Source organism: Tubulanus polymorphus, chromosome 10 (genome assembly GCF_964204645.1).
Source record: "Tubulanus polymorphus chromosome 10, tnTubPoly1.2, whole genome shotgun sequence".
Classification (NCBI taxonomy): domain Eukaryota; kingdom Metazoa; phylum Nemertea; class Palaeonemertea; order Tubulaniformes; family Tubulanidae; genus Tubulanus; species Tubulanus polymorphus.
The window spans coordinates 9,737,736-9,797,194 of record NC_134034.1 but is presented as its reverse complement, the minus strand read 5'-3'; the positions used below and the strand labels follow the sequence as shown (position 1 = coordinate 9,797,194).

Sequence of the window (59,459 nt, the reverse complement as noted above, 5' to 3'; positions counted from 1 at the left end):
AAAACGTAAATCAGATTTATTTATAAGATTAAAAAAGATTTATTAATAAATATATTTATTTATTTATAATGATACTTCGTTATATCAACAGAAATCGTCAAATCAGAAAAAAAGCATTGAATAATTCTAACTAATTTAAAAGCGAAACAACCCGCATGTTTTCCTCACGACTCAACGGGCCTGGTCTGTTCCCCAACGGTCTCAGCGTATTTCTATTGTTAGGCCACCTCTTTCAAAATCAACATTACAATAACTACTGGATTTTGTGAGACCCAAATGAAATTCATAATCGTGGCACCATCTATTAAAGGATTGTCACAGAAAGATGATTTTCTTTGATATTTTTAAAATTTTTTGTCGGTATATGATTCTTTTCTAGTTTAATATCCTCAAGCTCAAAGATATTAATAAACTTCAGCTAGGTACTTTTATATACAGATTTGTCCACTCCGAATTACCGAAATCATTCGAAAATTATTGGAGCCAAAATTTTCAAATCCACCGTCATAATACTCAGCGACGTCAAGATTTACAAACACTTTCTTTCAATAGTCAAAGAAGAAAATTTTCAGTAAAAGTATCCGGCCCTTTACTTTGGAATAACATCAGTGAGAATCTGAAAAACCTGGAAAATTCTAAACTGTTCCTAAGAAATTATAGAAAGCAACTTTGTGCTTGATTATATCATATAGTTATTCGAACTAAAATTATTGTTTTTGAAATATTACCGAAAACAACTGGCTCATTAAATGATTACATCTTAATCAAGCTGTTATCATAGTTTACTTTGTTTGCATTTTGTGTGTTAAGGGTTGACTGTCAGCATATTATTTTCTTTATTGCATTTCTCTTTTTTTCTTTTCTCTTTTGAGGGACCTGTTTTATAAAAACTATTCCTTAGTTTCTACAGACCCCTCCAGGTCTAATTTACTGTATTTTGTATTATGCTTTGTACACTATGCTGTAAATTATATTTGAAAAATAAAGTGTTCAAATCAAATCAAAAGTCTAACGTTCCGGCGTTTTGCGCTGTAATGGTCGGAACTCTAAATCACAGTTCTAGGGCGCCTATCCCTGTTAGGGCCTATTCATATTATACAGCGCAAAACGATTAGAATGCGGGCCGGCGAAAGCATGACTTGGGATTGGTGACCAACGGATTAGTGCCGGAACTTAGTTTAAACGCCGGTGAGGAGGTGTCGCCAGCGAGCGCCGAAAGAACGAAGATCCGTGTCTAGGGCCCTTAAAATCTAAAAATTAAAATTGATTTACTCATAGATGCATTTTCCTGGAAATTGAAATTTTTGCCGTGGTGGAAATCAGTTCGGGACTGATTTGGGAAATCATTGATGCGACCAAGTCGCCGTAGGTAGGACTGCTCCGCCAGCCCTTACGGCTTATGGCATATTTTCTCCGAGTCGCCATCGTTTCTTTAAAGATGATTTCCTTGTTCGGAATCGGTGCTGTCACGCCAGGTTTAGGACGCGAGACCTCAGTGTCAGTTTCTCTGTTAACTCCGGGCGCAACAACACCGTCTAGTGTCGCCACCGTGCGTGAAAACGAAAACTAACCAGGAAGTGAATATTTATTGACAGCTACTCTCAAGCACTGGATGCGTAACTTGTAGAAATGAAGTTTTTTACAGCAACCACGAGTTAAACGCGTAAGTAAGATCGAATTAAAATGTTTGCGAGAATGATATTGAAGTTCATGTAACGGGATTCCGTCGAGGGGTGTCATTTATAGTATTGAATGGTATATTCCGCCCACCGACAAAGATTGAACGCTCTACAAGTTTATTTATTACCCTGTGTATGTTGTGCCGTGTTACACTTACGGAGCGAAAGGTCAATGAACTTTTCAAACCGCTGTAATCGTTCATAGAGCGGTAATAACTAAGTTGAATAGAAATTTGAGTCATTCAAACATTCCTATTCCAGCCAATTCAACACGTTGGAAAGATTAAAGTATGACTTGGGAGGACGATTACTTTTTATGGGATAGGCTAAGGTGAAATAGATTGAAACACGTAAATAAGACATTGTCTGATGTTTCATTTCGCTAGCCCCTGTTTTGTTCCAGGCAGTTCTGACGGTGGTTTTGTAAGGGCGGACGAATAACTTAGTAATCATTTAACAGTCGCTGGGTACAAATTTAAAGAATTTTAAAATTGAGAATTTATTTATTCAAATAATCCAAAATATAGGACGTTCGTTCGATCTCACCCTAAAGATTATCGTCACACCTGATGATGATCTCTAGGGTGAGATCGAAACGTCGTGTGTTTTATATTCTAGATTGTTTAATTAAATAAATTCTCGATTTTAAAATTCTTTTTTTTTTTTTTTTTTTTGGTCTTAAAATAGGGATTGTCCCTGTTGTTTATTTGGTTGGTAAATTTCGTTTGATTTTTCGATTGAGTGTCCCTTACAGACCCACCACACCTGCCGGGAGCGAAACAGGGGGTTTGATTTTGAAATCGGAAATCGAAGTACAGATATAGTTGTGTGATCGGTGGTCGAGTTAACAGAATATTTTTAAATCGAAGTACATAATTGGAAATTCGGTTCCGGTTCATCCAAACAATCTTCCATTCAGTCTGAACCGGCAAGCAACTGATTGGGATGAATTTTTCTGGCTGCCTAATTTAATACATTGAGATTCTGGAAATAGCTATATTACAAGGTTGAAGATAATTTTGTCCACTTTTATATTTTTTTGGTCGTTTCTACGTGTAAATAGTCCGATAGTTTATTGTGGGTTTTGTCTCGGGTAGATGTTGATGTAGAAATCCTCTAAGTTGATTGTCCTGCGTGTTGACTAGGAAGAAAGCACATTTCGAAACGCAAATTTTCCAGATGAGAGTATAGCCCTGGGGTTGTAGATAGTGGGTTTTTATCTTATTATCTGTTCACCACGTTTGATGGTGGTTATTGTACTATTCGACAGTCGCCCGTTGGAAGCAATTTTTGATTGCTGATTTTCGACAAGTTCTAATACGGTTGCCGCGGCGAATTTACTTCAATTTCGTCAAAAATGTGGTATCCAACGAAAAAAAAGAATGTCGAATACAGTAAATTATTGTCGCAGCTTTGACCGGCACAGTCGCTACGATTCCAACACCGTGGAATCATATCAGTAAGATGGGAAAAAGTCATCCCTATTTCTAAATCGGAAAGAAAAAATATCTCGCAGCAATTTATTCTCTTTTTAGACCGAAGAAGGGTGGTAGAATATTTCAAATATTTTGTATAAACTTTTCAGCTATAGATCCATTTATTGCGTGATTTTACCGTGGACCCTAAAACGAAGAGTCCATGATCATGGATATTATTACCCTCGACTGATTCCTCATGAGGCTTGTTTTAAAAACATATTATCAACAAATTCGTGAATTAACGTGGGTTTTGCGATTGTTTCATCGATTGTATTGATTAATTACCCATGTTCATATCGCAGTAACGTTCCGTTGTTACAGCTATTTTCAATTAGGGATTAGGGATTAACCCTTTCAGTGCGTCTACACCGCAGTGCGGTGTATAAATCAGTGATAGATTTTGCTAGTACACCGCACTGCAGTGTATTGATGTAATTAGTAATTAGATTTTATCTCTATTGAAGATGGCAGCACCTGTCAAACATAGTGAAATATAAGTAACTAACGATACCCCGCGCCGCAGTGTATACGCACTATAGTGCTATTCCCGTTATTCAACACACTCGGGTGGAATTTTTAGAATTTTCAAATTATCTCCAGCACTATAGGGTATTAATTAGTCAGCACTGAAAGGGTTAATGGGAAACAATTGTTATTGTTTTAAGGATAAGAGCGTCATTGGAAAGAACGCCGCTGATAGTGATTTCTTTTATATACTAATAATTTTTTGCATTTTTTTTCGAATGCGCCCTTGAACCCTACCCTGCTGCCATAAACATACGTGGATTATAATCCTGGACCCTACCTTAAAATGTAAGCTTATGGGCCGTCCTAGAGCCTAACCCACCTTTATGTTACGAAATGTGCTTGCACCCTAGAGCCTAGATCAAATGTATTGAGGTAGTACCATCCATTTACACTTTTCTTGCATGGAGCATTATTTTTCAGGTTGAAAATTCGCGAATGAACTGGTTTTAGGTCTAACTGTATCCCGAGCGGCGCGTATCGGACTTATTCGGTCACCTGTTTGGTTGATTGTAGGTTTTTATATTTTAACAGGCGTAAACTGGATTCATCCCACACGCGGCTCTTATTGAGAAAGAAGTCTGGAGGTCGAACAACAGACAATATATATGTTATATAATCTTGCGTTCGAAATAAAAAACCGGTGAGTATGTGCTTGTTATTATTCGAAATACCATATTTTTATCGGCAATTGTGTCAGTTAACCGGGCCAGTGCAGTTGTTCAGTCGTTCGTGGAGATAATTGGCCGAGTAAAAATTGCACAGGCCGAATTTTTTCACGGGCAGACGTCGTTGCCCGGTCATTGTACGATTTGTTTCAGTTCAGTTTTAGTTTAGTTAATTCACTCCACAAGTTATGATAACATTGCGCGGAGCACAAAAGTAACGCATAGATTACAGCATATTACACAAAATGTAATGATAGTATTAATAATAATTATATTAATAATAATAACAATTATGATAATAATAAAAATAATAATAATAATAGTGATAGTAATAATATAATACTAATAATAATAATGATTATAATTATAATGAAGTTATAATGCAAAAGATGAGGCGGAATTGTAGTATCGAGATCCGATATTATTATACACTATATTAAGTAAATGATTTGATACCTTTTTTGACGCCTTATAAAACGTTACCATTATGAAACCTAAACAATGCTAACCATTCAGCGTCATTTTACAAACGACAGCCGTAAATCGATGTGCAAAACTTCACAGGTTTATGTGTACAAAAACAAGCTATCTGGCAAAATATTATTGACATAGATGTAGAATGGCTTCCTGTGATTATATAATGACCTATATTTGAACGTCGAAATGTTATATTGCATTGAATATCATTAGAAGACGTATTGTAATAGTAAAGGATGTATGATTATATCAGAAGCGGCAGGCATAAATAGAAATGATAAGTAAATCGGATTATTCGGTTAAATGGCGGATGTATACACGATGCGGAAGTCCGATATAAAAGTCAGACCCTGACGTGGGCATGCCGGTGGAATGACGAAGCTATCTACGATGTGTGTAGGGCCGGCGTAAATTTCATCAGTGGCTACAAGCGGTTAATATGAAAATGTGTAAACATATAATTTCAATATTCAATCGTTTGTGAAAATATGTTTGATATTAGGAGTATGCAAGTTTCATGAGATTAGCAATTTATAATAGCATAGCTGTCATATATGGCTCCGTGTCCTCTGATGGCATGTGTATTAGGTGACAATTCAATTCAATTCTTTATTGATCCTTATTACATTGAAATTCCGGGATAAAATTCCCAAATTCAATAAATACAAATTTTAAAATAAATTAATACAACATACATGACACACGGGTAATTCATACAGAACAACATAAGCATGTTATTTTAAATGACAATGTCTACTTCAACCCACCCAGACTCAAGACTCTAGGAAATCGAGTGACAGCCAAACGCGTGGCCCGGGCCCGGGGACCGGGCCGGCTGGCTAGGCCACACGATATGCTCGAAGTCATAATGAAGCAGACATCAGAAGAGCTCTTTCTTCATCCATGGAGGCAATGAAGTTGCAGACCAGCTTAGAGGCATAAGTAAATGAAGTCGGTCGCAAGTTCGCGATCAATTATTGAGAATTTTCAATAAAAAAATTTAAACCACTACTAGAGTCGAAGACCTGTATCATCTACCCAATCGCCAAATCTCATCATTCCCCAAATTTCTTAAAACTTCGATTTCAAATTTGCAATTCCACATTAGCTTAGCCCAGAAATTCTACATTTTTTTCCCAGGCGTCAAATAATTTTCTAAAATTAATTTTCTTGTTTGATGAATATCGCCAGATTGAGCAAAGTGTTGAAGAATCATTTTCTTACGCGCCCCGAATCTCCGCGGAAGTCTTATGAGAAATTCTTCTTACTATTCTTACTAGCCACTCGAAACTGCGTGAATTTTTGAGAGTTTTTCGAAAAAAAGTTTCCTATAATTTGGTGTGTATATCCTACCACACTTGCAGGTTAGCAGTAAAAATCCCCTTGGTAAAAATCCCCTACGTAAAATTCTGCAATTCTTCTAAGTAGGTAAAAATCCCCCTCCTTTTGAATGGAGTGTAAGTAGATACAATCTTCAGGTCAATGAATTTATATTATTGATACATTAATTAACAGTCAGTGGAACAACGTAAGGATATCATGTTTTTACCTGGGGGATATTTATTATGGACAATAGTCGGATAGTCGTCAGTCGCGTTTACAGAATTTTTGGTACCGATTTACATGTCATTCAGCTAATGGCTAATCTCCCTCTTTCCGAGGGAGCGCCTCAAAATTTCAATCGGGATTAACTGTCTAATTGTTTGTTACCCCACCCCGCCCTTTGATTAGAAACATGCCCTAAAGTTGGAACTAACGAGAGACGACACGCAGAGATAAGTTCTTCTGACGTTTTGATCGCGACATTTAATAGAAAATATGGATCGAAAAATTAAACTCTAATAGACTTTATAAAAGCAAGATAAAAACGATAAGAATAGAATAAATCTGAAATACCAACATCATCTGGAAAATAGGCGATTAAATCTACAGCTCGGGTTACTGTCAAATGCTCATATCTAAACAGCGCCTGTTACTTGAGAGCAGGTTGGAATTCTCAGTAGCTATGATCGATAGTTCGGTCTTCAACGATCGCGCCCAGCCCGTGAACGGCCTTCAAACGCCAAAACCGTCGACCACCCACCCACTTCTGCGGCGCGTTATTCCGATTGAAGTAACTATAGAGAAATCCTAATATTAGAATCCTAATATAGAATTAATATTATGATTAATATTATTATAATCCTAATATAGAATTAATATTCTCTATTCCTATGTTATCCATCGTAAATGTATGTCCACTTTTCTACTGTTTTTCCTGTGTTTTGATGTTAATATTTTATTGCATGTCATTTCCTATGTAACTTGTATATTATATGGAGCAATAAAATTAAAGTTCAAGTTCAAGTTATAGAGATGTTGAGATGCTCCGTGAGTATGTAAATTACTTCGAACAAATGCCTTGCAAACTACTAATTACGTATCTACTCAGGAATTTACCTAGTTCATTTCCATGTACGACCCTCGGTTTTAGTAAATTCCTCATACGTGACAACGATCTCTAGTCAGCGTTGCGTCATATTTTAGATTTTCGGTTTCGATACACAAAATTGGATTTGAGATTTTGTATGCAGCGGGTTCTAGACTTATCACTGATCTTCAATCGGGACGAATTTAGGACAACTCGTTTCTTCCTAAGCGCGAGGAAAATTTAAAAAAAAAAAAGTTTCGCGAACTTCGACGAATTAGTTTTTCACGAGCTGGTCCCGTTAAAAATCGTTGGGCGTTTTTTGTGCGACCTTTCTATAAGAAATGCGCCATGTATATCATTACTGAGCATCTCGTCTCATTCGCATCTGTTCGATTTCCCAGGTAATATAACGCCGCCGTCGCGCATGCCTGTAACTTCTTTCCCTCGCCGGGTGAAGAGAGACATTTCCTGCACGTCACACCTCGCAGCTGCATGCGTCGAATATATCGTGGGTGGCGCCTGCGAAGCTCAACGTTGTGTTGTCGTTCGCGTTTTTTTGGTAAGATTCTTCTCGCCTCTTCGGTCTGATGAGATTCCTCGATAATAACGGAGATGTCGTCTAATATTCTGCCTCTTACTGCGATAAAGTTGAGGCCGGTAAAATTCTACCCCGAGTTTGTGTCAAATACTGAGTAAGAGTTTGTGAAATACAGTAGACTCTGTCTTTTACTGCGGTAAAGTTGAGACCGGTAAAATTCCACCCCGAGTTGGTGTCAAATACTGAGTAAGAGTTTGCGAAATACAGTAGACTCTGTCTCTTACTGCGGTAAAATTGAGACTGGTAAAATTCTACCCCGAGTTTGTGTCAAATACTGAGTAAGAGTTTGTGAAATACAGTAGACTCTGTCTCTTACTGCGGTAAAATTGAGACCGGTAAAATTCTACCCCGAGTTTGTGTCAAATACTGAGTAAGAGTTTGTGAAATACAGTAGACTCTGTCTCTTACTGCGGTAAAGTTGAGGCCGGTAAAATTCTACCCCGAGTTTGTGTCAAATACTGAGTAAGAGTTTGTGAAATACAGTAGACTCTGTCTTTTACTGCGGTAAAGTTGAGACCGGTAAAATTCCACCCCGAGTTGGTGTCAAATACTGAGTAAGAGTTTGTGAAATACAGTAGACGCTGTCTCTTACTGCGGTAAAATTGAGACTGGTAAAATTCTACCCCGAGTTTGTGTCAAATACTGAGTAAGAGTTTGTGAAATACAGTAGACTCTGTCTCTTACTGCGGTAAAGTTGAGACCGATAAAATTCTAACCCTAGTTTGTGTCAAATACTGAGTAAGAGTTTGTGAAATACAGTAGACTCTGTCTTTTACTGCGGTAAAGTTGAGACTGGTAAAATTCTACCCCGAGATGGTGTCAAATACTGAGTAAGAGTTTGTGAAATACAGTAGACTCTGTCTCTTACTGCGGTAAAGCTGAGACCGGTAAAATTCTACCCCGAGTTTGTGTCAAATACTGAGTAAGAGTTTGTGAAATACAGTAGACTCTGTCTCTTACTGCGGTAAAGCTGAGACCGGTAAAATTCTAACGCTAGTTCATATACATTTCCAGTAGACCGAGTAAACAAGTCAGAAAACTTCATTGAGTTTTTGTCAAACAACTCCGTCTGAAACTCCCCGTCTCAACGACTGACAAATTTAGCGCGTGTAATGCGTACCTTCCGCATTCTGTTCGGCGTTAACGGAAATTCCATACCAGCGGCGCTGTTCATCGCGTCATCTAATAAATCCCATTGTTTCCATAGAAACTCTTAAATCACCGGGTTATAATTCCGTTCGGGTTCCGTTATCAGTTGATCGTCGCCGTTGACGGGAAATGTGATATCGTGAAACCTTGGTTTTCGAGATTCTCGAAATTCTCTGGCGATATTCTTAGAACGATAACTGCATGGGTGTAGTGGCGCTTTTAAACGGAGAGTACTTAAACGTTTAGACTCAGAGGGTTGTTCCTGTAATTGCTTATCATTAGCTGCAATATAATTCAAAACGTTCTATATTTAGTCCGATTTAGAACTCGACGGCCGCACTAACGAATTGTCCGTTTTAAATTGGTCCGATTAGGACTGACCGAAAAGGCCAATCCGATTTGTTATAAATTTTAGGACTGACCGTCTTTTCGTAGGCCCTATATGTATAACTTCGTTTTATCGCCTATTGAGATAGCGGTGTTATGTCCTGTCGGACCAGCGATGGTCCGATGCTTTGGTCCGTTTGAGGTACACGTCTCTAGAAAGCACTAACTGGCGCTAGCTTGAACTCGATGACGACGGCTATTGTGTCAGCCGATCTATATGCGGATCAATATGGCAGGTTAAAAATTACTAACAAATGCAATATTCAAATCATTCTTAAGTTAAGTGCATTGTAGTAGTCAGACAGACAGAGACAGACAGACAGACAGACAGACAGACAGACAGACAGACAGACAGACAGACAGACAGACAGACAGACAGACAGACAGACAGACAGACAGACAGACAGACAGACAGACAGGAATGGCAAACCAGTAGATGTGTTAAACCAGCTGTTTAAATAGATAACCCGATAACCCTGTTATACATGGTTTTTATATATGTTTTTATACCTTATCACAGTTAGTCGATGATAATGGATTCACTGAAAAAATGCCCGTGTATTGTGTATCGACTATTGTTACACAATCTGGTAGATTTTGTATTGTTATATATAAGGTGACTTGCCAGTCCGGTGGTGCGTTGAAACATGGACGTTCTAGTCTATACGTCCATGGTTGAAACAAAGTTTCGATTTCAAAAGAGAGGATTTCACTGGTGGCAAGTGAGGCTCCGCCAGGTGTCGCTATTGTGCAGTAGGACATCATCTACTGCGGCAATAGAGGACCCTCTCCCTCCCTCCCTCCCTCCCTCCCTCCCTCCCTCCCTCCCTCCCTCCCTCCCTCCCTATCTCTCCCTCCCTCCCTCCCTCCCTATCTCTCCCTCCCTCCCTATCCCTCCCTATCCCTCCCTCTCCCCTCCCTCTCCCCTCCCTCTCCCCTCCCCTCTCCCCTCTCCCCTCTCCCCTCTCTCTCTGATCTCATGTATTCCAGCGTAACTGGCATCGAAATAAATTGCCAATAACTTCGTCGTCGTCGAGTGCTACTTACTCAACTGAATTCAAAGGATTGCGGAAAAAGAAAAAAATGAATTGTTTCTATGACATGTCCTCGATTCAGACTACGCACATTTTTTTTTATATGCCGGGTAAGTCGGTACTGATTCAAGGTTATTTCATGTAAATTAGGAAGTTTTTTTCGAGGTGTCTTGTATTTGTTACTATACGGGGCGTGTTTTATGGACCTGTTTTTACATGAGCCCTGATGGGCCCAGTTGAGCGTTCATCACTAAGTCCAAGAATCATTGGCTGTACAACCTACGGTCGACCAGCTCGACCCGACCATCTCGACTCGACCATCTCGATCCGACCATCTCGACCCGACCATCTCGACCCGACCATCTCGACCCGACCATCTCGACCCGCCAACTTTCGTTGGTCTCGTGATCTTAAGTTCACTCTAATAAGTTGACCTTTACTCGATCATCGCTGAGTTTAAAAGTTAAGGTATGCGACGCAATACGCGTCGCTGATTGGCGATCTGACGTTCTGTCCTGGTCATAGGAAATAGAACTTGTTCTATCCTCGTGATTTCACTTACGATGGGTCTGCGATCAATCCCTTGTGGTCGTAAGTAAAGTCATGTCGAAATGGTTCCCGATGAAAAAATTGCAGATCATTCTGATCGGATGATCTGATCGGGTCGTAAGTTGACCTGAGCTACTGATGATAATACTATTAGAGTTATTCACGTGTCGCCCAGCATCGTTTTAGGGGAGTCTGAATTTTCTTGAGCCACTTGTGAAAACGAACTATGAACATCTCCCTTTTCCCGGGCTCCTTCTTTCTATCCCTCCCACTCTCTCCCACTCCCTCGCAATCTTTGCGCGCCCTCCTCATTTCTTCTATCACTTATCTCTTCCTCTAGATCTCCCCCATGTCTGTTCGCTTGCACTCGACTCTCGTACTTTTCATGCGATTACTTTTTTTCATTTGAAAATCCCTGCGTGTGAAAGAACGTGTCCGGGAAAGAGATCGAAAAAAAACTGTCAGCTCGATAAAAATGCGTTAAAGTACAACAAGTACGCAGTTTGTTTAGGGCTCGGTGAAAGCCTACAGGCTTCCCGCGCTGATTCATACGAAAACCTTTTGAGATATTATTTGCGCGATAACACTACAACTGACGAAGTGTTCGAGGAGTCGTTGCTTTATTCTCGTAGCGAGTGACGCGTCCCTATACGACTGGTCGATTCGTTTAAAAGAAAACCTCTAAATTGAAAATACTTTCAATTCGCTGCTTGACGCTCCTTTTATTCGAACAAAACGCGTTAAACTCCTCCAAAACTACTTCGATTAAGAGAAATTCGGTAAACTATGCCTTAATCGGTACAGTGTTTTGGCCGGGATTTTTTTTCCTAACAAATTAGGCGGTTATCGAATAAACAAATGAACTATTGAACTATTTATATGAACTATTATACTAATCTTAGTCACCTGAAAAATTTAACTTAAAAAATTTCTTCTCCAAGCGTTTTAGATTACAATTTTATCAGCTCATATTTATTTTATACCGATGTAAAGTGCACTGATTACACTTTGTAAGAGCGCGTTATATGAGAAAATAAATTATTATTATTATTATTATTATTATTATTATTATTATTATTATTATTATTTATTATTATTTATTATTAATTATCTCGGTGAGAACTACCACTAATCAGAGATATCGATGAGTCTTGTATTCACGGATATATGGATATATTCGGGCCGTGGTGGTCGAGGTTATCAGCCGATCCAGACGGCGAGGTCCGTCTGTCGTCAACGTAACACGAGCCTCTTCAAATATCGGCGAAATGTGTCGAGCTTATTCAATAATGAGACGAATTTCACAGCTATGAATGCGGAGAGAGAGAGCTGGAGAGAGAGAGAGAGGGAGAATACCGTCATGCATCGCGTCTGGATTGATTTCAGCAAAAACTGCGTCTGCGCGATATTAACCCTTTTATCTCAGACCACACGACCAGCAAACGCGGGCTGTTTTGAAATAGTGATATTGATAATGATAATTGTCATTTATATAGTGCAGCTACTCAACCAAACGCGCTACAAATTTGGTATTATTACCACCAGCCGATCAGCTGCTAGGCGCTCAGGAGTCATCTATCAGGCTAGGTACCCATTTGCTCCTCGGTGGAGAGAGGCGATGAGGATAAGTTTCCTGCCCGAAGAAAAAACGGTAATGTACGGGGTTCGAACCCGCGACCTGGCTTCCCACAGTCGAACGCTCTAACCACTCGCGCCCCCATACCGCTTGCAAAATGGGAATGGGTCGATTTGAGGCCTTGAGTATCGCAGAAGCCTCGAAAACACTCAAATTATTGTCATCGTCCACGAATGGCATCTGCTCGAATACAATTTGTAGCTTTTCCTTGAAAATGTAGATTTCAGGATTCCTGGCTTAAGTATAGAATACCCAGACCCCTGCCCTCATATATGTAAGTAACGACTCAAGTAGGTATAGTGCGTGCGCCCCATATTCCAAAAAGCTAGATCCGCTCCTGTCTACTTCTGCGATTGGTCACAAGTAATGCACCGGGCAAATCGAATCCACTTGGATATTCCGAGTCTAGACGTCGCAGCAGCTGTCTGGCTGATCATTTTCCTATTTTGGTTTTGTCTGTATTTATATATGTACATAATTCTGTTCATGTTTTGTAAATCTTTATATTTCATATTTTGTATTCAATCTTGCCTCAACGTGCCATTCTTATGGTTGGAGTGAAATAACTATCTTATCTTATGGATCAGTTCATTTCGGTTTCTTCCCGGGAATCGAACACGTGTCGGCGTAGTTGCTTGCCGTACATGCAGCGAGATGCGTTGAAAAACTTGCCCCGGCGATATTGTCACATGTCAGGAAGTAACGTTTCAATAATGATATACAATGTGTATTTCCTTGTCTGATTAGAAAATACTGTGGGATAAAAAAAACCAGCAGCAGCAGTTGCCACTAGTTCCACGAACAGCAGTTGTCACTAGTTCGATTTTAGTTTTTTTTTACATTGTATTAGGGGGCTTCATATACCTCTGTGTCTGATAAATGTAGACCTATTTTGTTTAGATTTATTCCGATAAATAGGGGACCACCACGTGGCCCTAATTGGCGAGTATTCTGCGTGCAGGCAAGGCCACATTGCTGGGCTCACTGGTTGCCATTCAGGGAAGGCCACCTGATGGCCTCATTGGCCAGCATTCACGGAAGGCCACCTGATGGCCCCCATTGGCTGGCATTTAGGGAAGGCCACCTGATGGCCTCATTGGCCAGCATTCAGGAAAGGTCACCTGATGGCCTCATTGGCCAGCATTCAGGAAAGGTCACCTGATGGCCCCATTGGCTGGCATTCAGGGAAGGCCACCTGATGCCCTCATTGGCCAGCATTCAGGAAAGGTCACCCGATGGCCCCACTGGCCGGCATTCAGGGAAGGCCACATGTTGGGCTTACTGGCCGACATTCAAGGAAGGCCACATGTTGGGCTTACTGGCCGACATTCAGGGAAGGCCACATGTTGGGCTTACTGGCCGACATACAGGGAAGGCCACATGTTGGGCTTACTGGGCGGCATTCAGAGAAGGCCACATGTTGGGCTTACTGGCCGACATACAGGGAAGGCCACATGTTGGGCTTACTGGCCGACATTCAGGGAAGGCCACATGTTGGGCTTACTGGCCGGCAATCAGGGCATTCAGGTTTGCCTTATTGGCAGGCATAGACGAATATACCTCTTACAACCGGCTGGCGATGGGCTCAACGATATTGGTTCATTCTGTAATTGAAGTCGTATTCGATATTTCTACCGTTCATTTGTATGAAACTGAAACTTGTTTCGCTTAAACGTCTACTGAAAACTGATTATCAAAAGTGAAATTGAAACAGTTAGTAGTGAACGAATGAAGGAAAGCAGAGTGCTGTTATAATTATCAGATCGATAAAACCGCTGTATATCAGTTGTTGGTATTCAGTTCAATGGATCCATTTTGACGGCAACTTTTTTAACTGTTTTATTTGAAGCAGCGCAGCTACACGATGGCCTTGTATCGAGGATCTGCCTGTGGCGATCAAAGTTGCACCAGTCAGTCTCCTGCGCTTGAAGATTTATTCGGCACTGCACACTAGATGTTACCAGTTGAGTTAAGGATTCCATTTGTGGCAAGTGAGGATCCACCAGGTGCCACTAGTGTGCCATAGGACATCAACTACTGCGGCAATAGAGGATTCCGCTTGTGGCAAGTGAGGATCCACCAGGTGCCACTAGCATGCCACAGGACATCAACTACTGCGGCAATAGAGGATTCCACTTTTCTGAAGCCCGTTTGATGATATTTGGACTTCGCAGTCGATTTATATTGCGCCATCTGTTGGCAAAGCTGGTGTTCCGTCGGATTCACTCGCATCGTTGCGATTTGCGAAAATTGTAGACATTTTGAGTAGTTCGATATAAAATTGCTCATTAGGAAACGTATCGATTTGAATGCGACAGGCGTAGGTTATAGACCAACAGGATTTACATAATATCTATATACTGATATGGAAAATTGATAATCAATTTCTACTGAACGTAACTACGAACTCTATTGAGAAATTGACTCCGTATCTGGCCCCCGGGGTTTTGAAATCGGAATATTAACAAGACAAAGACAAAACTCATTGTTGCAGCACTTTCATGTATTGTACAGTAGACTCAAGTCAGGATCTTTTGACTTGACAGTGATATCTGAGTTTGATGGTACAGTAGACTCCGCTCAAGTCTGATCTTTTGACTCGAGAGTGATATCTGAGTTGGATGGTACAGTAGACTCCGCTCAAGTCTGATTTTTTGACTAGACAGTTATATCTGAGTTTGATTGTACAGTAGACTCCGCTCAAGTCTGATCTTTTGACTCGAGAGTGATATCTGAGTTTGATTGTACAGTAGACTCCGCTCAAGTCTGATCTTTTGATTAGACAGTGATATCTGAGTTGGACGGTACAGTAGACTCCGCTCAAGTCTGATTTTTTGACTAGACAGTGATATCTGAGTTGGACGGTACAGTAGACTCCGCTCAAGTCTGATCTTTTGACTAGACAGTGATATCTGAGTTTGATGGTACAGTAGACTCCGCTCAAGTCTTAATTTAAGATTTTCCAATCGTGTTCTTGGCCAAAAAGAAAATAGATTCCCAAGTTTCGGGAGAAAGTTCGGCGAAATGATATGAAATTTCAACAAAACTTTTAAAAACAACTCAACGATGATATAATCGAAGTGGGTCCCTGGCGAGTGAACGATGTATACGTAGTCGATATACGCCGAACACGCGAACTCGGCAAATATTACCGCAGCCAAGAAATTTACTTTATTGAAATATGAATTATGGCAAAAAAAACCCTGAATCATCTGAATCAACATTCTCTTTTACGAAGAGTAAATATTTCATACGCTGGTAGCAGATGTCTGTGCAGTCCGTTTGGATGTACGCATCTATGATTTTGATTATGATAATGATTGTTATTTACACATCCTGTATACAACAGCTCCAACATGTTTCTATACTGCAAATGTATTGTCTGAATAGGAGGGTCTTTAGGTGACTTTAATGAAATTCATTGACTGGTAGTGGAAGAATACAATTGTATGAACACACTTGTAATAATACACCTTTATGAATATACTTGTATGAATATACCTGTATTCAAACAAGTGTATGAATACGCCTGTATGAATACACCTTTTTTGAATACACCCGTATTAATACAGGTATATTAATACATCTGTATTAATACATGCGTATTAATACATCTGTATTAATACACCCGTATTAATACACCTGTACGCTTGTATAAATACACCTATATTAATACACCTGTATTTATACACTGGTATGAATCGGAGTCGAACTCGGCATCCCTCTTGCTACCAGATGTATGAATACGCCCGTATGAATACACCTGTATGAATACACTCGTATTAATACATCTGTATTAGTACAGGTGTATTAATATATCTGTATATTATTTCTTGCGACCATTCACAACTGACCTCGTCACAACTGACCAATGCCGTACTGGAGATACTTGGTGCGACACGGTGACATAACGATTAAAAAGGTCTGGAATAATTTTTTCGTGTTCATCGTCGAGACGATATCCGTTTTTTAGATTTTTGTTTTTATTGTTGTTTTGTTTCGTAATCGAACGTCGTATAAGTCTCGTCGTCGTCGTCATCGTCGTGTTCATCATGATTTCTACGTCAAATAATGTTTGTGTGTTCGTTCATTGAGTCGTGAAATTCAGCGGTGTCCTGATTTCATTATGAGCTTTATTCTTCTCGTCAGGGTCTGCGCGGGACAAACAACAACCTTTGTAGTTCTTTCCTATTCTGAGCATGAGTCTATCTGTCTGCATGCCAATCTGTTCTCTCTCTCTCTCTCTCTCTCTGGGAATTTTTTTTCTTTAAAGGTAGGGAATAGTCGGGGTGATTTGTAAGAAAGCTTAAAAATCTGGGAAATTTGTTGAGATCGCTAGATTTTGCATAAAATCATCTCAGAGATAGAAACAACCTTTCAATGCGTCTACACTGCAGTGCGGTGTATAAATCAGCGATGGATTTTGCTAGTACATTGCACCGTGGTGTATTGATGTTATTAGTAATCAGTCTTTATCTCTATTGAAAGATGGCAGCACCTGTTGAATGTATTGAAATATTAGTAACTAACGATACGCCGCATTGCGGTGTAGATGCACTATAGCGATATTCCCGTTATCTAACACCATAGAGTGGATTTTTTTTAGAATTTTCAAATTATCTTCAGTACTTTCTGGTATTGATTAGTCAGCTGGGAAGGGGTTAATGCGGGGCAGTTGAATAAGAAAACTTTCAGTCGATTACGATTGCGTCACCCGGTTTCCGGGATGAGTCGACGGGTTTGTCGCGTGAGATCACTCGACACTCCCTTGTGTCCGCCGCCGTCGTTTATGCTTACCCAATTCCTACCGATCATCGACGAAGATTTTCCGCCATCCGAGTTTCGAACGTAATTTTTTCGTCGGCGTCTGAACTTGCGACGGCGATGGAAATGAAAACGGGGAGGGAAGGGGGATATTTGTATTAGACAGCTGCTTGAGCCGGAGAATGGGTTGAATTGTTCGAGGTATAAAATTCAGCGAAATGATGCGGATGTTGACGAAGTGAGAGATCGAATTGTCGAAGGCATTTTTTCTGATTCAGAGCCACCATTTTAGCAGCGAAAATAGCTGCATTTTATGAGTGTATCTAAGATCGTTTAACCCTTTCTGTGCTAACTAATTAATACCCTGTAGTGCTGGAGAAAATGTGAAAATTTGGGAAAATTCCACCCTAGTGTGTTGAATAACGGGAATACCACTATAATGCGTCTACACCGCGGCGCGTAATAGTTAGTTACTAATATTTCACTATGTTTGACAGGTGCTGCCATCTTTTGAGAGATAATTACTTATTACTTATTAAATCAATACACCGCAGCATGGTGTACTTGCAAAATCCATCACCGATTTATACACCGCACTGCGGTGTAGACACACTGAAAGGGTTAAATGCTAAACTATCGTGTTTGCTATAGAACTTACAATCAAGAGATAGTTCCTCGAGGTCTGGATGGTATGTCTTGAAAACTAGTTGTTTTAGTAATTGTTTGTGTTTATTTAGAAAGAAAAATAACATTTAATTTATTTCGGCCTTTTTGTCGGATCTTCTTGCGGTCAGAGGCATCAGTGATGATACATAGCTGCATTTTATGAGTGAAACTAAAATCGTGTTTGAAAGTCGTCAATCTTCGGTCGCGGTTTATATCGATGTGAATATTCTTCAGACCGAGTTCATCGTAGATGATTAAAATCAGTCGTGTTTAAACACGAGAAAGCTTGAAATTTTTCTTCGAACTATTATCGTGAAGCCATGTGTTTTAACCCTTTCAGTGCGTCTACACCGCAGTGCGGTGTATAAATCAGTGATAGATTTTGCCAGTACTCCTCACCACGGTGTATTGACGTAATTAGTAATTATCTCTCTTGAAAAATGGCAGCACCTGTCAAACATAGTGAAATATTAGTAACTAACGATACACCGCACCGCAGTGTAGACGCACTATAGTGGTATTCCCCTTGTTCAACACACTAGGGCGGAATTTTTTAGAATTTTCAAATTATCTCCAGCACTATAGGGTATTAATTAGTCAGCACTGAAAGGGTTAAGCGTTGAAATTAAGATCGCGTTTCAAAGTCGTCACTCTTCGGTCCCAGTTCGTATCGATGTTAAACTATTCTTCGTTCTAAAACGTAACGGACCGATTAGAAGGGACTTCATCGTTTGCGCGAATGCTTGGTCCGTTTACGAAATAGGATCGGACCAAAAAATCTTAAAACGCGTTCTTAATAACCGTAGCGCGAATGCGGTTCGAATCGCACGTAGTTGGAAGAGAGCGACCTATTTTCTTTTTTTAGAGACACCCGATTAAATTGCTTACGCCAGTTATTGCCCCCCCTCTGTATGTGTCTTGTCTCTTTTTATAGGAACACAATATCGAACTGGATATACACGTCTGTTGCTGTTCGCACGGAACTGCGCAAAAATAAGCAGTTGTCTCCTTTCCAGTTCATATAGGCTGTGTCTCGAAACCGTTTCAGATTCAATACATTCATTATTATCTGTTTTCTATAGCGAATGTTATGACAGACGGATAGTCTGTCTAATTTTTTTATTCCCTATTTTTGCTTCGTACATCGGCATTATACATACCGGTTTAGTTCAGCTGTTTGGAGTTCACTCAGGTAATTTATTTGTAGGTTTGAAGTTTTCGCCGAGGCGTCCTTTTCCCCATAACCCACTGACCTCCTCTCAGGACGTTTATTAGCAGGTTTTGGCTTTCTCCTTTTTCATTTTTCCCCTTCGCCCTTCCATTTTTCCTTGAAAAAATCCGTACTCCAAGTGATCGAAAAAAGGACTTCGATATTGTGTTCTCGGGCTTGTACAGTCCGTCTGTGGTTTGTGCGTGTCTTACAGCTACTTAGCTTCGTTAATAGTAGGTCGGATCTTGACGAAACTCGGGTATAATCTTAGTACGGGGGGGCTAGTTGGGTACTGAAAAGAATAGGCCTAATGCGCCACCTAGCGGCTAGAAGAGGCACCAAAAACCGTACCTTTATGCGACACGACCTTGACAAGGCCGGCTCATAACGAGGCCAAAATTTAAAAAGTTGTCTTGACAAAATTTATGTATCGTCCATAGATACAATGTATCGGAAATGCAATGGGAACTAACGCGTTGTAATGTGAGAGTTTGAACCAGACTGCGACAGGCTCACCGACAGGCTAAACCTGCATCGGAGTTGTCCTAGACATATTTGTTATTTCGTAACTCACTGTCTCGCGTTGGCAGTCGACAGCGAGACACGTGGTCGACCCCAGCGCGTTGTGTAATACTCCTCGCCCGAAACCGAACTAAACGATCTACGAAATCCGAGCATCACGCCGTGTTTATCGTATCGGGTGATATCGCGAGACGTTTTTCGTTTCGCAATCTAATCGGACCACCCGAACCCCGCGGTGTTCTAATCGTACACCGACAGTCCTTGAATTCGGCGTAATTACGTTTACGGCCTAGTGTCGTGTGTACAGCGAGAAATATCAACGGTCTTACAATAACGGCAATCCGAACCTTAAAACCGATCCGAGCTTTGATACCTAATCGCTGATCTTCCAAGCTTTTGAACGTCTGAACAACTTCACCGCAGACATTTTCGCGGTTGAAAATGAACTAAAAACACCAGATATTAGACATTTTTATCAGCACACTTTCAAAAACTGAATGTCCACACTTCACCTTGTGTTGATATGACATATAGAAATGATTGCTGCTGTGGGGGATTGAAGTTAGGCATGACTCGCATATTGTATCACGCTAAGAATAATTAAATTTCACTGCAGTTGACATGTTCATCATTTACTTCATATTATTAATCAGACATGTTATACTCTGGGCATTACTGCAGCTACCCTCACACCCCCCTCAGGAGGCATAAACTCAAGACAATTTTTTCAACAGTTGCGGTCACTTTTCAAACAACATTGTTTCAGTTCTACAGTTGTGTGGGTTTGATTTGACTCTGGACCCAGTTCCACAGTTGTGTGGGTTTGATTTGACTCTGGACCCAGTTCCACAGTTGTGTGGGTTTGATTTGACTCTGGACCCAGTTCCACAGTTGTGTGGGTTTAATTTGTCTCTGGATCCAGTTCCACAGTTGTGTGGGTTTGATTTGACTCTGGACCCAGTTCCACAGTTGTGTTCGTTTAATTTGTCTCTGGATCCAGTTCTATGTATATAGTAATACATAATACGTAATATATATATATATAAGTACGTTTGCGGGTTAAAAGGGCCGGGCGCCGGGTGCCGGACGCCGGCGGGCAGATGCACTATTTAACGCACAGTTGTGATTGTTGTGCTGCGTGTGTTTGTGTATGTCATATACACTATAGCACAGTTTGGGTTTTTAACGACACACAGGAGGACATGACGATTATGATGGTCACGATGATCACTATGATCACGATGATCCCCCTGTGAGAATACACGCTATATTTATAGAGCATTTTCTAATTGAAAACCACCTCTTGACCGAATTATTCTCACTTGATTTCGTCATCATTACAATCAACGAACAAAAAAAAGGTACGCTATCATATTTCATTTGCATATATATAATATGTATATTTGCTTAGGGATTTTGATAAAAAGTTTAGAATTATTAACCTATTTTCTATGCGCTCTGCGTGTATAGGTTCGTCTATAAGAGGGCAATCACTTCGCGGTCGCGTACGCATCAGAAGCGCCGTTGAAAATTATGTTTCAGTTATTTTAAACTGGATCAATTTCGTTTTTGATTTTGAGTAATCAGTTTTGATTTCTCGATTTTGAGTAATCGGTTTTTGAGAATTGTTTTCTTTAGTACAGCGTGGAATACCTATTATTTCCATTACTTTTCTTTTTCAAGTTTTTTTTTTTTAATGATGGACCAGCATTTCTTTTGAGGCGGGTAAAGTAGTTTCGGCTCTCGCCAATCCGGGATTCATGCGTTCGAATACTACCCAGAGTGTCGCTCAGCGGGTCGAGGGGCTAAAAACCTTCTCGTACCCGACGATAACGCCCCGAGCAGGTTAAGGAATGAAAAAACTACTCTCGCAAACACTCCACCACACCTGCGCGTTATTTCCCAATCATGATTCGTTGCATTCATTCCCGATGATGACAATGCATACGAGTCAAGCTGTACAAATCGATTAATTCACTCTTTGCATATAGAATACATATATATATATATATATATCCATTAATCTATGCAGAACGAACCCGCATAATACGCGACATAGTAATATTTACGATTTGCGTTAGAAGAGAACTTTTGACCTCGTCTGGTCAATTGCCGGCTGGCCGTTTCTAGCGTTCGAGCAGCTAGGTTGACGTTTAATAAGCCGCGATTAATAGCTTCACGCTGTCACCAACCCCACCCAGCCTTGTTGTTAAAGTACGAACTTAATTGTATTCGATTTTGAATCGTTTAACGTTGAAAAATGTTCGAATATCGATTCCGAACAACTCTGCGCGCCTAGCTGGATTTGAGTTCATCGCGGTGCTTTGATCGAAATATTTTGATCAAATGTAATCAAATGTATTACGAGATTCCTTTGTTCTAGTTCCACGGTAGTGTTGGTTTAATTTGACTGTGAATCCAGTTCCACAGTTGCGTGGGTTTAATTTGACTGTGAATCCAGTTCCACAGTTGTGTGGGTTTGATTTGACTCTGGATCCAGTTCCACAGTTGTGTGGGTTTTATTTGACTCTGAATCCAGTTCCACAGTTGTGTGGGTTTATTTGACTGTGAATCCAGTTCAACAGTTGTGTGGGTTTAATTTGACTGTGAATCCAGTTCCACAATTGTGTGGGTTTAATTCAAAATCAGGACTTTTCAAGGTGATGAAATGTAGCTATCAGTGGGTTGGTCGGTCGGTCACTCAGTCAGTCAATAAGTCAGTCAGTCAATCAGTCAGTCAGTCAGTCAATCAGTCTCACTGATATTTTCATCAACGTGTTTTTGTAGTGATTTATTTGATCGCCAATCCGCTTACGTTTCGGATAAAACGATGAAACGCAGTAGGTATTAGTGTCTCTCTCTAAATTAATTAATACAAACATGAATTTACCTCCCTCAGAGTCGTGGTCGTCCTACTTAGTGGAAAATAATTCCTGGAAGTTATCAGTCTGAGAATTGATCCGTGATATAGCCTCGGCCTATATAGAACAAAGATGAAAATTCATCTGCTATAAATATCAGCGGGAGACTTGTGAAGTCCAAAATTAAAAAGGGCACATCGATGTAAATAAAGGCAATATGAAGTGAACTGCCACGCTGAAATGCACCGATTATCTTTTTTGACGAAATGAAAAAGGACACTCAAAAAAATTTGATGAACTTGTCTCATAATTTCGGAAGCGATTTTGATCGCTGCGGCCAAATACCGATTTTAGACAGGTTCTAAATATTGCCGCGGCGAATTTACTTCAATTTCTTCAAAAACGTGGTATTCAAAGTAGAAAAAAAATGTCATTTTGGCCGCGGCTTTCAACGCTGCAGTCGCTGCGCTTGCAACGCCGCTGGAATTCCCCCCTGGATCCACCCCGGCAAGCCCTGCCTAAATGGGCATCTATTCCATTTCTAGACCCAAATCCAAACAGTCTGTGAGTGTACACACTACAGTCAACTGCCGAAATACCGCATCCCCTGATTAACGGCCGCACCCCTGCTTTAAACTAGGTTTTCTCCTTGAACAGAACATCTGTAATTCTAGTCATAACGAAATCCCAATATAGGCCTACTGCCGAAATCCTATATCACCATCCTGATTGGTGGTGGGGTGGCTGGCTGTTAAAAGTATAAGTTAGCGGTCAAGCTGACTACCCGTCCTTTGCATCTTATATTAGATGAGTTATCAAACTCAAAACTGGTCCAGCTAGATGCCGGTGCGTTCTGAAATGTAGTACAGACCCTGTCCAATGTTTTTGGTATTATACGCTCTTGCGATCGCGGCTTATGTGGACCGGTCCAGGAGAGCGCGGGCCACAGTCTCGAGATCCTGATTACATTCGAACGAACGCTTTAATGTTAATTATTAATCTTCAGTTACACGAATAACGATGATTACGGACGGTCACAGGGTGTTGATTGCGACATGATATTTCACATGATCACGTCGTGTACATACGTGTATAAGCGCTGGGGGTGGCATAAAATGCACGAAAGTCTCGCGAGTAATTCTACTCCCTACTGGACCTTGACTTCAGTGACATAATTGACGTCAGTCGTAGAAGTGTTGTCGCATGTTCGGTATTCGTTATGTACTCTTAAGAACAACGCGCGGGATGATTCTCTCTACGCCGAGGAGGTCGATCTGAGATATTGATTTTATAATGATAGTCAATAGTACGACGAGGGTATACGTAACTATTCTATATCCATAGAAGAAAAAAACGCTGTCCTTGGGACCAGCTGCTGCTCAAAAGTTGCGTAAAGATAACCGGCCATAGATAAATACCATATAGTTACAATGAACTTTTGATAATTTCAACTATCTACTAGTTAACTCTTTTATCACTACCAGTATATCAACTATCCATCTGGTTAACTCTATCACTACCGGTATATCAACTATCGACTGGTTAACTGGTTAACTCTATCACTACCGGTATTTCAACTATCCACTGGTTAACTGGTTAACTCTATCACTACCGGTATATCAACTATCCACTGGTTAACTGGTTAACTCTATCACTACCGGTATATCAACTATCCACTGGTTAACTGGTTAACTCTATCACTTCCATTATATCAACTATCCACTGGTTAAGTCTAACCAACTTTTGTGCAAATGCAGCAGCCAGTGTTAAATCAGTAAACGCATCCACTGGTGCTATGTAGTACTTTGAAGGTTAACTAGATTTCATCAAAAGTACAAGCATTCGCTTTTGTGTATACAAACTTCATAAGGCTAAGTGAAATCTTGCACTTTTAATTAAATCTAGTTAACCTACAAAGTACTTCTAATCTTCAAGTTTATTGATCTGACTTCTTGGGCCAGAGTTAACCGGTGGATAGTTGAAACGAAATTGATTTTCCGACGAAGCCGCGAGGCGGGCGTGCGCGCGGCTGATCGATATCCGCGATAATTTACTCCGAAAGTAATGACCGTTCGTGAAGGATAAGAACGCGATTAGAATCTGAATTTCGTTCTACGTTCGGTGCACCGAGTGACCCCCGGACGTCTGTCGAGAGGTGAACTGGGGAAAAAAAATCGCTATTCATCGTGGTCGTCGTGTTTGCATAAACCGGTATCGTGCGCGGTCGGCCGCGCTCTCGACGTCAGATTAGTGGCAGAAAACGGACAGAGTCTTGTCACATGAAATAATTAACGATGGCCACTCGAAATAATAACCTTTCACGCGCGTCTGTAGTTTACCTAATTCCCGATTATGATGGGATTATTTGGTTTGAACTGTTCTAGTACCTCGAGTGCACGACTGGATCTGTCTTTTACTTTCATTAAATATGTTATCCTTGTCTCTCATCGATCCACGGGTTACATGAGTTCATGCGTTTGAATCCTGGTGGTAGCAGTCAGTCAGTCTTTCACTGGTCTCTCATCAATCCGGGATTCATGTGTTTGAATCCTAGTGGTAGCAGTCAGTCAGTCTTTCACTGGTCTCTCATCAATCCGGGATTCATGTGTTTGAATCCTGGTTGTAGCGGTCAGTCAGTCTTTCACTGGTCTCTCATCAATCCAGGGTTCATGTGTTTGAATCCTGGTGGTAGCAGTCAGTCACTCTTTCACTGGTCTCTCATCAATCCAGGATTCATGTGTTTGAATCCTGGTGGTAGCAGTCAGTCAGTCTTTCACTGGTCTCTCATCAATCCAGGATTCATGTGTTTGAATCCTGCTGGTAGCAGTCAGTCAGTCTTTCACTGGTCTCTCATCAATCCGGGATTCATGTGTTTGAATCCTGGTGGTAGCAGTCAGTCAGTCTTTCACTGGTCTCTCATCAATCCAGGGTTCATGTGTCAGAATCCTGGTTGTAGCAGTCAGTCACTCTTTCACTGGTCTCTCATCAATCCAGGATTCATGTGTTTGAATCCTGGTGGTAGCGGTCAGTCAGTCTTTCACTGGTCTCTCATCAATCCAGGGTTCATGTGTTTGAATCCTGGTGGTAGCAGTCAGTCACTCTTTCACTGGTCTCTCATCAATCCAGGATTCATTATATTTATTTTACTGATTAGAAAATGAGGTTTTTTCTAAACTGTTTTTGCTGTTACGTATCTTTTAAAAACTATCTCTACCCAACATTTATCTCTTTTCAAATTGTGTATAGGGCATGGGGAATTCGTCTACATAATACTTGTAATACTTTCAATGTTCGTGTGGGTTTATAAGTCCGGTTAGGGATTGAAGATGAATTCAATTTCCGCTTAAAAGACCCGGTCCCTTATAACGGTTCTCGAAATTATAAATTTAAAACTAGAAATGTAAAGGACATTGGTCCCGGTATTGCGGTCATTGACATGACACAATGTTTGTTCACTGTTCTTCCTATCCAATCCAATCAACTGGGTCTCCCTTTTCCTCCCTCCCCTCTCTCCCCTCCCTCCCCTTCTCCATCTCCCCCTCTCCTCTTTCAAAAGTTTTCTGACACAGTTCACAAATAATTACGTCATTCATATTCATGTTCGTCATTGACCCATTTTCCTGAACAAATATTTTTTCGATAGATACTTGGGAGATATATACATGTATATATATATATATATATATATATATATATATATATATATATATATATATAGATATTTATTATATATTACATATATTAGATATGTATAAAAAATGAGGTAAATTAATACCAGTGGCCTGGAACGTACACGCACTCACTTATCTGCGCTATTGAAATGTGCTACCGATGATTATGTAGTATTTAGTATTCGGCGAAAAAAATACAACGAAAGCGAAGAAAAAATGTGAGGATTGAAGGTAAAAGTGTTGTTCAAATGAGGAGAGGGACGTAGTGTGATTGTAGGGAGCAGGGAGTGGGAATGTAGGGAGCAGGTATTGTGATTGTAGGGAGCTGGGAGTGGGAATGTAGGGAGCAGGTATTGTGATTGTAGGGAGCTGGGAGTGTGATTGTAGGGAGCAGGGAGTGGGAATGTAGGGAGCAGGTAGTGTGATTGTAGGGAGCAGGGAGTGGGAATGTAGGGAGCAGGTATTGTGATTGTAGGGAGCTGGGAGTGTGATTGTAGGGAGCAGGGAGTGGGAATGTAGGGAGCAGGTAGTGTGACTGTAGGGAGCTGGGAGTGTGATTGTAGGGAGCAGGGAGTGGGATTGTAGGGAGCTGGGAGTGGGATTTTAGGGAGCAGGGAGTGGGATTGTAGGGAGCTGGGAGTGTGATTGTAGGGAGCTGGGAGTGGGATTGTAGGGAGCTGGGAGTGGGATTTTAGGGAGCTGGGAGTGTGATTGTAGGGAGCTGGGAGTGTGATTGTAGGGAGCTGGGAGTGGGATTGTAGGGACTAAATTTTTCAATATATCGGGTAAAACTGCAGGTGTCAATAGCTAATAATACCGTGTTGTGAAGTGTTGGAAGTGTGCGCGCGCGACGCGCTGTTGCACACACACGCACACACACACTGCCACCGTACGCTCGCTCGCTCGCTCGCTCGCTCGCTCACAATTCTAACGGCGACGCTGTGTTATAGTAGACGTCAATGCCCCCGCGCGCCCGCGCTACGCGAACACCGACCGAAAATACCGTCACCGCTCATTACGAATCAAACGTTTTCAGATTAATATCTCAAACCGGATTAAAACGTTTCGCGCGATACTTCAGAACGGACGATATATCATTCTCCAGAGCGAATTTTTTGAAGGAGTAAATCACGTTTCGAGGTGAGTGACGCACGCGGAGAAAAATTCAGTAAAACTCGTTACCGAAATTTTGACAGTCGCGCATTATGTTAAATCGTTCCGCTTTGAGGGTTTTATTTTATGAATATTAATTCTCTGTGAAGGGAATCTTTTTATTTATGGAAGGTTGTTTTTTAATCTCCGACCTTCAGCCTGCACTGCACCCCCCCTTTCAGCATTTTATTACTACAGCGGAACCTCATTACTACGAACTTTTAGGGCACCAGAAAATATGTTTGTTATAACTGATAGTTCTATATATAGTGGAACTGGTGTTTGTAGTTTATTTTCAATTAGAAATGTCTCGGTTGAAGTTCTGAACACATGTGAAGTGTGAACGATCAGTTTTTTAAAGTGCGCCGATAAAACGTCTAAAACCTGGTGTTTGTAGTTCATTTTCAATTAGAAATGTCTCAGGCGAAGTACTGAACACACGTGAAGTGTGTACGATCGGTATTTGGTAGCATAGCGATAGAAAGTATTAATCGAAGCCATGGTCAGGTCGGACTGCCGATCGAAAAGAAGAACCAACCGGCGCCAGCTGCGGTTCTTCGAAGCGTTTCCCATGTTACTTTAACAGATAATATGTACTTTACAGATGTCTATATGCATTTTTTCTGTTCTCTCATACGATTGCGTTGATAAGATTCCTGATAGTTCAGGTAAATGTTTAAAGCGTGCGTAGTTGTCGATAGCCGGTGACTGAAATGTCAGGCATCTCAAATTCGTGGTTTTCCAGTTACTCGCGGTGCGTATTTTTTTGTTTCGCGCTCAAATTTCTAGAATTTCTGTCGCGATTAAGTTAAGAGTTTGATATTTGTCGCTCGTAATTGAATTTAAAACTAACAACTTCGTCTCTAAACTTATCGAAGAAATAACCAGTCGTAGCTCATTTTCATCAATAAGCAGTTGGTACAGATTGTAGATGTCCTAATCATAATTTTACTGAATCCTTGAAGTCAGTGAGAATGAATAGGTCGCCATTAGTAACTAATCATAATTTTACTGAATTAAATAGAAGTTATTGAGAATGAGGTCATCATAAGTAACTAATCATAATTTTGCTGAATCCTTGAAGTCAGTGAGAATGAATAGGTCGCCATTAGTAACTAATCATAATTTAACTGAATTATATAGAAGTTATTGAGAATGAGGTCATCATAAGTAACTAATCATAATTTTACTGAATCCTTGAAGTCAGTGAGAATGAATAGGTCGCCATTAGTAACTAATCATAATTTTACTGAATTAAATAGAAGTTATTGAGAATGAGGTCATCATAAGTAACTAATCATAATTTTGCTGAATCCTTGAAGTCAGTGAGAATGAATAGGTCGCCATTAGTAACTAATCATAATTTTACGGAATTAAATAGAAGTTATTGAGAATGAGGTCATCATAAGTAACTAATCATAATTTTACTGAATCCTTGAAGTCAGTGAGAATGAATAGGTCGCCATTAGTAACTAATCATAATTTTACTGAATTAAATAGAAGTTATTGAGAATGAGGTCATCATAAGTAACTAATCATAATTTTACTGAATCCTTGAAGTCAGTGAGAATGAATAGGTCGCCATTAGTAACTAATCATAATTTTTCTGAATTAAATAGAAGTTATTGAGAATGAGGTCATCATAAGTAACTAATCATAATTTTACTGAATCCTTGAAGTCAGTGAGAATGAATAGGTCGCCATTAGTAACTAATCATAATTTTACTGAATTAAATAGAAGTTATTGAGAATGAGGTCATCATAAGTAACTAATCATAATTTTGCTGAATCCTTGAAGTCAGTGAGAATGAATAGGTCGCCATTAGTAACTAATCATAATTTTTCTGAATTAAATAGAAGCTATGAGAATGAGGTCATCATAAGTAACTAATCATAATTTTACTGAATCCTTGAAGTCAGTGAGAATGAATAGGTCGCCATTAGTAACTAATCATAATTTTACTGAATTAAATAGAAGTTATTGAGAATGAGGTCATCATAAGTAACTAATCATAATTTTACTGAATCCTTGAAGTCAGTGAGAATGAATAGGTCGCCATTAGTAACTAATCATAATTTTACGGAATTAAATAGAAGTTATTGAGAATGAGGTCATCATAAGTAACTAATCATAATTTTGCTGAATCCTTGAAGTCAGTGAGAATGAATAGGTCGCCATTAGTAACTAATCATAATTTTACTGAATTATATAGAAGTTATTGAGAATGAGGTCATCATAAGTAACTAATCATAATTTTACTGAACCGTTGAAGTCAGTGAGAATGAGAGGGTCGTCATCGGTAACTAATCATAATTTTACCGATCCAAGCCCGGGTTTGATTTGGAATCGTGAATTAAGTGTTTCGCAGCGACCTGTTTCATAGACTGGTCTCAGTTTTAACCATCGAGATGGTTTTCAATTTCACTAACTCACTGGGCATATTCATGATTATGCTGTTAGTATATGTATGCATGTGGCTTCTTTTTCCAATCTACAGCGAAGAAACGTCTGATCTGGAGATGGGGGTCATCGACCTCGTTCAATGTTGCTAGTCAGTGCGAGAGGAAGACACATAGAAGAGGCAAATAGAACTACAAGATAACTAACGAATAAGATGTTTATTCAACAAAATCTCAGCCAATGCAATAACATTTATAGTTGAAAGCTTTGCCCTCGTGAGGGATGGGGTTCTTATGATGCAGATTGGCAGACATACACGTAATTGGATTACACCAGTGGCATAGTTTACTGTATTACCCGAACCGGATCCTTGGGGGGTCAAATTAAACCCACACAACTGTGGAAATGAGTTCAGAGACAAATTAAACTCTGTCAACTGTTTGAACTGGGTCCAAAGTCAAACTAAACCCACACAACTGTTTGAACTGGACCCAGAATCAAATTAAACCCACACAACTCTTTGAATTGGATCCAGAGTCAAATTAAACCCACTCAACTGTGGAAATGAGTTCAGAGTCAAATTAATCCCACTCAACTGTGGAACTAGAATCAAGAGTCAAATTAAACCCACGCAACTGTGGAAATGAGTTCAGAGTCAAATTAAACCCACACAACTGTGGAAATGAGTTCAGAGTCAAATTAAACCCACACAACTGTGGAAATGAGTTCAGAGTCAAATTAAACCCACACAACGGTGGAACTGAGTTCAGAGACAAATTAAACTCTGACAACTGTTTGAATTGGATCCAGAGTCAAATTAAACCCACACAACTGTTTGAACTCAGTCAGTATAGCTGATTGTATTACACCGTTAGGTTCAGTGGTTCTACAGTAAACACACGATGCGCGTATAGAACACGAAGTTTTGTGTTATTCGTTCTTACACAATTTGTAACTTCATAACGCAACGAGAAAAAATTTTGGTTCTCATAAAAATCCTGTTCATTGAAACGTTTACACGGATTCCAGCCATGTGTGTTTATCAGTTGAACTGATGCCTCATTGACGGTCGGTCGGTCGTGATTTTCAGGATAGCCCATGGCGAGATCAGCGGTTCTATTTCGAGAATGAGAGCTCTTTTTCGCATGTGTTGATTATGATTTTTTTTCGCCACTCGGATACATACATAGTACATAGTCGCAATCAGACAAGGAGAAGATTCGGCCAAATTGTCCGGGATCAGACTCGAGCCAAATTTTGCCTGTGCTCTAAGCGGCAATCGCACAAGCATTTTTGGCCCGGGCCAAACTTGATTATACGATCATGCCTGTTTGGCCCGAGCCCATCGGGCACCCGTGTGAACGGTTGTTCTGGGCAAAATTTGGCACGGGCTAAAAAACGCTCGGGCGATCGCGTCGAATTCGCCGCGTGAAATCTTAACGAACGATATGACGTAATAAAAACGTGCCGTCGAGTTCTCTATCTCGACTCTCGAATCGGAGAATTTCGAAACAAACTTCCGATAATTCGAGAGAGCTATGTATTACTTGCATAATATGTGGCGGCGAACGATGATAATTCAGATATCGATTTACGATGACACGCGGCGGAATATGTAATGTTTTCCCCGCGCGGAATATTATAACATTCGTTCGCTCGTCTCGTTTCACGTGTTCAGCTGGTTTAATCCACCTGTAGTTGTAAAAACACGAATCGGTTCTGTACGATCCAACTCGGAGATTTGTTTACGACGAGCGTGAATCCTATCAACGATTAGATATAAGTGCATTTCGGGTTCGGTTCGACCTATCATCACTTAAGACCAGTCTAAGCTGATTTTGGTTCTATAATCAATCAAACAACTTAAGACCAGTCTAAGCTCATTTTGGTTTTATAGCCAATCTAAGAACTTAAGACCAGTCTAAGCTCATTTTGGTTCTATAACCAATCTAACAACTTAAAACCAGTCTAAGCTCATTTTGGTTCTATAACCAATCTAACAACTTAAGATCAGTCTAAACTCATTTTGGTTCCATAGCCAATCTAACAACTTAAGACCAGTCCAAGCTCATTTTGGTTCTATAGCCAATCTAACACCTTAAGACCAGTATAAACTCATTTTAGTTCTATAACCAATCTAACAACTTAAGACCAGTCTAAGCTCATTTTGGTTCTATAGCCAATCTAACACCTTAAGACCAGTCTAAGCTCATTTTGGTTCTATAGCCAATCTAACAACTTAAGACCAGTCTAAGCTCATTTTGGTTCTATAGCCAATCTAACAACTTGAGACCAGTCTAAGCTCATTTTGGTTCTATAGCCAATCTAACAACTTAAGACCAGTCTAAGCTTATTTTGGTTCTATAGCCAATCTAACAACTGAAGACCAGTCTAAGCTCATTTTGGTTCATTTTGGACTTAGGTCACAATGTTGAACCGGGGCCAGCACTTGACTCCCGAATCATTGGACTATTTGGACAGTGGAGGCTTAGATTTAAAACTAAGTCTAAACCCATCATGCTTCTATCAACTACCTTACCGTTTGTTCAACTGATCAAAATCGGGATCATTTTGATATCATGCGATACAAACACTCCTTTTCCCGTTTATAGGTGGCGTTGTAAGTTCGTTTCAGTATGTTTCTTGTTTAATTCACCGATCGCACGCAGTGAACTTAACGACGAAGTGTGCGAAAACCGTTTCTTGTTTCAAGGTTTTCTGTGCCTGTCGGGAACGCTTCGCCTTAGAATAACACTCCTCACACAGAAAAAAAAACCTCCACTAGTCATAATAATTAGGGGTTTTTTCTCCGTTCGAAATAAAAGACGGCCCCCGTGAAAACGAACGCCGCGTGTGACGTTTTTTTTTGTTTTTTGCGGAAAGTACAAAATTCGATTCTGCGAAAATCGATCGTCGCGAAGAGTTGCGTTAAATCGAAGCTTCGAATTAAGATGCTGTTCGTGGCGATGGAGCGATTGCGCGCCAGCAGCGTTTTGCCGGTAATCATTTAATAGCTAGAAGAGAACGTGAGAAAGCAGCGTCGCTCGTCACGCTTTTCATCGGCGAAGTCGAAACAAAGCTTTTTTGTTTTTAGGCGACGGCTGTCGTAAATTGGGGACTTACCCGAAAATATACACATATATACACATATATATATATATATAGATTCTCACGAGACTGGTTTCGTTCAGTCGCAGAAGGGGGGCGGGGATGGTGGTATCATTCTGCTATCTCGACATCACCACCCTCGCTCATTTCATATTTCGTTTCTATTCTTTGATTTTTTATCGTCCACACTACGCATGCGTTCAGTACTTCGACTATTTGAAAATGAACTAAAAACATTTTATCAACACACTTTCAGCAACCGATCGTCCACACTTCACGTGTGTTCAGTGCTTCACCTGAGACATATTCAATTGAAAATGAACTGAAAACGCCAAATATTAGACATTTTATCAGCACACTTTCAGCAACTGATCGTCTACACTTCGCGTGTGTTCAGAATTTCCCCTGAGAAATTTTCAAATGAAAAACAGATGTCAGAAATTGTATGGGGAAAAAATTGATCTTCCTGACATGATTAATTTTATAGGTCGCAAATCATCGCGAATCAAGTGATGTTTGCGTTTTATTTCCCGCATAAATATAAGGAAGGAATGCAATGAAAAATTCGTAAGGAGTCAAAATTGTGTGAATTGAATTCAAATGACGGGAGAAACGAAGGAAACTTCAATAAATGCAAATGATTAGATCGAGAACTGTCTTTCAGTGGGTCAGTGTGTCTGTCAGTCTGCCTGTCAGTATGTCTGTCTGTCAGTGGGTCAGTGTGTTTATCTGTCTGTCAGTGTGTCTGTCAGTCTATCTGTGAGTATGTCTGTCTGTCAGTGTGTCTTTCAGTGGGTCAGTGTGTTTATCTGCCTGTCAGTCTGTCTTTCAGTGGGTCAGTCTGTCTGTCTGTGGGTCAGTGGGTCTGTCTATCTGGGTATCAGTCTTTCAGCTACTTTGCTTCGTTAATACTTGTTTGATCTTGATGAAACTCGGGTACAATGTTAGTACAGGTGGTCAAACTGTGCACTACAAAAATAGGCTATGTGTGCCACCTGGTGGCAGTACTGGGCACTAAAAACACTGTTTTTCAGCGACATGACCTCTGAATAACTGAGGAACAGGATCGAAATTCAAAAAGTTCATTTACCGGCCCAGTAGATGCAATGGAAATGCAATGGGAACTGACGCATGAAAACCATTGTCAACTATCGCTTGTATGAATATGTACTTTTCAGGACGCTCCCTCCACGTGGTGAACAATTGACATCATGTATATAACATATAAGCCAGGTGTTTTGCAAAATTCGAGAGCTTCTTGCCTCTTGTTATTTGAGTGCGAAATGTGAAGTTGTGCGGTGCACTTAATTTGATGAAAAAGGCATTGCTGGTGGGTGCGTGCACACGTGGAAAACACAATGTATTACCTTCCCAACACCGAAATATCAACAAAAGCGGTGCTCCGTAACTTAGCGGGTATCAATACGCTGTTTAGGAACCACCTTTTTCGTTTGTTAGGTGAATACTTGTTAATACTTGTGTATCGATAGAAATTACTAATGTGGTCGCGTTTGAAAATGCCTCGTCGGTTGAAATTCTGAACGATCGCGTTTGGAGTTCGTTATTATCACATGTGAAGTGTGAACTATCAGTTTTTGAAAATGTTCGGATAAAATGTTAAAATCTAATGTTTGTAGTTCATTTTCGATTAAACGATATCTCAGGCGAAGTACTGAACATGTGAAAAGTGTAGATGATCGGTTTTTGAAAGTGTTCTGATATAGTGTCTAATATCTGGTGTTTGTAGTTCATTTTCGATCGAAAAATATCGCCGGTGAAGTTACGACTTGACTCGGAATCATCTCACGAGTTAAGATTAGTTCAATGAGTTGACTCTGAAAACTCTTCGTACAGATAAAGAATGCAGATAAAAGTAAAGAAAATTTTGACCTTGACTTTCGTGGCGCGGGAATTGTGTTTTTCGCTCGGCGATAGAAAAAGAAAAACATTTGAAACCGGTCTAAAGTGGGTGGAAATGAATATATGCTATAATGATTTTTTCTCTTTTTGTTATATATATATATATATATATATATATATATATATATTCCGCTGCTGCCGAGTATGTACACGTGTGATATATTCGAACAAAATACGCGCGGATGGACAGCTGTTCAAATTTGTATTTTATTACTTCGAATCGGTTTATTAAAAAAAGGGATATCGATATTGAAAAATCGCATGTTTGTTAATGCGTTTCGACGAAGTTGACTTATCTGTCGCGTGAGGGTCAGTTATGGCGCGGTTTTAAAAGGTTTGAATTAAGTATACATTTTTTTTTTTTGAGGTTAATATTTGGTTTGTACGCGTATCTACCCTCGAGAGACAAATCTACGGCCCGAAAACTGGTCAGAATCAAGATGGCCACCAAGCGGACATCCTTAAACCTATATCTCTGCTACTGACCTATGTAATTTTTTGAAGGCCACAGGGGTCCGAAAGAAAAGGCATCTCTCGGATAAAGGTGTTATTTCGAATGACACCGGTGCGGTCCCTCCTACGGCAGCAGATACAATTTCCGACAATTGCCTAGTTCATAGGTTTTGATCTTAAAATAGGGATTGTCCCTGTTGTTTATTTGGTTTGTAAATTTTGTTAGATTTTTTGATTGAGCGTCCCTTACAGACCCACGACACCTGCCGGGAGCGAAACGGGGAGGGGGTTTGATTTTGAAATCGGAAATCGAAGTACAGATATAGTTGTGCGATCGGCGGTCGAGTTTACAGAATTTTCTTTTAACGATCTCCGTCAGGAGCGCAAGGACCGGGACCATCCCAATATGTTCCCCCCTCCCTTATATCTCTCTCAGCCACACATCTCGCTTTCCCTTTCTTGCCTAGTTAAACGCTGAAGTTCATATTATGAAATCGATTCCATAACCGCTGTTCTCGTTCGAAGCCGTCAGACCGACGTAAAAATAATATTTTGATACCGCTTGAATAATCAAACAAACGCACATGTACTTTACTTGCGTGTGTGCTTCGCGTTGTTATCCGATTTCGATTCCGACGCGGCGGTATTCGGGTGAAGGTCGTCATCATCACGCGTTGGAAAAACATCTATGTTGATCGAGGCGAATGGGGGAACTTTGTCTCTTCGCGGGTCCGTGCGGTCCGTCGACACATTTTCGGCTACCAAATGAACGATACCGACACCGGGGGCGGATCTTGGATATTTGGGAGGCAGGGGTACAGAAAAAGAGAAAAGGCCCATCTAAAGCCCATTTTTTCTTTTCTTTTTAGGCAATATTTTGATTGACTGTTCTTAATTGTTTTTGTAGCCTTGTATATTTGTAAACCGCGCTGATATGTATACAGAGCGCGGTATATAAGAAATAAATATTATTATTATTATTATTATTATTATTATTATTATTATCTAGATTAAGCGGCCGTTAGGTTCGAAAAAGGGGTCGCCCACTACTTATTTGGGTCACTACTTACGCGTGGAGGGTATGGGGACCCGAGAAAATTTTGAAAAGTAAGATGCATTTAGGTGCATTCTGAGCACTTTCCGGGTTGCAATTAGAAATGAAATATGTGCACAATTTCACAAATTTCTAAACTTAATTCTTGGGAAGAAAATTCCAAGGTCACTTGGCCGAAAAAAGGGGTGTGAGGCCGAAAAAGGGGGTGCTCAAGCCCCCTTGATCAGCCACTACTACTAGCGGGTCCCACCCTCAGTATCAGATATTTTCGAAGAAATCTAAAATCCAAAAAGACACGTGTCAAATTTGCAGATTTTAACCATTCCCTAGTGATGAAAAGGACAAACAACCTTGTGGGAGGCCGGAGTTCCGGGCCCCCGAGACCGCCACCTAAATCCGCCCCTGTGGCCGCGTGTATCGTTTAAGTATTGGCGATTAAGTTACGTTAGATAGATAGATAATTTTATTGTCCACAAAAAATATTTGAATTGACGAAATTAGTTTCAATAGGCCTATTTAATGCGCGATTTCAATACAGACGATTTAAGTTCGAACGCTGCGTGCGACGTCAGTACGCACTCGCGCGCGTTCTTTTCAGCGTTCGATCGATTTATAACCGAGGCGATCGGAATAAACCAAGGTCGCCAGCTGAATATCAACTTTTTAAACTGCTTCGCCGTCGTCTGGTTTTTCAATCGAGCGGATAAACAGCGTATGTCCTTGCACTTGTTGTTTTCTAGTTTAACCGTGAACTCAAATATGGAAGTCCACGATTTCAGATGTTTTTACAACCGCAGGGATGAGCTAGTCCGTTTTATTCATTGGATAAAAACGATTATTTTCTTTTCTTTAAAATTTTCTCATGTATGGATGTAAAGAAATTGATGAATCAATTAATCGATTAATCAATTAATCCTACCAATTAATTAGTTAATCGGCAGATGCTGTTTTTTTTTTCAGTGAATCAGTTTTTATTTTCATTGAGGGTTATAGGTTTGTTGAATTTGGAACGATGTTTTGCCGTAGTCAACAGGACACCGTGAGACATAGGGACCTCAAATGCTGATATCAATGTCGAGGCCCCAGTTTTACAGTCATGAAAATAAGTTCAAAAATCGCCATAAATCTTAGAATGAGCTTAGACTGGTCTTAAGGTGTTTGATTGGTTATAGAACCAAAATGAGCTTAGACTGGTCTTAAGTTGTTAGATTGGCTATAGAACCAAAATGAGCTTAGACTGGTCTTAAGTTGTTAGATTGGCTATAGAACAAAATGAGCTTAGACAGGTCTTAAGGTGTTAGATTGGCTATAGAACCAAAATGAGCTTAGACTGGTCTTAAATAGTTAGATTGGCTATATAACAAAATGAGCTTAGACCGGTCTTAAGGTGTTAGATTGGCTATAGAACCAAATTGAGCTTAGACTGGTCTTAAGGTGTTTGATTGGTTATAGAACCAAAATGAGCTTAGACTGGTCTTAAGTTGTTAGATTGGCTATAGAACTAAAATGAGCTTATACTGGTCTTAAGTTGTTAGATTGGCTATAGAACAAAATGAGCTTAGACAGGTCTTAAGGTGTTAGATTGGCTATAGAACCAAAATGAGCTTAGACTGGTCTTAAATTGTTAGATTGGCTATAGAACTAAAATGAGCTTAGACTGGTCTTAAGTTGTTAGATTGGCTATAGAACTAAAATGAGCTTAGACCGGTCTTAAATTGTTAGATTGGCTATAGAACAAAATGAGCTTAGACTGGTCTTAAGTTGTTAGATTGGCTTTAGAACCAAAATGAGCTTAGACTGGTCTTAGATTGTTAGATTGGCTATAGAACCAAACTGAGCTTAGACTGGTCTTAAGTTGTTAGATTGGCTATAGAACCAAAATGAGCTTAGACTAACTAGTCTTAAGGTGTTAGATTGGCTATAGAACTGAGATGGTCTTAAACTGGGTCTAAGTTGTGTGAGACTGTTCACAGACCGATGTTGTCACTCGTAGGTTGCTCGTGTGTTTAGATTAGCGCGTGGTCGATTGATTACGTTTCTTACGGCGGCGGCGTTGTAATCATCTAAGCGAAAGAACTAGCAAACAATTTCTAAGCGACGTTCACTGATTGATCGGTGTAGCGGTTATTGGTCAAGTCGTTACGGCGAAGACGGTAGCGATAGGCGAGCAATTTTCTGCGACGCGCATTATCGAAAAGATAAAAACCAAGGCCTGAAGACTTTTACAGACGGTCGCCCGGTTTTAGGACGGGATGAGTTCAGTTTTATTGATTCTGTACTGTTTGACAGACGGTAGACGCTGCGGTATATAGTATATTTGATTCATTTGTCACGGTTTGAATCGATATTTCCAGTCTACAAAAAATGTGTCAATTGCGTCGATATTGAACCGGCGCTATTGAAAAGAGCTGCATTGTTTTGTTTTTTAATGTTTCCTAACAACGACAACGACGAAGTGTACTCTTACGACCGCACCCCCCCCCCCCTCGGCACTTAAACCATATCACCAGATGACGTGCCTGGCGAGAATATATCATTCATCATTTCAGTTCGTCCAGCATCGATTGGACATGTTAGGCAATTATTACTACAAAGATAAAATGAGGCCTGTCTAAAAATTGGTTATAGAACCACGATAAGCTTATCCTGGTCTAAAGTGGTTAGATTGGTTATAGAACCAAAATGAGTTTATCCTGGTCTTAAGTTGTTAGATTGGTCATAGAACCAAAATGAGTTTACACTGGTCTTAAGTTGTTAGATTGGCTATAGAACCAAAATGAGTTTAGACTGGTCGTATGTTGTTTGATTTGGTAATAGAACCAAAATGAGCCTGGACTGGTCCTAATTCGTTAGATCGGCTACAGAACTAGATTGGTCTTAGACCGGTCTTCAGTTATTACATTGTTCCTTAACCTTAGCAACGTCTAGGCAATTCGTCAGTGTTTGATGTAGACGAACAATTCGAAGTTAAAACCATCGCTAGGGTCAGTGAACTGATTTGTTTTAGCGAAATCCTGAAATTGATCGAAACGTACTTTTTTAAATCGAATTCGGAGGACGAAACACGTGGAATGAAACGTATTTAAAGACGTGTTTTTTCCGCCGATGCTGTCAACGTGGGCGCCTCGTCAATCAGTCAACGTAGGCGCCTCGTGTCAGTGAATAGTTTCAATACCGTCCAAATACAGCTGTATAAATAGCGATTGAAATTTTGTATTTTTTATATGTTAATTCATCAATCGCATGTTTGTATATCGGTCTGTCGATAGGCGGGCAGGAGTGAGTCTTGACTGAGTGCCCGCGCACCTCGAAAATCTGGAAAAGTCGGGGTATCAGAAAAATCTCCAAAAAAAATCGAAGACTCGGGGAATTTGATGAATTTCACCGCAAATTTGGAAAACTCTGGGAATTTCGGATAACGTTATTGACCACGCGTTTCTTTATCAGTTCAGGATTCAATGGCGGATGAATGAATATTGTAACATTTTATACCTAGAAATATCACCGATTCATTCTAGAAAACTCTAGGAATTCGACTAATTTCCCCAAAATTCTGGAAAATTCTGGGAATTAGGATAACGTGTGTTTCTTTATCAATACGTGATTCAATGAAGAATGAATGAATTGTAAAATTAAATCCATTTCAATTTTACTTTATTGAACGAATAAAAACATCAAATCCAATTCAATTTTGTTTTATTGAGCAAATTTCAGAAAATTCAATTCTATTCCGCATTAAAATCAATAAGACCTAGGGAAAAAATTTATCCGAGGTATTTGTTGCTGCCAGATCCAGTCGCTGTCTGTGCTACTTTTATATTCTAAGATTGTATTGTGTAAATTATTAGGTATTGACTCTGAGCTGGGAGTGTATTTTGACAAATTTAACCCACAAAATGCATCATCATTTTCCATTTTATGAAAAGCTGACAGGCTGGCCATAGTGCCCGTTGGGCCTCTGGTATACCTAGAAACTTCTCCGAATTTTGGCTCCCAAGGACTGTAGCCTCGGTAATAACAGCAGGATCCGTCGAAACCTTATTCCGCGTTTCTATATACGCAAATCCATATTACGAAAAACATACTTATGTCGTCCGAGGCGCCACATCGACTTCGCGTAAACGACATCGCGATATTTGTCGACGCGATCTCGCTTGTCTCTTAACGCGCAACACGTCGTTGTAAAGCTACTTGGCATAGATACATCGCGGCGAGTTCAACAACCATTTAAGTCGTCAGCGCTGTTACCAGCATACGAAACTATAACCGACAAATACACGATAACGCTAAGCAACGAGCACTTCAAACACATGGCTGTCATCCATTTTGAATAAAGTTTTACTGGATAAACGAGCCTATTTTTAAATGCGAAATCGTTGAAAACGCTCTAAATATCGTTTACGTTTTCGACGTAAAAACCTTTTGAAAATTCTCGCTGTTTGTCGGATATCGGCTTCGAACGAGTTTCGTTTGTTATTTGGTTTTTTTTTCGAACGATTATTTCGAAATGCGTAACAATAGCGTTCGGGTATAAGTGTCGATTTGCTGCCTGGGTCTTGTACACTCATCTCACATGTTCAATATACCTTACAATCGAGGTTCTTGAGAAAATTTTTGCTCGTCCAGATTTCATGACATATCTAAGCTCAATTATGTTCTGTAACCAATCTGAAATTTGAAACCAGCCAAAGCTTATTGTGGTTCTGTGAACGAATTTGACAACTTGAGGCCAGTCTAAACTCATTTTGGTTCTATAGCCAATCTAACAACTTAAGACCAGTCTAAACTCATTTTGGTTCTATAGCCAATCTAACAACTTAAGACCAGTCTAAGCTCATTTTGGTTCTATAGCCAATCTAACAACTTAAGACCAGTCAATGCTCATTTTGGTTCTATAGCCAATCTAACAACTTAAGACCAGTCTAAACTCATTTTGGTTCTATAGCCAATCTAACAACTTAAGACCAGTCTAAGCTCATTTTGGTTCTATAGCCAATCTAACAACTTAAGACCAGTCTAAACTCATTTTGGTTCTATAGCCAATCTAACAACTTAAGACCAGTCTAAGCTCATTTTGGTTCTATAGCCAATCTAAATACTTAAGACCAGTCTAAACTCATTTTGGCCAATCTAAACCAGTCTAAGCTCATTTTTGGACTTGACTCATGACTACGATGGCGCCCCTCTTTCGGTCTGGTTCTGATCAGTCCAGTACTCGGTGATGTAAAGAACCGTCTATATCAGCAAGTATGAACATCACATGGTTCTATATGACAAGCCGTGCCTCGTCGTCGTCGTTTAAATTAAACACTCGATCCGTCTGTCGTTAATGAGTTTTTTTTTTGAAAACGTTCTCTGTTTCGTATTGACACAGCCGCAGACGACGTTGAATGAAACCTGCCTCGAATTTCGAAATAAAGACCGGCAATTTTCGAGATTTTTTTTGCGTCGTGCGGGAAATGTGAAGAGTCTGAAAATGTTTGCCGGGGAAAATGATTCATTTTTGAGGTTTCGACTCTGTCTTAATAGTCATCTTGAATATTGAGCTAGTAGTTATTCGATGTTTTGACTATATTCTAATAGTCATCTTGAATATTGAGCTAGTAGTTTATTCGATGTTTTGACTATATTCTAATAGTCATCTTGAATATTGAGCTAGTAGTTTATTCGATGTTTTGACTTTATTCTTATAGTCATTTTGAATATTGAACTAGTAGTTATTCGATGTTTTGACTATATTCTAATAGTCATCTTGAATATTGGGTTAGTAGTTTATTCGATGTTTTGACTATATTCTAATAGTCATTCTGAATATTGAGCTAGTAGTTTATTCGATGTTTTGACTATATTCTAATACTCATCTTGAATATTATATAGCCCTCGCTGTTTGTCGGATATCGGCTTCGAACGAGTTTCGTTTGTTATTTGGTTTTTTTTTCGAACGATTATTTCGAAATGCGTAACAATAGTGTTCGGGTATAAGCGTCGATTTGCTGCCTGGGTCTTGTACACTCATCTCACATGTTCCATATACCTTACAATCGACGTTCTTGAGAAAATTTTTGCTCGTCCAGATTTCATGACATATCTAAGCTCAATTTGGTTCCGTAACCAATCTGAAATTTGAAACCAGCCAAAGCTTATTTTGGTTCTGTGAACGACCCTTTTATGTGCCTAATTAGAGAGTTTAAAGAAGTGACTGTTCTGCGATTAGGGCGTAAGAATATAGTGGAAACATTAAATTGATTTTAGCTTAAACGTTTCACACTGTTTTTAGTCTTTATTGCGGGATTTTGTATTATTATCTTCACAACACGTATGCAGAATGTTTCATCAATAGTCAAACCTTCGTAATCCGCGAACAAATTTTTTGAAAACCGCTGCATAATTCATCAGTAGTTAAAGAATAACTTTTGTTTCTACAGACAGCGAGCGATTTAGTGCGATTGTTTTAAAACGCGAGATGAAACGCGCGAAATCGATTGTTGGCTGACGGCTTATTGCCAGTGGCAACAACGAAAAAAAAAAACGCCTCGTGTCGTTGTCGATAAAAACATGGCATCTGACAAAACAATTTTCTGCGTAGCGAAATGTTTGATCGAACATTTGTCGTTTGATGAATGAACGACCGCAACCGATATCCTTTCGAACTTCACCAACTTCACGACAGTTTTAAGATTTAAAAATATTTCTAAACTTTTTTCATCCAGGCAAAAGTTATTGTCCCATTTGTTTGTAAAGTCCCATTAGACAATTGCGTATGCTGCATACACATCTGAACTGTATTACAGGCAATGCTTTATGGACCAGGTTCTTCGATAAAGACCTGAGTCCAAAAGTGGTCTAAAACCTTTGGTCTTTAGTTGTAAGATTAGTGTTAGAACTGAAATGAGTTTTGACTAGTCTTAAGCCGGGTGTAAGTCGACCTTGTGACGCGACGCGATCGTCGTGTTGTGTTACAACTGGGGAGTAAGTCGGTTGCGACGCGATTGTCAGCGACTGTGTGCGACTAGTTACTCCCAGTCGCAAGAGCGCGCAGATCGGTTGCGACAAGAGTTGCAGTGAGTTGCAATGAGTCGCAAACCGTCGCAAGGCTGACCTACGCCCGGCTTAAAGTTGTTAGATTGGTTATAGAACTAAAATGTGCTTAGACTGGTCTTAAATTTAAGCCATGACCATGGAACTTGCATATTCATGACTTAAGTACAAACTAGTCTTAGATATTCAGGGCTACTTGTTCAGTCATGGCTAAGATTTAAGACCAGTCTAACACCATCGAAGCTCTATTAGCTAATCAAAGAACTTCAAACTAGTCTTAAGATTTAACCCTTTCAGTGCTGGCTAATTAATACCCTATATTGCTGAAGATAATTTGAAAATTCTGAAAAATTCCACCCTAGTGTGTTGAATAACGGGAATAGCACTAGTGCGTCTACACCGCGGTGCGGTATATCGTTAGTTACTAATATTTCACTATGTTCGACAGGTGCTGCCATCTTTCAAGAGAGATAATTACTAATTACTAATTAAATCAATACACCGCAGTGCGGTGTAGGCTACTAGCAAAATCCATCACTGTTTCGTATACCGCACTGTGGTGTAGACGCACTGAAAGGGTTAAGACGACTTTTGGACTGAAGTAATTCCTGCGCAACCGGGCCCAACTTTCCCGGAAACGATTGAAAAACAAGGATCGGTTACGACGCCAGCCCGGAAGTGAACCAGCCGCGATTTACGTATCTCGTAATCAAATAACTAATCAAAAAATTTTTTCATATATTTTCAGTGGGATGCGCGGTATGACTCGGTACAACGACACCAGGCGGCGCCGGTAAGATGATCGTACAGCAACAGATATCACCGGTGATGTCGCCGCTGTGTAACGGCGTCGACGGCGGCGCCAATTCGCCGTCGTGTACGGACGTGTTCACCGACTTCTCGGCGCCGTCGACGCCCGGCGCGCTGTCGCACACCAGCGAAAACTCGAACAGCATCAACAAAAAGAAGAAGGACGACGTCGATTTGTGTTTGATCTGCGGTGACCGTGCGTCCGGTTATCATTATAACGCTCTCAGCTGTGAAGGCTGCAAAGGTAAATTTCAGGGTCTCAGTTCGGCCGGGCCCGGTTCAACGGTCCTCGATCCAGTTCGGGTCTCAGTTCGGCCGGACCCGGTTCCACAGTTCTCTATCCAGTTCGGGTCTCAGTTCGGCCGGGCCCGGTTCAACGGTCCTCGATCCAGTTCGGGTCTCAGTTCGGCCGGACCCGGTTCCACAGTTCTCGATCCAGTTCGGGTCTCAGTTCGGCCGGAGCCGGTTCAATGGTCCTCGATCCAGTTCGGGTCTCAGTTCGGCCGGACCCGGTTCAACGGTCCTCGATCCAGTTCGGGTCTCAGTTCGGCCGGACGCGGTTCCACAGTTCTCGATCCAGTTCGGGTCTCAGTTCGGCCGGGCCCGGTTCAACGGTCCTCGATCCAGTTCGGGTCTCAGTTCGGCCGGACCCGGTTCCGCAAATCTCGGTTAGAAATCGAATAAGAATAAATTATACGAAATATTGCGAAATAAGACGCTAGACGACTGGTGAAGTTGAAAGAAACTTATTACCTGAAAGGCCCAGTTGCCTACACACTCCATCCATACACATGTATACCCCATTCATACCTACAAGTACAACTGTAAAATGGTATATGTTTTCAGCGATATTTCGGCCAAATACTATTAGCCATCATCGGGCGTACCGAAAAGTATGTTGCTTGCAATATATACCGTTTTGACGCCACACTAATAAAACGAGAAAGATGAAGTCCGAAAAGTTTCCGATAAGCTAATGGTTTATTGAATCGACGTTTCGACTATAACCGAATAGTCACCTTCAGGAATCTTCATCATTCCTGATTCAATAAATAATCAGCTTGAAGGAAACTTCTCAGACTTCATTATATGAGCATGGCATTCTCTATATAATTCATTAACTGTGATTTTAATCAATTAATGGGGAGGGGTAAAGTTGGTAGACTTGGATGTTTACTTGAGAATGTAATGTTGAAATGTAAAAATAAGTCATGCATGGCTGAGCGCTAGCATGTTTATGAATCACCGTTGAAATGGTGTCGAACCAAATTTTGTGAATTGTTCCATTGTGTACGTCTATTGTTAAATGACCGCCTGCCTGTTGGAAAATTGATTTATAATCGCAAAATCATTGAATTTCACTCCTTGTGATTTTTTTCCTGTTGGGAAATGTAAAAACTAAGTAATTCAAAAGACCATCAGCAGGAATCGAGGAATTAGTGTCAGGAAAGTAACAGATTTTGAGAAATACCGAATCTGATGTATCAAAATTCAACGTTGAGCTGAACTGTGTATTTGTAAAATGATGGTGATATCGACGTAGTCCCAGAGAAGCTTTTTATTTTAGAAATCTGTACAATTGATTAGTGTTTTAATCTGCTTCTGTCTTATCTGTTTTAATAATGTGAAGTGCAATGATTATGTTTTATAGAAATGCGCTTTACAAGTAAATGAATTATTATTATTATTATTATTATTATTATTTTTATTATTATTATTATTATTATTATTATTAGAAGCTTAATAAGTCATGGGTACCGACAATTTCATCAAGTGGAAATCTGCTTCAGTTGATTTAATTGTCTGGTCTCAAATTACGTGAGGTGAAAGCGAAACATTTATCAATGAACGTATATAATGCAATAATCCTTATTTCTTGTATTGGTTCGACTCCATTTTAAGGACCGTTCAAAAACATGGTATGCTCAGCCATGCATGAATTTTTTCTTGCATTTAAACATTCCATCCTTATTATTATTATTATTATTATTATTATTATTATTATTATTATTATTATAAATTTAAAGAGTTACAAAATGGAAATGACAAATTACATAGTTTAAATGTATATTCATGAGTTTTTATGATATAGCATTAGGGAAGATATATAGGAAGCAATGCTTGTATCATATATCACCCTTGAATGTTACTTGAGTAAACATCCAGGTCTTCCAACCTACCCCCTAAAAATCTTATTTCAATTAGAGTTAATGAATAATCAATCTTTAAGCTACGGTAACACATTTTTTGAGACACCCTGTAGTGTTTCACCGATGGTTATATACCGATTTGCTGTAGAACTTTTCTTTTTCGGCTGAATCTATAATGACTCATGTTATCATCGGGTGGCGTCGGATGTGCAGCGACCGAATTTACTGAATTACGTTTTTTTATTTTCTATGAATATCATGTTTTTCGAGGCGTTGAGGTAAATTCGCCGCGGCAATGCATCAGAACCTGTCAAAAGTCAGCTATTGGCCGCGGGGATCAAAAATCGCTTTCAACGCGCTTCTCATTGATGACTAATCATCATTGAATTTACGGAATCGGTCAGAACCAGAATGAGAAGTTTGTCCGCGAAACTACGGTACTCGCCGTCAACTTTCTCAAAATATTCTCGAGGAGTACGCCGTCTACCGATAACATCCGGTACTAACGCGATTACATCACACCCTAATAAGCGAACCCGGGTAATAGCGCGCGGATGAAACGGTTTTGAATCGGGAATTTTCATTAGCGTTTAACCCTTTCCGTGCTGACTAATTGATACCCTATAGTGCTCGAGAAAATGTGAAAATTTGGGAAAATTCCACCCCATTGTGTTGTATAACGGCAATAGCACTAGTGCGTCTACACCGCGGCGTGGTGTATCATTAGTTACTTATATTTCACTATGTTTGACAGGTGCTGCCATCTTTCAAGAGAGATAATTACTAATTACAAATTAAATCAATACACCGCAGCGCGGTGTACTAGCAAAATCCATCACCGATTTATACACCGCACTGCGGTGTAGACGCACTGAAAGGGTTAATCACCATTCTAACCACCATTGCGAAACACCTGGAATGATGCGCTCGCGTTTACGATGATTTAACTTCCATGCGTTCTTAGACAAACTTCGATTCTGAAATGCAAGTTAAATAAACACTATTATTAGCACCGTTATGATGATTGCTCTACCGTGACATAAAATCCCACGCCGAGGGTCCGATTTATTTTCAGGTTTTTATACAATTTCGATGATGGCTTCGCTTGTGCAGTTGAATTAAGCAGAAAATGAAGTTAATCGAACTAGGTGAACGAAATATAGTCGGTTTAACTGCGTTTGAATATTTTTTGACGCCGTAAAAACCGTTACAATAATTATGCTTATATACATTGATATAACTACTATATGCGTGTTGTTTGAAGAGTTCTGTGTGAGTCGATGTGTATCAATGAGTCATCGATATTTGCATTTCGAAAAAAACAATTATAATTGTAAATTTAGGCGTTTATTTTGTAATTAGATATATTTCATAATTCTTGTCTTTTTCTTGTTAAATTTCGATGATTACTTGTGTGAGGATATGAACTACGTTGGCGCTTCGAAATTACAATTACAATTATGAATTTTGGCATTCATTTTGTAATTAAATTTATTTCATATTCGATAAATGTTGATAATTATTTTTGAGAGGAATTTATCCAGTCTAACTACAATCCATATGAAATATGCTCATTGGCTTTACATAATATATTCTCCACTGGAGAACATAGAAACAGAGAAAACTAAAACGAGTAAAAGCTTCGATGAACAAATGGGTTTTGAGTTTAGATTTAAAAGCATCGATTGAAGGACTAGATTTAATCGGGACTAGGTTAAGTATTCTAGAGTACTGGGGCAGAGTACGCGAAGGCTATTACATGATATTATTCATTTTTGATAATATTAACCCTTTCAGTGCTGGCTAATTAATAGCCTATAGTGCTGGAGATAATTTGAAAATTTTAAGAAATTCCACCCTAGTGTGTTGAATAACAGGAATACCACTATAGTGCGTCTACACCACGGTGCAGTGTATCGTTAGTTACTGATATTTCATTATGTTTGACAGGTGCTGCCATCTTTCAATGCAGATAAAACTAATTACTAATTACATCAATACACCGCAGTGCGGTGTACTAGCAAAATCCATCACCGATTCATACACCGCACTGCGGTGTAGACGCATTGAAAGGGTTAAGCGAATTAATGATGCGTAATTTTTACGTTCCAGTTTTCGTTTTCTCCAAATCCGGAATATATTATTTTCTTTCGCAGGTTTTTTCCGACGCAGTATCACGAGGGAAGCGAAGTACACGTGTAAAACCGGCGGCAACTGCGAGATGGACATGTGGATGAGACGAAAGTGTCAATACTGTCGATTGAGACGCTGTCGAGAGGTCGGAATGAGAGCTGAATGTAAGATATATATACATATATATATATATATATATATATATATATATGAGTTGAGGATTTACCCCTCGGGGTAGCTTTGATAACCCTATCTATGGCGAATATTAGAAATATTGTAGTCTCATAAATCCTAGTGATTCCGGTTACGTTTTGCACGCATATTATTCCGATTAAGTCATCGATTACATATTCGCAGGTCTCCTATCGGAGGAACAGTGCAAAGCGCGAATGACGCGGCGAAAAACGAAACTACGCAAGAAACGCGATCACCACGACAGCAGCGAGAGCAGCGACGTACAGCCGGATAGCGGCGGAGTTCGTAACATGCCGTATCGCCAGGTGGCGCTGATCGAGGATAATCCACTAGAATTACTATGCGATAAACACCGCGGTTTAATAGAACGCACTGTATTCTTACAGGAACGATATGAGTTACCGTCGAGCGACGACGATAAACTGCCAGTAAGTGTTAGTTGATCGCGCCATATTCAACTACCCCCTCACGCCATATTACACCCATCACGCCATATTCAATCACACCCCATGTCATATTAACCCCTCACGCCATATTACACCCTCACGCCATATTACACCCTGTCACGCCATATTACACCCTGTCACGCCATATTATACCCCTCACGCCATATTATACCCCTTACGCCATATTACACCCCTAATGCCATATTCAACTATCCCCTCACGCCATATTACACCCTCACGCCATATTTCACCTTGTTATGCCATATTACACCCTCACGCCATATTCAACCATCCCCCATGTCATATTAACCCCTCACACCATATTACACCCTCATGCCATATTCAACCCCCCATCATATTAACCCCGTCATGCCATATTACACCCCTCACGCCATATTTCACCCCGTCATGCCATATTACACCCCCTCATGCCATATTTCACCTAATACCTAATAGTGCGTCCTTGTGTCAGTTGAATGTTCTAACATAGATAGGCTGTAGAGTGTGTAAAACAGCACATATGTATGAGCTAGACGGGACAGCTGCTGCTGCTGTCACGAAACTGAGAATCGATATCATCTTCGGGAGGTAGTTCACCTTCTGTGTATTCAATATTTACCCTTCTTCGAAAATCAGTTCACTGACTGCAACTGTTTGTATCATCGTATTACCGCCGCCGCCAGGCATTACAGGAATTGATTCATATTTTTCTAATTAATTCTAACCGCGGATAAATAAATCACCGTGCCTCGATGGTCGAGTATTTCTGCCGTATAATGATGACGGCGTCATTTCTAACGAGTAAAATAGGTCAGATGTTATTGAAATTTTAACCGGGTTTTTCATCGGTCAAGTGTTATCGGTATCTCGCTATCCGCGATTGGAACGACGTGAAATTTTATTGTTATTTGAACGACGATGATTATAAGTTGACAGTTTGTTCGCTTCAGCTGACACCGAGGTGGAAGTCCCTCTCCATGCCCTCTCTTTACCTCTCTACCTTTTGTCTCCACCTCTGTCCATGCCGTCTGCCTCCCTCTCCCTCCCCTCCTTGTTCACTGCCCATTTTTGTCCCTCTCTCCTCCCTCTGTCTCTACCACTACTCACTCTTACCCGTCTCCCTCTCTCTCCATCTCCCTCTCATCTCTCTCCCTCTGCCTCAACCACTTAGTTTTCTTGCTCTTACCTCTTTCCTCATTCCCTCTCCTTCCTCTCTCTCTGTCTCCCTCTCATCCCTATCCCTCTTCATCTGCCTCAATAACTTCTCGCTCTCATCCTTCTCTTTCTCTCCATCCATCTCCATCCATCTCCATCCTTTGCCTCAACCTCTTCTCCCTCTCCCTTACCTCTCCTTCAATCCGCCTCTTCGCTCATCTCCCTCTCCCCTCGCTCCCCCTCTCCCTCTCTTCGATACAAATACGTTAAAAAATATCGCCATTTATGCGAATGCAGCGTCTGACTGAAGTGTGTGCAAACATGATATTCACGTTCACTAAAATATCGACCGACTCTTTATACTATACTTCTCTTTCCCTCCATTCGTCGAGAGCGAAAAACACTCAAGTAATCGGCAACTAGGACAAACTCGCTGGGCCGCATTATATTCGAAAATATTTGAATCCAAAAATGGACACGGGCAAAATTAACATCGCATCGGCATAGCAACAATAGATTGTGATACGTGATCACACATTGTCATGATGTCATAGGGGAATTTGTGGGAGGTTTATATGGTCGAATTAAAACACGATTTGGTGATGTCATTGGGGGATTCAATGTAAATCAACAACTGATTTGGTCATGTCACCATATCTGGGATATTCTTCAGATCATTCGGCAATTTGATGATGTCATTGGGGGTTCATCACCGTAAGGTTTATAGATAATTTCAGTAGGTTATTCTGCAATACGATACAGGGTGTATATGGCGGCAGCCATCTTTCTCTTGAGGTTTCTTCTATAGGTAATTCGAAGATGTCATCAGGGGATTTACGTAGGAGGCGGCCATATTTTTGCGAGGTCTGTGAGTGAAATCCTTTCTGGCCATGTCATGGAGATTTTATAATGGAAGCCATCTTAAAAAAATTGACTGGAAGTGGTTAAAGTATTAGGAAACTTACACTATTATTTGATGAATTAATTATGTTAATTGTTATGTGTTTCAGCATTTACAGATGGCAGATTGCACTGATTCGTCGCAGTATGAACAACTACTATTCATGCAGATGTCCATAGCTACGTTGCAGACGACCCATTTAGTCGTAGAGTACGCCAAGGAATTACCCGGCTTTCAAGAACTCGATCGCAAAGATCAGATCATGTTATTGAAGGTATGATGAATCGGAGTGTCGCAATTATATTGATGAGGATAGGAACGATAATTGCGTAGGGATTTGAACCTAATGAAATCATGAGACTCTGTCACAGTACAAACCCCTGTCCTAGTAGACACATCCTCCCTCACAGGGATTTGAACCTGATGACATCATGAGACTCTGTAACAGTACAAACCCCTGCCCTAGTAGACACATCCTCCCTCGCAGGGATTTGAACCTGATGACATCGTGAGACTCCGTCACTGTACAAACCCCTGTCCTAGTAGACACATCCTCCCTCACAGGGATTTGAACCTGGTGGCATTGTGAGACTCCATCACAGTACAAACCCCTGCCCTAGTAGACACATCCTCCTTCACAGGGATTTGAACCTGATGACATCATGAGACTCTGTAACAGTACAAACCCCTGCCCTAGTAGACACATCCTCCCTCGCAGGGATTTGAACCTGATGACATCGTGAGACTCTGTCACAGTACAAACCCCTGTCCTAGTAGACACATCCTCCCTCACAGGGATTTGAACCTGGTGGCATCATGAGACTCTGTCACAGTACAAACCCCTGCCCTAGTAGACACATCCTCCCTCACAGGGATTTGAACCTGATGACACTACAGGGTGCATCAATCAAGACCCTCTCATTCTCAACAAATTCAACGATTCAGTAAAATTATGATTAGTTATTTTGTTGAATGTAGGGCTCGGCATCTGAAGTGATGATGTTACGAACTGCTCGACGCTACGATGTGAAAACCGACGCGATCATTTTCTCGGACGGAACACCGTTTAGAAACTGCGTATAGGCGGACTGGCTGATTTTACCGATATCATGTACGATTTTTGTCGAGCGATGGGTCAGATGTTCGTCGATAATGCCGAATACGCGTTGCTTACGGCCGTCTGCATTTTTTCAGGTAACTAAAAAGTTTGACTGACTACTTTCAAAAATTGGATTTATGGAGGCAGACATCTTTTCTAGAAGTTAACTCGATTTACCGCAGAACGCGTCGTTAATTTCGCGTGTTTTATGTCTTTATTTTGCAGAGCGACCCGGGGTTGAAGACATTCGAAAAGTCGAAAAATTCCAACAAGTTTACCTGAAGACATTACGCGCTTACGTCGACGCGAAGCAGCGCCGGTATCCGGCGTTCGCGCGTCTGCTTATGAAATTAACCGACCTTCGAACGCTCAGCGACGAACACAGCAAAGTGTTAAAAAGTCTAAGCATACAACGGAAATCGTTACCTCCGCTGCTCAGCGAATATTTCGATCTGCATTAACGCATGTTTCCGCTTTAGGAAGGAAGCGGTTCGTTCGGTGTGTAGGTATTCGAAAAATTATCGCTGGCGGATCCAGGGGTCCACGTGAGAGTTCCGTAACTTTCCCTCGAAGATTCTGGTATGCTATGTCGAAAAGGGTGCTGCTCGAATTCTGTTTTTGCGCTTATTAACGCACCCTCGAAATATTTGACGAGACGTTCAGATCTTGCCCCTGGTTCCTTTCCCGATCGTAATGATAACTGAAACGTGTTGAAAACTGAAAGTGAAAAACTTTTCGATTATAAGTATATTGTAAATATGTATATGTCTAACATATCACGCGCGACATGCGATAAATCTTGGGGTAAATTATTTTACGTTTGTTTTTTTTTCAAATCGTGTTATTATTAAAAGGGTAAATCAGAGTTGTCCGTCCGTCCGTCCCGCGTATGATATATGTTACAAAGTCGTTACGTTTTTACGGTGTAGGAAACGATTTAAACCCGGTTTAGGTTGCGAGACGTAAAAAAGACTAGCAACGACGGTATATCCCGTACGAGGTAGTCGGCTGTTATCAGAATCAAGTCCGGACTCTCTGGTAATTTTGACTACTCACACTTTCAGTACTTTGACTACCACCCACTCCGTATTACCTCCACCCCACGGTACGGCGTATCGATGTTATTGTTAATTAGTTAAAATCTCTTGCTGCCCAACAGTGGAACATTAGTAAATAATGATACACCGCAGTTCAGGGTAAACGCAATAACACGCTATGTCAGTTATACACCGCTTTGCGGGGTAAATGCAATATGGAGGTACATCTGTTATACACTGCACTGTGCAGTAAAAGTAACATAGCAGTATATCTGTAATACATGACACTGCGGAGTAGAGCTAAAGTTATGTCCATTTTACACCGCACCGTGGTGGAATTGTTCACATGTAGCACAGAGTGGGAAACTGATCTGTAAGTGTTAAAACTTCGGACAGTCTTAGAATCCCAGTTTACATGTCAGGATTCCAATCTAAGCCGATACGGGCCGGGCTAGCATTCGAAACCCGGTCTTAGAACGTTCTCTGTCCGGGATATAATCATGGATAAGGTTCGACGGGTCAGGTTTGAAAATCCCATTCAACCCTTTAAATCATAGCAAGCCTAGTAGTGTATAGAACTACTGCCAATCCTGAAATTCTATCTTATTACCGAATGTGATGAAATTGTAAATAATGATTAATAATATATTTGATTAAAATTTTAACGATAATAATTATCATTATCTGCATCAGAATGTGTGTTTTACTTTTATTTACTTTTGTATATATATATATATATATATATATATATATATATATATATATATATATATATAGCTATGTATGTAAATGTGTATTGTTTATGTTCAAAGTAAAGGTTCACAGATACTGATGTACTGTGCGGTGTACAATGGGTCAAGTTTCCAGGCCAGTTTCTCTAGATTGTCCCATATCATCGCTTATGAATCGTGCGATCACGTTTAATGTAGCTGCCACTAGGGGGTGTTCAAGTGAAAAGTCATGTTCTATATCATGTGATTGAGCTTAATGCAGCTGCCACCAGTGGGGAGGGGAGATTGTCATGTGATTGTGTTGTTGCTTAGTGATCGTTCGAATCGCGCGTTGTTTTCGCCCAAAAGTTCCGAGCATCTTCCGAGTAACTTCTGGCGCCAGCAGTTGCTCAAAAGTTGGTTAAAGATAACCGGCGGATAAATACCATAGTAACAATGAACTTCTAATTGTCACTATGGCAACTATCTACTGGTTAACTCTTACCAACTTTTGAGCAACTGCAGCCCCTGGGGCCGGTTCCATAGTTGTGACTTAAGACCAGGTCTTAAACCTCCAGACCGGTCTTAAGTTGTTAGATTGGCTAAAGAACTAATTTTGTCTTAGAGCGGTCTTAAGTCTAAGCCCTGTCCATCGAACCGGCCCCTGAATTCTAAATTTTGTGCACCCAAATCAAGATAACTACGAAAAATGTCGCGCCAATTCTTGAGTTGTCGTTCTCGGAAATTTCCTCTCATATCAGGGTAGAACGCCATTAGTTCCGATTCATTGGTCGTTTATTGTCAGGAATTTGTTTAACTGATGATTCATTGAAATAATCAGGGGGGAGAAACCGTGCACAAGCGCCAACTGACTAATCAACTACGTAACTTCATGTGATGTGCTTTCTTGTTTTGTGCCAAAAGTCATATATTTTGTAACGAAGGGTGTAAGATTCGTTATCGGCGATGATCTCAATTTTCAGAATTCATGCGGTTAAAAATGAGTGCGCTGTCGTTCCAAAAAAACTAGGTAGAATTCCACTCAGTGCTGGACCCAGTTCCACAGTTGTGTGGGTTTAAATTGATTCTGAACCCAGTTCCACAGTTGTGTGGGTTTAAATTGATTCTGAACCCAGTTCCACAGTTGTGAGGGTTTAATATTTGACTTTGAACCCAGTCAGTTCCACAGTTGCGTGGATTTGATTTGACTGTGGATCCAGTTCCACAGTTGTGTGGGTTTAAGTTGACTCTGGATCCAGTTACACAGTTGTGTTGCTTTGAATTTGTTCAGGATTCATAGTTCCATAGCAATGGTGTTGAAATTTGTATTTTCTTTGAGTCAAAATTGGTTCATTATTTTCAATAGGTTTCATGGCAAGGTTCAGTCACATTGAACCTGTACATGGAACCCGGTTCGAACTGTTACATGCATCTAAGTGCCTATCTAACTGCCAGACGTAAATGTTATCGTCCATTTATTTCTTCTGGAAAAACCTCGAAGGAAGTTATCATTTTTGCGTTGTCATTGTTGAATTGTTCTTGTTATTTATTGTGCTAAAGCCATGTGCCAAAAAATCATATTATGTATATCTACATGTATATGTATATGTATATCTACATGTACATGTATATGCATATGCATATATATATATATATATATATATATATATATATATATATATATATATATATATATATATATATATATACATATGTATATTCGTAAATGATCCTTATGATATCCGATTGATGACAAACTGTATTGGTTGTTTTTTAGATGCAAAAGAATAATCCTTTAAAAAGTCCTTAAATTTACATTTTGATTTACGAAAACTTGTTAAGTTGTAGGGAGTTTCTGACTAAGTCATAAGACTTTCAAAAGGATAGAACAATGAGATGATCGTGTCGTAAGTCGACTTGGGCTTAGCTTAAGGAGTATCCCACAATGATAACAATAACACTAAATCCGATAATGTTTCCCTGAGCTAGTAGTATAGTTTATCCAACGTTTCAACTATATCCTAATACTCATCTTTGGGAAAACCTGAAGGAATTCCTGAAGATGACTAAAGCTTAGCGTACATTGACAAAGTGACTGGAGACAACTAGTTTGTGTCATGTGGTCTTGATTATGGGTTGTTGATCATCGACGGATATGACAGCAACTGAGTACAACTAGTTGCTCAAAAGTAGAACATGAGCAACTGGCTGGAACTGGAGATAGATGGACGCTAACCAATCGTAAGCTGGTGCACATCTTCAAATTCGAGCAGTTCCCGAAGGAATTCCTGAAGATGACTAAAGCTTAGCGTACATCGACATAGTGACTGGATACAACTAGTTGCTAGTGAGCGAGTACCCCGCGCACATCGAAAATCTAATGAAAACAGCAACTGTGTGGCTCATGTGGCTCAACTGAGATCTGGTAAATATCTTTGAGGGCATCTGAAGTCACGTGACAAATTGCTTTGTTTTAGTCAGTTACAACCATGTGTTGTTGATTATGGAGGGCCAACATGGAATGATATGACAGCAACTGAGTGCAACTAGTTGCTCAAAAGTAGAACATGAGCAACTGGGTGGAACTGGAGATAGATGGACGCTAACCAATCGTAATCTAGTGTACGTTCGAGCAGTTGCTCTCATGCACCGAAAACTGCCTGGCAACTAGTTGTCTCCAATTGCAGTGTCGATGTACGCTAGGCTTAATAGGTCTTACCATTGATTACCGATTGATTCGCACATTTTGTTTGAAAATCTCCTGATAGCCCTGCTTGAGTCGAGTCTACAGTATGTATATAGATTTCAGTAAACATTGCGCGCTATACCGATGATACACTGTTATGGCCCTCGAGCCCGACACTGCGTAATAACCCGGTGATAAATATGTTGATACGTTTAGAATCATTCCAACAGCTATCTTTATAATACGAACGTATATCTTCTCTCGCGACCTCTTCCTCCTACTCCCCTCCCTCTCTCTTCTTCCCCTCTCTCTCTTCTCCTTCTTCTCTCTGCCCACTCATGAGTCAGTATTTTCCTCGTGACTTCGTGCTCAGAATTCGTTCGGTGTTTACCGGAAATACTCTACTAGCCCCGGCGACAAAAGCAGACGGCACACGAGCAATAACAGTATATTTTACTTGGAAAATTTCTGAGTAGCGCCTCACAAAAATAACACCTAATACATCTTCTTACAACTACATCTTCTTAATATATGTCAAAGGTGGAATAATTGAGGAATATCTCTAGACCAATTCTGTAGGTGATTTAGTAATGTCATAGAGGTTATTCAGTAATGTCATAGGTGTTATTTTTTATTTCATGGAATGCCCATCTTGTCAGCATGAGTCTAAGCAATCAATGTGCTATAGGTAGTTCGATGATGTCATAGGGGGATTTATGGAAGGGACTATAGAAATTAAAGAACGTCATCGGGGGGGGGGGGGTTGATTCATGGAGGTGGCCGTCTAAAGGTGCCTTGCGACTAGAGGGATAAATAGACGAGTCATTGTATGTTGATTATCAGGGGACCACTATATCGTTAAATTCTTCTGCTTTGTCTTGTTGTTTGTTAATTGATCAATTGAAAAATTCTGCCTTATAAAAAAATCAGCTATTTCTGATATTTTACAAATGTTCGATGACAATCAAAAAAACGTGTTTTTCTACTATACAACATTTACACTAATGCGAAAATATGCGCAAATGAGTTGTTTTTTTCACAATCGTGTTTCCATCGCCTTCAAAGCTGTACGATAATTTACAGGTGTAATTTGTGATCTTATTATCAAGCTGTCACGTTCTCCAAAGCCCAGCGACACTGTGATAACTTCAGTCCATTAGTGGTCTTAAGTCTTAAGACTGGTGTTAGATTGGTTATTAATGGAACCAAAATGAGTTTAGACTGGTCTTAAAGGGTTAAGATTAGTTATGTAACCAAAATATTAGACCAGTCCTAAGTTCTTAGATGGGCTATAGAACCAACATGAGCTTAGGCCGGTCCTGAGATTGGTTATTGAACCAACGTGAGCTTAGACTGATCTTAAGTTGTTAAATTGGCTCTAGAACCAGCATGAACCAAAATGAGACGAGCTTAGGCCGGTTTTAAGTCGTTAGATTGGCTATAGAACCAAGTTTTAGTAACTCTACGCATTTACAAATGAAATACGGAACAAATTTCATTGAGAGTTTGAAAAATCTCGGAATTTCAGCGTGAAGCTGGGCTTTGGAGCACGTTGAAAAATGTTTCGTCTGATATCATTGTTAAAAAGAAGAAATAATCGTTGTTTGTAATCGTCATCTAATGTTGTCATTGTTACTACTGATGAAATTATTTCTTACAATCTCTCGTTCTACGTATTTTTATAAGATTGTCGCCATTTTGTCCAGCTGGTGTACGTTGTGCTCATATATTGCCGTATCGTGTCTTTTTCGAAATTATATCTTTATATTAAAATCGGCGACGAATTGGGCGAAAAAAAAAAACAAATCAAACAGGATTGGTTGAAGAGTTGTAGACCTTTCGAAACGTCAGCTTGTCGCGAATACTGCGCGTAGAGTTACCGCATTAACAAATACATTTTACCATACGCAGCTTGGAACCAATTCCTTCAGCCATTCGTAATTATATATAGTGCATCATTTTGAAGGGCGATGATATTATACTGACCGATTTCTGGTGTTTTTAGTTCATTTTTGATAAAACATGTCTGCACTGACCTCACATGAAGTGATCAGTTTTCCAAAGTGTGTTGATAAAATGTTTAATCTCAACCTTCTTGCTGGAAAACATCGACCAGAAAACCTTACTGAAATTCAATGCAGGCTTAAACTGCAAATAGGAAATGTGAAAATAGGAAATATAGCTTCAAGAGATACTTCGATATTTCGAAATTAATAGATATTGCGGTTTCTTTTACGCGCGGTTAAGATATGCGGTCCTTGGTCTCACATCGTCACTGTTCTCAGTTGCGTTCAAAAATTCCAAGAATCGCCAGCAAATATCTGCATTTCATTTCCTTTAAAATGCTGTATAACTTAAGTTCATCGAGCAAGGGACTGCAGAACTATATGATATTCAATCTAAACTTATGTTTTAAAAATGAGCGCAAATCATCGCAACAATGGGGACCTCGAGGGACCGCCAGAAAATGGCGCCTAGAAACTGGAAACTTTATTAGAAATGTCTCCAGTAAAGCACTGAACACATGACGACTGAAGGGATTTGATTTAAAAACTGCAGATATAATATCTAGATTGGATCAAAAGTTTTATCGTATTAATTGAAAAATGGATGAGTTGTATGATGAATATCCTGTTTGATTTGTTTTTCTTTTCTCATTTCTTGCCGTCAGTATTGCAATGACAATCAATCAATCAATCAATCAGTTGATGATCACATGTAAAAGCG

General features: G+C 40.1%; 1 protein-coding gene across 1 annotated transcript; it reads left to right on the top strand.

Annotated features, from left to right (window-relative positions):
- Nucleotides 1–1,572: 1,572 nt before the first annotated feature.
- Nucleotides 1,573–53,977, top strand: LOC141911901 (ecdysone receptor-like). The gene is given in 9 exon segments (XM_074802998.1): nt 1,573–1,663; nt 4,217–4,325; nt 44,159–44,464; nt 48,527–48,667; nt 48,861–49,126; nt 51,310–51,474; nt 52,179–52,266; nt 52,269–52,394; nt 52,525–53,977. Coding segments are annotated over 7 exon segments (1,278 nt in total). The 5' UTR covers nt 1,573–1,663; nt 4,217–4,325; nt 44,159–44,208; the 3' UTR covers nt 52,761–53,977.
- Nucleotides 53,978–59,459: the final 5,482 nt, after the last annotated feature.